This window comes from Perca fluviatilis, chromosome 12, assembly GCF_010015445.1.
Source record: "Perca fluviatilis chromosome 12, GENO_Pfluv_1.0, whole genome shotgun sequence".
Classification (NCBI taxonomy): Eukaryota; Metazoa; Chordata; class Actinopteri; order Perciformes; family Percidae; genus Perca; species Perca fluviatilis.
The window spans coordinates 28,624,185-28,696,273 of NC_053123.1; the positions used below are offsets into that span (position 1 = coordinate 28,624,185).

A 72,089-nucleotide genomic window follows, 5' to 3' on the forward strand; every position below is an offset into this window, starting at 1 on the left:
AATAAGTGCTGTTCATTAAGATATTCTTCAGCATGTCATCACCGAGTTGTTTTCCAACAGATATATTTTTTTACTTTATAAAAGTGAAAATAATGATCACGTCTTTTGGTCAATAAAATCAACCATCTTATGTTAACTAGATAGGAACAGAATTTCTTTTTTCTAAGATACCCTGGACTTGATGTGAACATTATCATGACTCATTTTTATTTATTCTGAATATGTGAAGTAATCTACATACATAAGGACAATGAATTGTCTCTCCATGTTGTTGAAGTTGCCTGACTCGTTCTTAAACATGACTTGACTTATTATTTGAGTGACTTATTTGCTTTTAAACACTTAAATCTCCATGATATGGGTAAAGACAGACAAAATGCAGAGGAAAAAATGTCACAGACTGCAATCACAATAAACTGTCCAGCTTCCAAATTTTAAAATGGCTATATTGTGCATATTTGGTTATAGTATCTGTTCTAGTATTCTAATAGTATCTTTTTTTTTTTCCATATTTCCATTGTAATATTTCTTTCCTATATTAATGTTCTTTGACTGTTGCAGTACTTTGCTGTATTGTTTTTTCTAAATATATTTATGGTTATTGTATGCACAAATGCACAAGTCAAAACCTACTTTGTAATAAGCCCCATTCTGATTCTGATACTGTCAATCATTAAACCAGATGATTTTGGTCTGGAAGCTCACCCAACAATGTAATATAGACAGTACATATAGTATTATAATATCATTTTGAATAGTTACTTTGTTACACAATAATAAGCACATGTCCTGGGAAACCGGGCTGCGTGTAATAGTGTCAAAAGCAGCAGATGTCAATATACATTCCCACTTCTGGTGCAGACAGGAAGTTAAAAGACAAAGTAAAGGAATCAGGCACTTCCTTCTGGCTGAAACTCATAAGGTCATTATTTTCATGAAGCCTACTGAACACATGTAACTCCAGAATAACTTTGCTTTACCTTCAACCTGAGCCAAAGTTAAAAAGGCAGAATTAATGAATGAATGTTTGTGTACAGGGCCTTTATGATTGAAATTGTGTTATATCCTACTTATGATGTTAAACGAACTAATAAGCAGATAAGATACAAATTAGTGCAAAAGCTATCAGGTATATGTTTCAACCTTCTGATAATACACATACTGAAAAGCCTGACAAAGGAAACTTTCACTCCATGTAAAAGGACTTTAAATATTTAATTCAGTGTTTGACAGTCCATTGAGTAATGTGTTATGCAGCGTCGGATCTAGAAAAATTTACATGGGGTAGCAAAGGGGTAATGAGAGATCTTGGCAGGGTGGCAGGGGAAGACGGTACATGGGAACCCCCATATGTAAACACACTACTATGCCCTACTATGCCCTGCAACACCCTGAACTGCTACAACTATTATTTCTAGTCATAGTTCCATTATCTTTATTGTTACTATAATTGCCACCGTTCATCATACCAACTGCTATAATTATTATGAATCATAATTCTCTATATCTTTGTCTGTGTCTCTGTGTCCCAACCGGCAACGGCAGATGGCTGCCCACCAATAGCTTGGGTCTGTCTGAGGTTTCTGCCCAAAAGGAAGTTTTTCCTCGCCACTGTTGCACCAAATACTTGCTCTTGGGGAAATTGTTAGGTCTTTGTAAATTATAGTGTGGTCTAGACATACTCTATCTGTAAAGTGTCTTGAGAAGAGTGAACTCTTGTTACGATTTCATACTATAAATTTAATTTAATTTAGCTGAAATTGAATTTAATGGCTTGATCATATTTACTGATACAGACAAATAGAGCAGAAAATAGAACAGAATGTGTATTATTTTATCAGTAATTATGATCAAACAAAAGGTCAAACAAATGCTATGAAACATCATTAGATAATCTATGTATATGTAAATATTTACATATCTAACCCTATAACACACAACAAAATAGGAATAGCCCAAACCTGATAACTGATGTAATTTTACTGAGTGACATGACATGTTACGCTACTGTACTGTGCAAAAGAAAAAAGTACAAATTAAGAACATAATTTACATTTACCAGCAAAGGCAAGTCACAAAATAAGTGATTGAACTTGAATAAAAAAGGTGCCAGTAGTCTTAATTTGCAGCTGCAATGTGTGTGGCTTTATCAGAGGTAAAGCATCCTCGTATTATAAGAAGAATAGTTGTTATAAAACAAAATATTAAATTGTGAATTCCCTTGATGACACGGCAAGGAGGTAAAATACAACAGCCAAATGTGAATGGCTGCAGTTGATACCCCTCACAAGTTGTTCTTGGCTGCAGCACTCAAACAATAATAAGAAGAGGAGCATAAAAGAAACACACCAACATCAGCACCTAGAGTCCTGAGGCCTGTACTACGAATCAAGATCAATATGCCATGGATTTATGTCAGTTACCCGGCTTCATTAACCCTAACAACCGCGGTCTCGCATAACCTGTGTCACGACGGTGGTTATCAACTAGTTCAATCAACCCAGGGTTTCCCAATCTAGAGACACGCGCGTTCACATAAAAGAGGCGGTGTTTGCACAGCATGACCAATCACAAGCATCTACCAGAGCCACATATTTTACATAAGAAGAGCAAACTATAATTCTTCATAAATATGAAGAACACAGACACGGTTTTACAGGCAAAACGCAATACAGTCGCTGCTTCCTAAAACAGGATGGAAAGCTGGCAAAAAAAAAAAACGCTGTAAATGCGTTAATCACAGTGTTTATCAATACCACTTCCCCATCAGTCAGGACCAAGACCTGACCAAAATTACACTTTTGCTTTCCATAAAGTGCTGCTGCTTTAGTCTATTATTTCAGTTGCAACCCTGGCAGTGGTAAGCCATCGTGAAAGCAAATAAAAAATATAAAAACATAATTCAAACCGATGCTTGGCATTGGCAACCCACGGCTTAACAAGCCAAAAAATAGCCTATACGTAATAAACTCAGCTGAAAATCTATATCTTTCATAAAGATACCCATTGCGGAATGTTAACGGTTGTCGGTTTCTAAATGTTTTAACTTTCATGAGCGCACGTCAATCTCTCCGCGCACCGAGCTCCACTGGATCTTCAAAGAACGGTGACGCCGTTATCAATCGAGTATTGATTGGTCAGTAGGCGGTGCTTTTACACCGGTTGCTCTCTAATCTCCAACATAACCTGCTCCCGAACAGGTTAGGTGTTCCATATAAGTTACCACAGCGATTTAACCTGGTAACAAGTGATCCACCGTCGTAAAACACAAAACCCTGGGTTGAACCAGAAGTTATCTCGTTAACGCCAAATCTTGCTTTGTAGTACAGGCCTCAGGTTGCTTTTATCTCAGATTTCTTAGCAGTTATCGTCTTTGAACACTGAAGTGGGACAGCTGCAATGTTGTAAAAACAAAATCTATAAACAGAGGTGTCAAAAGTATTCACATTCATTACTCAAGTAGAAGTACAGACTAGGGTTTGAAAAGACTTCTGTAGAAGTTGAAGTATCAACTCAAGATTTTTACTCAAGTAAAAGTGTAAAAGTACTGGTTTCAAAACTACTTAAAGTATAAAAGTAAAAGTAATGTAAGGTGGAAAAAATGCCATTAAGGACAAAAGCTTAGCCCGCCCCACAGGGGCCTAATAGTGCATTACCCCACCTCCACAAAAAACAAAAACATTTTTCTAAAGGCCATGATGACTATAATAATGTTATATTAAAATCATACCTGCAAACTCAGAAGGGCTGAAAAAGGTGACTCATCTCTTCTGTGTTTTTCAGACAACGGCAGCTACAGTCTGGTGTTACAATCCTCTCCAGTAAAATACAGAAACACTTTTACTCCGTTTAGCTGTCAGCATTTTAACTGTGTTTACTCCAGCTGCTAGCTAACGCTAGGCTAACGTTACCTGCTGCCAACTGTAGTGTTAACTAGTGTCCCGTGCGGCGATGTTTCAGTTCCCTCTAATGTCCGTTTTCGGAGCATCAGAGAGAAGCGCAGTCATTTAAGTGGCACCTAAATAAGGCACCGAAATCCGCGTTGCTATTCGGTCCTGTACATAATGGTCGTTAAGGCACTGGTGCCGTATTAGCACCGGGTCTGTACAGGTGCGATTGATCGCATACAAACCAATAGGGTGTCGGAATGGCTATGTTTATACTTCTCATCCAACCACAATCAAATTCACTCTATCTGGGTGGCGCGATTTAACTGGATAGGGGTTTTTTTTGTGTGTTTTTTTGAACGATGACAAGCCGGAATGAAAACAAGCCAAACTGGCTTTTATAGGGGCTACTTTTAAAATGTAAGGAGTAGAAAGTACAGATAATTGTGTGAAAATGTAAGGAGTAGGAGTAATAAGTATGCTGTAAAATAATTACTCCAGGAAAGTATAGATACCCAAAATTTCTACTTAAGTAAGGTAACTTAAGTAGAAAGGTAACTTGACACCTCTGTCTATAAATAAAGATAAATAACAAAACTAATACATAATAATATCTTAATGATTTTTAAAATGTGGCCCTGTTCTGTTAAAGAGCTGCGATTTTAGTTAGACTAGGCTTTTGTTCATTAAATACATGTAGAAATGTTATCTTTGGACTGAATTTGAAACTAATCAGATAACGAGAAATTAAGTTTATATTAGTGCATGTTTCTGACTTGAGGTTATAATTGAAATACCATATATTTTGAATATAAGGAACCAGTCCAATTATACATGCTTGCAAGACTTATATTTGTTCCTGTACTATTCCTGACTAACTTTCAAAGACAGATCAACTTGACGTCTGACAAAAAATGTCAGAGACAATCTCATGCAGATGCAGTGACCTATTGATGAGAAACAAATAAAATGATCCTTTTTTATCTTACATCGAAGACTGTTTAAATGATTATTGTATATTAACTCACAACTCGTAATGTACTACAATAGAATTTGTACAATCCTGTTTAACCTAATCTGACTTGGAACATAATCTCACTTCTACTTAACGTTTTTATTGTCTGTAAATACTTAACAATTTTATTTATGTCTTATTGTAGATATGTTACTTACACTTATTGACTCGCTCTTTTCTTACTCTTATTTTTATCTTGAATGTGATTGTGAGCAACTGCAACTAAATAATTTCCCTGAGGGGATCAATAAAGTATTCTGATTCTGATTCTGTTGAGGTTTCACACATAAATATCAATGTGTATAAATGTATGCCAGGGATAAAACCATGAATAGCAGAATGTTTAATAGAGAACGAAATTAATCAAAATATAAATACAATTGAAGAACATGTTTTCACTGGATCCTAGATGGTTTTGCTCTAAGAATAACACAAACTATTACATTTCCGCTTTCATAAAGAGCGTCCCAGTTTAAAGACAGAGTTTAAACACCCCTGTGTGTCACTTTAGTATTTGAGCATCACGGGAGCCAGGCTTCAGTATCTGCAGTGTCAGGATGAGCTCAATAGATTTTCTGAACCAGGGGTAGAAAAAGGCATAAATGACAGGGTTCAAACAGGAGTTAAAGTGTGCCAGCCAGATCTCAAAGGGTGCAGCTGAAGCATCGACTGAAGTGTCTTGGCCTGCCAGAGTGGGGAAATAGTACGGACAGAAACAAAACAAAAAAACTACTATAACAACACCAATGGTCCTAGCTGCTTTCACCTCTTTTTTCTTCGCAGTAACAGTCCCTGAACGCTGGGCTTTTAAAGCCGTAATTTGAAGCCGAATGACTCGAGCCTGAGACACAGCCACCATAAACACTCTGAAATACAGAACTATGATGACAATAATGGGTATAATAAAAGTAAAAACAAGGTCAACAACTCCTTCAATGTAATTGATCACAACCACACACTCTCCAAAACAGGAGCTGGACCTGCCTGGCTGTTCTAGGTGATCATGTAAAAGGAGAATCCGATAGAAACCTGACAAAATCCAACACAAACAAACACTGATTTGCACCCTTCTCTTTGTGACTTTGGTGGGGTAATGCATTGGGTAACAAATAGCTATATAGCGGTCAACTGATATGAGCACCATATTGGCTACTGAGGCAGAGGTAATAATGTAGTCTACAAGATAATACAGAGTGCACACAATGTCACCAAGAAACCAGCAGGCCTCTATATAGATTATTTCAACCGGCATCAGCAGGAGGCCCACAAGGAGGTCTGAGACAGCCAGGGAGAGGAGGAGGAGGTTGGTGGGGGTGTGGAGCTGCCTGGAGAGGGAGAATATTATCACTACACATATTGTAATCATATAGCCATTAAAGAAAATGTCATTAGCTTGAAAAAAATGCAGCAATGCGTTTAAATGCAAGAGGGTATGGCAATGGCAAAAAAACACAGTAAATCACAACATTGCTCTGGGGTGATAACTTCTATATACCAGACTATATACCTATAAAAATCTAATTGGTCAAGTTATTTATATAAAATTTAGATTAATATAGCTGCCTGAAGTGGGAGATAGAGATGATGACCAGCAGGTTAAGAGCCACAGTGAGCAGAGAGATGGATGAAAGCAGAACATAAATCAGCATGGCCTCAGTGTGTGGAAGTGTAGGCTTCTTGCAGGAGGAGTTTAACTGTGGAAAACAGAGTTCAGCTCCTCGGAGGGTCGCCATCGTCAGAGGGGAGAAGCAGCTTTCTGGCCAGAACTCTGTCGACCAGCTCTTTTATCACTATCCTCCTGCTCTGCCTCGTCCACGCGTCAACTAACGTTTTCTCTTAGTTGGAGACTGATGTCGCTCCTCCCTCAAACTTTACATCATACCTTTTGTCCATATTATAGTTTTTTGCTTTCTCTCTATCTCAACAGTTTCTATATATTTATCAGTTGCCCCCCCGCGGCAGAAATTCATAACAAACATTGCACACATGTTTGATATGTTAAATGAAAGCGGTGAGACTGAACCTAAACAAGCTGAAAGAAAAACTGCCAAAACAAAATGCTCTGTTGTGCTGAGGTGATCCCATGTGATAATTACTTTGGCATAGGAGGTTCTGTTTTGAATTCTGTTTGTCCGTTTTAGTTGTTAGTTTAGTTGATTTTCATTAAACTTGGTTTAAGGGTGTAGCACAGGCCAAGGAGGAATCAATTAAACTTTGGGGTGGATTGGAATCAAGAATATAATACACAACATTTTTCTTTTTTGTTTACATTGCAAGATAGGGTGTTTGTGCTACCTTCATGAGGTGTTGGAATTTGGAAAAAAATTTTCCCAACTGGCACCTCACAATTTTTGTGAGGTGGAGGTCTGTGATCTCTGAGTGCCCTTCTAGTTTTCTTTGGGTTCGTCACTACAAGCTATCCACATTATGAGTAGTAATTTGACCCATCGTTCATATGAAAATATTGATTTGTGTGGCTTTAACTGGTATGCAAAATGATCCATGTAGTTATGAGAACAGGAACTGGTTGGACAACGAATAGGAACTATTCCCCCCCCACCACCCCTGACAGCTGGGAGCAGGCCTGCCATTTTTTACAATTTGCCAAATCTTCTCTGCCAATGCCAAACAGCTTATTCTGCCATTGACTCGTTTGGTGTTTGGTGGATTGGATGATTGGAGTTTGAAGAAACAAGACATAATGGCAATTTAACAATTTATTCATTTCACAAACAGGAGCCTCAGTAGCGTGTGGAAGAACCATACACAGCCACAACAGCCTGGCACCTCCTCCTCATGCTGGTCACCAGCCTGGTCACAAACTGCTGTGGGATGGCATCCCATTCTTCAACCAGCATTTGTCGCAAGTCAGCCAACATGGTTGTGTTGGTCACTCTGGCACTAATAGCACACCCAAACTGATTCCACAAGTGTTCAATGGGGTTGAAGTCAGGACTGCTGGTAGGCCATTCCATCCTCTCCACTCCCACATTCTGGAGGTAGTCTCTGATAAACCCCGCCCTGTGGGGGCGAGCATTGTCATCTTGGAGGATAGAGTTCGGTCCCAGATTGTGGAGATATGGAATTGCCACTGGTTGCAGAATCTCATCTCTAAATCAGGCACCTGATTGGCAGCACCTGGGGGTACCAGAAGCTCAAAATAAGTGTCAATAGCAACAGCAAAATAACCTGTTTGGCAATGGCAGAGAAGATTTGGCAAATTTTTCATGGGCGCAACCTACATACTCAGCGATGCTGCTCATCACACAAATGCATGTACCTTACAAATGGGGCACCATTTGAAAGGGAACGAAACAGGCTTTCCAAAGGTATAAGATGTATTGCCAAAAAGCATTGTTGCCACAGAGAAATAATCTACCAAACACAAATTTCCTTACTTTTTGTGCTAAGTTTATCAATATTGGTATGTAGATGTCTTTATGCCGTGAGTCTTGTCAGTCTAGTCTATTGTTTTTGATGCATGCGCACATTTTCACGCGTTTTCATGCAAGTTTAGCTCCTAAAAAAATACTTTGCAGAATAATAATAATCCTATTGTTAGCTTCAGCTAACAAGGGATAAATACACCGATGTATATGTGCAGGAGGAAGGATTACCTGGGACAAGGGTATAACGTTTTATCTACCTTTACTGTGGAGGATGGCAATATTTGTACAGTCTGTAGAACACTCTAACCCTAGTGCAGACAAACTTTAAGTCCACAACAGAGCCAGCGAGCGATCAAAACAACTCAATGAACTATACTGCCACCTACGTAGTTTCGGTAGCAAGGTGTCATTACTATGACAAATTATCCTTCATACTGTAATTATCTCAACATGACTGAAATACTAACATAGGGCAGAGAACAAGTACCAGCAGGGCTGTTGTACTCGAGTCCGGTCTTGGACTCGAGTCCGGACTCGAGTCCGTTTTTCTATGGTCTCGGACTTGTCTCGGACTCGCTGGTATTCGGACTCGGACTTGTCTCGGTCTCGGCCACTGGTCTTGCCAAATATGGCTTTTGGTCTCGACGGATAGGTTTTTCTTTACTCTTTACTATGTTCCCATATAACGTTTTCGCCGCTACCTATGTTTGTTTACTAGGAACATAATTAGGGTGACCATACGTCCCGGTTTGACCGGGACAGTCCCGATTTTGACGTTAATGTCCCGAGTCCCGACAAAAGCCTGTCGGGACGCTAAAATGTCCCGGTTTTAGGAGGAGCAGCGTCAGCCGATTTTGCTGGGGCCTCTTCTGTTCAACATCTACATGCTTCCACTGGCTCAGATTATGGAAAACAACAAAATAAGTTACCATAGTTATGCAGATGACACACAAATTTACATAACCTTATCGCCAGGGAACTATAGCCCAATACAACAATTAAATATGTGCATTGAACAAATTAATGATTGGATGTGCCAGAACTTTCTTAAATTAAATGAAGAAAAACGGAGGTGGTTGTTTTTGAGCAAAAGAGGAACGATTGAAAGTCAGAGCTCAGCTTCAAACGACAATGTTAAAAACAACAGACAAAGCCAGAAATCTTGGTGTAGTCATGGACTCAGACCTAAATTTTAACAGCCACATTAACATAATAAAAAAATCTGCCTATTATCACCTTAAAAATATATCAAGGGTTAGAGGACTTATGTCTCAGCAGGATCTGGAAAAACTTGTCCATGCTTTTATCTTCAGTAGACTTGACTACTGTAACGGTGTCTTTACAGGTCTCCCTAAAAAATCAATCAGACAGCTGCAGCTGATTCAGAACACTGCTGCTCGAGTCCTCACTAAAACCAGGAAAGTGGATCACATCACTCCAGTACTGAAGTCTCTACACTGGCTTCCAGTGCCTCAAAGAATTGATTTCAAAATACTTTTACTGGTTTATAAATCACTAAACAGTTTAGGGCCAAAATACATTTCTGATCTGCTACTACACTGCGCGCACCCAGACCTCTCAGGTCGTCTGGGACAGGTCTACTTGTTGTCCCCAGAGTCAGAACTAAACAGGGGGAAGCAGCGTTCAGTTTTTATGCTCCACATATCTGGAACAAACTCCCAGAAACCTGCAGGTCCGCTGCAACTCTCAGTTCTTTTAAATCTAAGCTAAAGACCTATCTTTTTGATGTTGCTTTTCTTTAAATAATCTATTTTATTAACTTTAATTTCTTATACTGCACTGTAACTTTTATTCTTATACTGCACTATCAATTTTATTCTTGTTTTAATTTGTTTATTATTCTTGACTTTGTTTTTAAATTGTTTTTAATTGTGTTCTAACTGCTCTTTAATGTTTTATGTAAAGCACTTTGAATTGCCTTGTTGCTAAAATGTGCTATATAAATAAAGCTGCCTTGCCTGCCTTGCCTTCAGCCCCGAATGTTTTGAGTGTAGCCCCGAATGTAACTTTGTCCAGTTTATTTTTCCGAGGCGAATACAACGGGCAGCTACGTGCGGGGTCCGACCATGTTGTGTTGGTTGCTATCACCTAGCAACCGTCTCTACGTGAGGAAAGCTGTTAAAGCCGGGTGAAGTTTTCGGAGGAATCATAGCCAAATCAGTGTAATACATTGATGCCATCAACACAAAGTTAAGGAGCGTAATACTAATGATTTAGTTTAAAGTTCCTGTGACGTGACGTTTCCAGTCTATGGTTCAGACTCAACCACACGGAGCTCTGAAGCAGACCTGTGCGTCTCTTAGTGTCCACTCTGTAAAATGCAGCGCAGCCTCAGGTTATAACGGATGCGCTCTACTGTTGACATGCTGCGGTAGATGTGTTGCGTTTGTGCTCCGTGTATTTCTGCAGTAGATTCGGTTTTCCACCACCGATGTAGAGCAGCGTACGGCCACTTCTCTAGCTAAACTCTTTGTCTCATTCAGACACCCAAACAGGGCTCTGTGTCTGTCAGAAGGTCTGAGATCTACAGCAATCACGTAATGCACAGCAGACTATGGTGCAGGTAGATTTCTGAAATACAGTGACTTTATTCTTGTATATATCATCATTCTGTTTTCTTTAGATTAGAATATATGATATCAAGGGGAATGTCTTTACTTAAAAATCCTGGGTGTTGTGACACTGTTTTTGCTTTTAAATCAACAAATAATAACCCCAAATGACTGATAATGTCATGGACGCATTAGACTTTTTTTTTCCTGTCCTGGACTCGGTGCTGACTCGGACCTGAACCTTTTTGGACTCGGTCTTGTCTTGGACTCGAACCTCTCTGGACTTGGTCTTGACTTGGACTCGACTAGTCGTGGTCTTGGACTTGTCTTGGACTCGACAAAGGTGGTCTTGACTACAGCCCTGAGTACCAGTAATACAATATAAATTTAAATAAGGCCGATCGATGTTGTATGTGCTCAGGCCCTAATAACGGCACTTCCGAGCCCCTTCCTTAACTGACCTAGCACTTACAACAACTTGTAAACTCATTTTCTTACAGTTATGCTGTGAGCAAACAATAATTTTTCAAAATATAATCACATTCTAATGATTACGAGATAAAGATTTTGTTTGCATTGCTCAAAAAATTCCATTACAACTAGGATGTTTATGATTAGGCCTCTAAAGGTATGTAAGAATGCACATTTGGTATGTTTAATGTCACCAAAATTACAAACTGTTAATTGGCTGGTTTAAAAAAAATAAAATGTCCTGAAGCTATTATGTTATTACGTATTCCAGTTAAAAAATGTTCAGGATTTCTTCATATGCTTTTAATAAAAATAAAATTTCAGATTTATTCTGTATTTCTCAGCCATATAGTATTTCTGCAATATTGTATTATTATATTATGTAAACTACCTCCAATTGTTTGCACTTATTACATTGTGCAGTATGTTATATACAGGAGCAGAGTGCATTTATCAAAGAGAAAGTCATTTTGTTTCTCAGAATTATACCTAATCTGGAAGTCTGATGCCCATAGTAATAAGTGATAAAATATGTTCATTGTTTGTGTGATTTGGGCGATCAGATCCTTAACGCATAGATTGCATTATGTGTTGATGTGTCGACGTTGCATCACAAATGTTTAGTCATGAAAGAAGAAATGAGCTCAGCTAAAAACAATCTGTTTACTTTGATCTGTTGCTCTATTTACTGTAGCAGTGATTGCATAATGTTGAAGGTAAAGTTGGTTTCTTCTACAGTAAGGCCGGTTACACACTGGATGCGTCGCGCGAGTGTGTCAGCTGCGTGGCGTGTCCGTTTATATTTCGGCTCCCATGTTAACAGGTTAGAGCTTACACACTGCGTGAGACGCGTGCCTGCTAGAAATAGAACCGACGCCTATTTTTCACGCGAGACGCGAGCGTGTTGGAAGAGTTTCCAGGCAAAATAGAATAGGAAAATATGTTTATATGTCATTTAGACATACATATTAATAAATGACATATTGATGTTTGAAAGTCTAGGTTTTGACATCAATGTAGATATAAATGTAATACAAAATGTTTCAAATATTGCACCTGTCATACAGAACGAAATATTCTGTAACATATTTTGCAGTCAATACTGCCGACGTTGTCTTGCTTTAATCAAATCAGTAGGCTATATATAAATGGTAGGATAGGCTACGATAACAACGTAGTGTGTGTTCTGAGTGACGGTCCAACATCAGATAGGCTATATAGGCTCTTTACAGCTACACAAAGTTGTTCAGACAGCCCACTTACCCATTTATCACTTTGAATCTGTCGGCACTATGTCCCGAGATCAGCCATCCCTGTACCTAGCAGCAGGAGCAGCGCCGCGTCAGACACGCTTCTGGTGTGTAGGACACAGAAAAATCCACGCAGCTGACACGCAACAGAAACGCCACGCTCGCGAGACACGTGCAGTGTGTAACCGGCCTAACACCTCTAATTGCAGTGATGTCATCATGTGACACTAATCAAAGCAGATGTGAAACTTCTCTGAGCATGTGTGTGACATGCACACACCGTGCAGAAGTTGCATGGTGGGTAATTTCCAAACTGATACAATCACTCATGCATATGGAGATGACATTGTCTCATTTGCTTTGCCGTAATTAGGATAACATTTTCAAATTATTTATTTTTTACATTTTAAACATGTGGTGCACATAAGTACAGATGTCACACACACTATACACAGTTATGCAGCTTTATCTTTATCAGATATATCTTTCCGACCATGACATTTCCCGTTGACATGTATAGTTTCCGACTGGGAACCCAGAAATTCCGACATTCCATGTTAAATTGAACACAACATGTCCGTGCCCCTCGCCTGGCATCATGGTGATACCGAAAGTCGGAAGAAAGCGGCAGAGTCCTATTTGATTATGACTGTGTCAGATAAAAGCAAGTGCCTTGCAGTGGAAGGTGGTAAAATATGTGGACAATTTATTACAGGGAAAACTCCCAAGAATTTGAAAGTAGCTTACATTTGAGAAGCGTGCACAAGGAGGCTAATCTAGCTTACCTTAACAAGGTAAAGGAGAACGCAAAGCCCCCTTTCCCCAAAACAGAAGCTAACCCCAGTACAGGGCATGGATCTATGGGTACAGGGCCAGGCAGGATGATGGAGACAACCGCAGTACAGAGAACACTACAGGTGGGCTTTCACCGGCGACCCGATAGTTGCTTCTTAGTAAATACGCAGGAAATTAAATATAATAAATAAATTTCTAAAATTGTATGATGTTTTTGTTGAGTTATTATTACACAATACTTTTTCTGACCTTTTTGAATCCCACGACAAATAACCCATATTACAAAAAAAACTAAAACTAATTAAAACTAAACTAAAACTAAGCATTTTCAAAAAATAAAAACTAAACTTGCAAACCCGCTTTAAAAACTAATTAAAGCTAAACAGAATTTGAAAAAAGTCAAAACGAAATAAAAATAAAAACTAATGAAAAATGCAAAACTATAATAACCTTGGTCTAAACTCATAAATACATTGTGTCCTTTAGAAAAAGGGTATATTGCCCATATATAATTGATAGATGTGTCTGAACTGTGTGGGATGAAATAAGTACTACATTCATATTTAACTTCAGATATGCATGATTCACAAACTTCTAAAGCTTGAAATATGAAGAAGGGTCATTAAAATCATCACCATTGTCCAATGGATGTCTAAGGATTGTTTGAACACATTTGTGGGTTGAAATAGTCTTCAAACATGAATCAAATATTTTTAAGGATTCTCTGTGTTGCTGATGTGTGATAGGTAGTGAGCCCTGTTATCTTTGGTTCAGAAAATAAGCGAGAGCCTAAAACCTATAATCTATAACATAGATTCATTAAACCATATGTATACATACACACACAACATAGGGACAGGAGCCTTTTCACTCATTTCACGGAGTCGCTTTACAGTATCTGGGCCTCACGGGAGCCAGGCTGCAGTATCTGCAATGTAACAATAAGTCTAATAGTTTTTTTAAACCAGGGGTAGAAAATAGCATAGATGATTGGGTTTAGGCAGGAATTAAAATAAATCAGAAAAATCATAAAGCCCACAACTGAAGAACCGAGCAAGATATTTTGGCCTGAGAGACTGACGCAGTAATAAGGACAGTAACACATCAAATACACAACTACGAGAACACCAAGCGTCCTGGCTGCTTTAATCTCAGATTTCTTAACTTTAACAGTCTTGCAATGCTTGAGTGAGACAGTTGCAATGTGGGACCTCATTGCTCGAGCTTGAGACAAAGCCACCACGAATACTCTCATGTACAAAACAATGATGACAGTAATGGGAATAATGAAGCTGACCGCAATATCAGCAGCTCCTGTAATGTTGACCACACACTCTCCATAGCAGGAAATATACTTGCCTGGCTGCTTCAGGTTTTCATTCATAATAATAATGATATAGACAAAAGAATAAATCCAACACAGTAAAAGACATATTGTAGCAACTTTTAGAGTGAGTTTGGTGGGGTAATGCAGTGGGTCACAAATTGCCAAATAGCGGTCAACAGAAATGAGCACAATGTTTCCTGTGGAGGCAGTGATTAAGATACCTGGTATCATGTAATACAGCACACACATGAGGTCACCTAGGATCCAGCAGGTCTTTGTCAGGAGGATTTCTACTGGCATCACCACGAGGCCCACAAGAAAATCTGAGACAGCCAGAGAGAGGAGGAGGAGGTTGGTGGGAGTGTGGAGCTGCCTGCAGTGAGATAATATCATCATTGTAAACACTATCAGCATATTATCAATAGCAGTTGTGCAAAAGCAGTAATGATTAAAAACCACATTCAAAATAGTAGGCCAACAAACCAGTATTTATGATCTCAGGGCCACCACATATATATATATATATATATATATATAAAACCACTTCTTACTGTAAATACCAAGACAGTGTAACAACATGTAACAACATTTTAGCGTATTCTGTGAAAGAAAGTTATATACCTGAAGTGTGAGATAGAGATGATGACCAGCAGGTTGAGAGCTGCAGTGAGCAGAGAGATGAAGGCCAGCAGAATATAAATAAGTACAGCACCAGAGTGAGGAGGATCTGGCTTCCTGCAGGATAAGTTGAGTTGTGGAAAGCAGTGATCAACTCTTTCCAACTGCATCCCCAGAGAGAAGAGGAGGAGAGAAGCTGCTTAGCTTTGGCAGCTTTCTCAACAAATGCTTTGGTCACACAGCTTATGTATTGCTCTCCCCCTTATGGAAAATGATCTTGCATCAAACTCTCTTGCATCATACTCTTCTTCTGCGACTTCATCACCTCCCTCTGATGTTGAAACATGACATTGTCAAGTAGGAAGCATGGCTGCAAAATGGTTAGTTTAGTTTGGAGTGAGATAAAATCACTTCACCCTGAAACAAAAGATTTTATGAGGTTAAACATGAGGACATGTTTTTGCGTTATAATGTATTTTGAGGTCATTTTCCATAACATTTTCTGTACAGTCATATAATATCATCATATTATTTTTGGGGGGCATTTTTAGGCCTTTATTTTCACAGGACATATGAAGACATGAAAGGGGAGAGAGAGGGGGAATGACATGCAGCAAAGGGCCGCAGGTCAGAGTCAAACCAGCGGTCGCTGCATCGAGGAGTAAACCTCTTCACCACATAATATCAACCTTTACATGGTATGTAATTTTCTGCTTCTAGGGCTCAATCAAAACAATGGATGGTGCACACATACTGTTGATGATGCCGGGATTATGGGAGTTGTAGTTTTCATAGTTCACGTACGAGTTTACCCATTCACCTCATTTAGTAAGTTTATTCATATCATTCTAATAAAATAGTGGTAGTTGCCCCCACATATTACGTTTTTCTTGATTAGATTTGCGAGGGCTGCCAACTCTCACGCATTGGCCGTGAGACACACATTTGATTGGTTTCACACGCTCACATGCCACACCCCCGATTTCTCATGCTGAAGTGTCAACTCAGTCGGTCAAATGCCTGAAAGATGAGTTTATCTATAGATCTACCTGTTGAGCCACTCGTGATCGACTAGTTATGCTTTCGGAGAAGGTGAGGGGGTTCAAGAGCGCCCACTGTCTGTGGAATTTTCAAAATTTTCTTACATTTGCAATGCTACTTCATAAGCCATCCCAGGCGCATTTCCCCCCGCATTTCCCCGGCTTCAGGTATGTATGCTTTGAGTATTCATTGAGTATATTTATTGAGTTACTCAGTATCAGGTTTTGCTTTACACTGGCAGTGATTCCAGAAATGTGCAGGAGGAGCCGATTATTGGGTGTAATTGAGTTAACCTGGAACATGAGAGCGAGTTGTTGTGTTCATGGAGAGATGAGAAGGAGGAGGACGAGGAAGAGGGAGTGTGAAAGACTACATTAAGCTTTTTTGTATCCCAGAGAATGAATCAGAGAATCAATCAATCTCCTCTTTGAGATGCTTTTTGAAAAGTTGCCAGCCCTGGATTTGCATTGGTAACATTAGCTGACCAGTTAGCAAGCAAGTGAGCTAAAAATAGCCAGCAGCTAAAACCATAATATCAAAATAAATATTTCACATTTCAGTGTAACCTCTGGATGATTTCAACACCGGGAGGCCTCGGCACCCAATATCAATGTAGACGTAATAAATACATTTATCCATTGTTGCCAACAGTCACCATTTATCGGGCAAACTTAACTGTGTAACGTGAGGGTTTGATATGTGGTGGTTGTATCACTCTAAATAAGAAGAAACAGCTGGATGGAGACGAATAACTTTGTTAAGCAGCACTTTACTGTTCTTCCCACTTCATCAGCTCCACAACAACAACACTTCCTTGTTTTACTCAATCACATGTAGCTGAACTAACCAATCAGACGAAAGCAGAACTTAGACTCAGGTAAATGTGAGGAAATCCAGAGGTAGATTCCTAACTGCTGATGTAAATAATTAAACATGTAAATGTGAAAGTACTGAGTGTTTAAATACAATTATGGACAGAGTAAACTGTATAAACATTGTAAATGCATTTTTGTAGATTCATTTGTGAATAATTTGTGAATCTTACATTTCCTCCCCCTATGGAGTTAGAATCATGCCAAAACCTCACACACACACACACACACACACACAAAATGTGTTTTACTCACGCCCAACGATTCACAAACAAACTCAGTGTGGTTTGCAAATACAAAACATCATTCACAAACTAATGCATTTTGTTCTGCAAATAAGAAACCTACCTATCAAACAAATACAGTATGTTTTACACATACAAAGAAACGTATTTCTTCAATGACAAAAAATATCTTGCAAGTACAAACTAAAATCTTTCAAGTACAAAAAAAATCCTTCAAGTACAAAAAAAAATGCCGCTCTCTGGTGCGGTATGGAACTCTGTCTTGCGTCACATGGAGCACACTGCTTGAACCATATCTTGATGTGATGGGCCATGAATGACCAGTTGCACAACTTTTAAAAAATCAAGTTACAAAATTCTTATTACAGTGCTTCTTTTTTTACAGTATACAAACAAGAAAAGGAAGGGAAATAAGGATAAATAAATAAAAAACACAAAACTAACATATGAGAGGCCCTGATCCCTACCCGCAATAACCCACCCCGGACTGCGATCAGTATACTACTTGTCCTGTAAGATAAGATTCCAAAGGTTGCGAAATGTTATCAAAGTCTTTTAGTTTGTCCTTAAGGATGAACCGGATCCTCTCAAGGTGGAGTGAGTCCATCATCTCCGTGAGCCATATCTTCACTGTAGGTTCCTCTTTCTTTTTCCAGAATAAGAGGATACACTTCTTTGCAGTGAGAATTCCATATGCCAAGTAATGCTGTTGTGCCAGTGTCAGTCTCTTTGCTTCATTGGATATCCCTAAGATTACTAAAACTGGGTCTGGGACAGTTTGAATATTTAACACCTTAGACATGAAACTAAAGATATCACTCCAGTAACTTGTATTTTGCAGCAAAGAGCAATAACTATGAAGTAAATCACCAACATTAGTGTCACATTTTTCACACAGAGGAGAGAGTTCCAGGAAGATCCTATGAAGTCTTTCTTTGGAATAATGTAGCCTATGTAGGTTTTCAAACTCTATTAGACAATGACATGCGTTTATTGAGCACTTGTGGATTTATGCTAAACTCTCGTCCCATAGGTCATTTTGTATGTTCGTACCCAAATCCTTTTCCCAATCTGCTTTAACAGTGGCAGTAGTTGGGCAGTTTATCTCTTGCAACTTATCATATAAACAGGACATATTGTGATCTGACCTCCCTAACTCACCTAGGCAGTCATCCAACTTATCTGGCCCTGCTTTCTCAAACTGAGGAAGATGTGTTCCTACATAGTTTCTTACTTGAAAGAATCTGAATAAATGGTGTTTGGGTAAACCATATGTTTGTTGTAGCTGACCAGTTGCACAACTGCTGAGCACGTTTCAGTACTTTATCTGCAGACAGATGACCAGTTACTAGATTTCCACGCAGCAGCTGTAGAACAGCGTCTTTTAAGGTGTGAGGGACAACAACTTGATGCAGCAATGACGGATTTGTTGGATTGAAATCTTTAGGACAGAGCAACCATTATAAAAAATAAGTCTGTGATACTCTTGCCAAAGTGCTTTTTTTGTGCATCTTTTCCTGCACCAGAATGGTGGTTTCTGACATTTAACCTTCCAGTTAATGACCGCTGACAACATAGAATCTTGTTGCTGTTCCTTTTTAAGATCTTCCTTAGGGAATTGAAGCATAATTGCAGAGGAGACAAACTGTGTAGCACACTGTAAATCTGGACCAGGAGGCTGTGATAAAGTAGGAGTCAAATGTCTCTGGACAGATAGCAGCAGTGCATTAGGTGCTCTGCTCTACAGATCGTGTCAGCAGGGCAACGTGACATAGCATCTGCATTGAGGTGCCTGCGGCCAACTTTCTGTATTACAGTCCACTCAAAAGGGTGAAGTTCAAGAGCCCAACGTGCACAGCGACCAGTCCTGTCATTGTCAATAGGTATTTTCCTGAGACCTAAGAGAGGTTTGTCGTTTGTGACAATAATGAAGGGCTGCTTGTAGAGGTAGTGGCGGAAATGTCGTATTGCCCAGACAATAGCCCACAGTTTTCTGTCGTAGGTTGACCAATTCCTTTCTGCTTTTGTTAGAACATGGCTAGCATATGCAATTACCTTCTCCTAATTTTCCTGTCTCTGAGCCAACACAGCACCGATAGCAGAGCTTGAAGCATCAGTGTAGAGAAAGAATGGCATCGTGAAATCAGGGAATGCAACCACAGGTGGGCTTGAGAGGGATTGTTTCAGGTGCAAGTAAATACATCCTGGCATTGAGAAGTCAATTGGAAGTGTGCATGTTCCTCAGTAAGAGCATGTAGTGGAACACTGTGATGTGCAAAGCTCCTGATGAACTTACAATAGTATAAACAAAGTCCTAGTGCTCTTGCTTCTATTGGTGTGTTTGGAGTAGGCCAGGCTTAAAGTGCTCATATTATGCTTTTTGGCTTTTCCCTTTTCTTTATTGTGTTATATATCTTTTTGTGCACGTTACAGGTTTACAAAGTGAAAAAGCCCAAAGTCCACCCCAAAGGGACTTACCATCTCCAACAGAAAACACTGTTCACAAACTGCTCCAAACAGCTCTATTGTAGTCCAGCCTTTACTTCAGAGACAAACGTGGTCACTTTGTAACACACGTTATAATGCTCGCCTAGCTGCTAGCATGGCACTCCCTCATACTCTGCAACTGACTAGCTTGCAGTACTTACTGCGCATGTGCGTATCCCAACAAAGTTGGTAAAGATGTGAGATGTCTCACTCTGTAGCTAAAACAGTGAGCTCAACACACAGGGTGAAACGAGGAACTGCAGCAATGTGCAGTACAACAAATATATGGTGTTTTCTGAAAATTAAACCACAAAAACCTATTCTGGTACAACCTCTAAATACAATTATTAACCTGAAAATGAGCATAATATGAGCACTTTACACTTTTCACATTTCGTGGGTCTGGCTGAATGCCGAATGACTTACACAATTAAGAGTTTGTGTGTGTGTGTGTGTGTGTGTGTGTGTGTGTGTGTGTGTGTGTGTGTGTGTGTGTGTGTGTGTGTGTGTGTGTGTGTGTGTGTGTGTGTGTGTGTGTGAGTGAGTGTGTCCCACCCCAGGAGAAAGACACCCAAACTTTGTTTTTCTTTTGCATGTTTTTGTAGTAATTTTGTCTCTCTTTGTGCTCTTTTTATAGCTACTTGTAGTCGCCTAGCTTGTCAAAAGGCACATGATAATGCCTTAATGTGGGTCCTCCTTTATTTACCAATTTAGAGACCCTGTTTTGAAGTGGAGGCCTGTGTCAAAATATGTTGGAACTTCATGAAGTTCCAACATATTTTGACACAGTATTTCAGCTGCTATTGTGCTGACATATTGCATATTGCTTAATCAATTTGTGTTTAATCAAGTTACACAGCAATAGCAAACCTGAATACTCCATAGAAATACCGTACACAATGCAGATAAACAGCGAGCAAATAAGTCAAGTTTATTTATATAGCACATTTAAAACAACCAAAGTTGACCAAAGTACTGTACAAATTGAAGCGCACAGCACAACCACTAAAATCACATAACATTTTTTTTATTAAAATGCTACAAACCTCTAAGAGCAACCAAAGGCCATTGTGAACAAATATGTCTTGAGATGTGTTTTAAAACTGTCAATGGAGGGGGAACATCTGAGACAAAGTGGGAGATTATTCCAAAGCTTTGGAGCTGCCACAGAAAAGGTACGATCTCCCTTACCCACTAACCTCAATCGAGGAACAGTTAAAAATAATTGATTCGAGGATCTAAGAAGCCTGGAATTGGAGTAGGGGCTGAGGAGGCTTTAAAAACAAATAAAAGAATCTTAAAATCAATCCTGTATTTAATAGGTAGCCAATGCAGGGATGCTAGAATCGGTGTGATGCTTTCTCTTTTCCTTGTGCCAGTCAGAAGTCTCGCTGCAGCATTTTGCACCAGCTGCAAGCGCGACAAAGAGGAATGGCCAACACCCAGATACAGTGAGTTGCAATAATCAAGCCTGGAGGAGATTAATGCAATGGTGACAGTCTTCATATCATCAGAAGACAGGATGGTCTTGAGTTTGGCAATATTCCGGAGTTGAAAAAAGCAACCTTTCACCAATGAATTGATCTGTTTCTCAAAACGAAGTGATGAATCAAAGATGACACCAAGATTTCTGGCATGGACGTGCAGGTTAAGAGACAACGGACCCAGGTGGCTAGCTATGCTTGCTGTAGTGTTTGGGGGACCAAGAAGAATCACCTCTGTTTTAGAGTCATTCAGCTGTAAGTAGTTTTTGGCCATCCAGCATTTCACATCCTGGAGGCAGTTAAGAATGGATGTAACCGAGTTTGAATCCCCCGGATTTAACGGCAAATAGATTTTTGCATCATCAGCATAACAGTGGAAGGAAACATTGTGTTGGCAGAATATATATCCCAAAGAGAGCATATACAGAGCAAATAAAATAGGTCCTACAATGGAACCTTGGGTTACTCCACAATAAATAGGGGCTGTGGAGGAGTAAAGGCTGCCAATGTTAACAGAGAAAGTCCTATCAGCTAAATAGGAGGCAAACCACTTGAGGGCAGTGCCCTGGATGCCAACCTGGTCCTTTAGACGGTTTAATAAGATATTGTGATCCACTGTATCAAATGCTACATTGAGGTCTTTAGAATTTAGAATTAGGATGGCACATTTACCACAGTGTAGAGCCAGTAGCAGGTCATTTGAGACTTTAAGAAGGGCTGATTCTGTACTGTGACGAACCCTGAACCCAGATTGAAATTTGTCCATGATGTTGTTATTATCTAAATGAGCCAGTAGGTGAGCATAAACAATTGTCTGCCAATACTTTAGACAGGAAGGGAATCTTATAATGGGACAGAAATTATTTTAATCTGATTTGTTGAGGTTCGGTTTTTTAATAAGAGGATGGACTATTGCGTGTTTAAAAATGGATGGGACAGTTCCATTGGCAAGTCTGCTGTTTATAATAAGGGAAATTGTGGGACCTACAGTGTCCAATACATCCTTTAAAAGGTGTGAAGAAACAATATCCAAAGGAGGAGGACCTTGTATGAGCAATAGTGTCATAGACGAGAGACAGAGATACAGGCTGAAAACCATTAAGGATGGCAGTGGGGGCAAGCATCCGACCAGGATCATAAATGGGCGGTGAGATATTTGAACGAATAAGATCCATTTTTGTTAAGAAAAATGTTAGAAAATCCTCACAAATGGCTGTGGATGGTAAAGGACAAGTGTTGTCAACAGGGGTGAGAACTAAATTTATTGTATGGAACAATGCTTTGGGATTGTGGTGATTTTTGGAGATGATGGTGGCGAAATATTTGGCCCTTGCTGCTAACTGATAATTAGCCAGACAGCCTTTCAGCATCTCAAAAGACACCTGTAGCCTCTTATTCCATTTTTTCTCTACTTCACTTGCCAAATAACATATTTTTAAAACATTAGTTTATATTTTAAATTTGTTTTACAATCGAAATCTAAAGTTTATCCAAACAATAACTCTGTTTCCCTGGTTACGCCTGACGGTTTGACTAATACCTGGAACAATCATTCCCATCCTATAAGGTTCTTATGCAATGCATACGTTATTCACTCCTCCAGGAAATAGGAAAGACCTTAGATACGACTTGCCTCCCTTAGCAATGGGAGATCTATATAGGCCCCGTTTACACAAAGGGAAAACGCAGATAATTTCCTGCGGTTTGGCCTCTCATTTACACGAAAACCCTGTTTTTATCACAGAAAACGATTATTTCTAAAAAAAAATTTGGAAAACTTTGTTTGCATGTTTGCATGTAAACTGAGACAAACGGAGGTTTAGGAAGCCGAGAGAGAGAAAGAGGACGTGATTGGTTGCTGTTGTTGCGATTGTCGGGATTCTGATTGACTAACGTGGGCTTGAGCTTCTCGTTACACTGCCACCTACAGGTCTGGCGTGCTCTTGACTGCATTGACGGCATATATACACGGGTACATATAAATGAACACTTTTCTGAAAACCGAGAGGTTGAAATGTCCGTTTATGAAAATAGCCGGCCACGTGTAAACGTAGCATTAGTCTGCTCAGCTGGTACAACCCTTCAGTTTAGCTACGAGCCAGAAAGCTAACGCTGTGCTAGCAAGATCCAAAGTCAATAACATTGTGTACAGATGGCAATCAGTAAAAATAATTTGACAGTATGTTGAACAACAAGACAAGCTAGCTATATATCCAGCCATGTCATTGTCCCCAAAACAATATAACGACTTTTATGAACAATTTTATCTGCAATGTTTAACGTTACTGTCAGCCGCAGCCTGAAGTAGTGACCTGAACAGTGAACGGGATGTGAGATAACGTTACTCGCTGTGAAACTAAATCAGTCCAGAGGGGAAGTATAACTTACTTCTTGCAGCTTGAGTGTTAGCGCCATCCTTCAGAGGACGAGTTGGAAATAACAGATTCACATTTCCTATTTGATTTAATGTAGCACATTCATTTAGAACAGTAAACAGTCAGTTTCAGCAGAACTCCTTTAGTAGGTGTTCTACATCACTTTTTTATGGACACCCTGCAGACAATCAGAATCGAGTATTCACCCAGACCATGGTATAACTTCTAATAAGCACCGGTATTTGGTTCTAAATAGAGTGTAATTTGGTATAATATATTTTTTAGATATAGTATATTTTGAGTTTACTATAACATAATTATATAATTTCTTGTTTTAGTAAGTAAGGCTTTTTATGTGTTATCCCTTTACAAATTACAGGATCATTTAGACGTTTGGCCTTAGGGAATGTGATTTGGGCGATCAGATCCTTAAAGCAAAGATTGCATCATGTGTTAATGAGTCGACTCGATGTTGCGTCACAAATGTTTAGTCATGAAAGATGAAATTATCTCAGCTAAAAACAATGTTTACTTTAAGTTGTTGTTCTATTTACTGTAGCAGTGATTGCATCATGTTGATGTTAGAGCTTGTTTTCTTACAGTAACACCTTTGATTGCAGTGATGTCATCATGGGACACTTATGAAAGCAGGTGTGAAACTGTTCTGAGCCAGAGAGATACACTGAGAGGAGCAGCTAATGACTTACACAATTAGAGTTTCTGTGTGTGTGTGTGTGTGTGTGTGTGTGTGTGTGTGTGTGTGTGTGTGTGTGTGTGTGTGTGTGTGTGTGTGAGTGAGTGTGTCCCACCCTGGGAGAATGACACCCAAACTTTGTTTTTAGTCACTGTGCATGTTTTTGTAGTAATTTTGTCTCTCTTTGTGCTCATTTCATATCTCATTGTAGTCACCTAGCTTGTCAAAAGGCACATGATAACGCATTAATGTGGGTCCTCCTTTATTTACCGATTTAGAGACTCTGTTTTGAAGTGGAGGCCTGTGTCAAAATATGTTGGAACTTCAGTATTTCAGCTGCTATTGTGCTGACATATTGCATATTCCTTAATCAATTTGTGTTTAATCAAGTTACACAGAAACAGCAAAACTGAATACTCCATGGAAATACCGTACACAATGCAGATAAACAAGGAGCAAATGAGGGCTCGTTCTCACTTCTGGGGCCACTGTCTGGTAATCCAGCCATGGCAGGTAATCAGCAGCAGACGTAAGACATAGATTTGACAAACCAACACGTGTGCAGGATGTTAAAGTACATGGTTTAGTTTTAATTTGAATGTTTTTACATATGTAAAACATATTGAGCATGTTCTTTTGGTCTAAACTCGAAGAATTGTTTAAACACATTTGGATGTAAAACAAATGTTCTGAAGCAAGAATCAGCTCTTTTTAAGGATTCTCTGTGTTGCTGATGTGTGATAGGTACAATGTCCTGTGTTCTCTGGCTCAGGAAATAAGCCTCAAACCTGTAATGTATAAAATAGATTCATCTGTATGCATACACACTTGGGGTTGCACAAACTGGTCGACTTTACTCCTCCACAATTATGTTTTGAGCTTGATGTCGACTAGTCGCTGATCATGTGGTTTTGTCACTAACAACATAGACCTTGTTTTTTATTGGGGATTGTCGGGGAAATCTCCACGACAGCGAGGACGTTCGATGCCTGTTGTGCAGCAGCAGAACATCTCCCAGCTGCCCGGAATTATCTCCCCTTCACTTTTCAGTAATCTTAACTTTTCGTTTTGGTGCTTAACCCACCTTTTGTCGGGTTAATTTAGCTAACCGTAAAGACAGCTAAACGCGAAGGGGGGAGAAATTCGGCACATACACCGGTAGCGCTACGGAGATGTAGCTAACGCTATGGATGGCCCGTGGCCGCTGTGACTCGGTGCTGGGTCTGATATGGTCTGTTTCCCGACGTTTAATTAAACTGCCGTTAGCGTCGTAAGCACCAGGCAGTCGAGATAAGTTCTGGCCGGGGGTTTGCTGTAATGAAAGTAGCTGGCTGATAGCTGACTGGGGGCTAACGGTAACTAGCTAGCTAGCTATATGTCCCGGGGCTGTTGTCAGCTGTCATCCCGACTGAGTCTCTCTACGCCGGAGTGAGGCAGACAGACCGGGGTAAATTAGCATTAGATTAATCGTCTATCTATACAGCTAACGTTAACGTTACTAGTGAAGTTATTCGTGGGTTAACCCAGTCCTGTTAACTGTTGTCGAAACAGTTATACTAAAAATAACTTTATTAGTGTGTTGAACAATGTTGTAACCTCATAATGTTACCCACAAAGCATTAGCATCAACGTTAGCTACTTGTCACCAGCACATTGTAGTAACGTTAATCTGATATCGATATTGAACTTTCAAAATAAATAAGGTCTCTGTTGTATTACTGTGATAAAAAGTGGGATGTAATTAATCACAAAATGATGTTGTGTGGCAAAAAAAGCAGTATTACGGTTACAAGTATTTTTTTTCTGTGACATTGTATGATTTACAATTACTCCTGAACGTATCATCTTGGTGCCAGTGTTCTGACGGAAGTTAGAGTAAATACACAGTGAAAGGTTATATGACGCCACTGACGGGCGACTAAAGGAAACTGTCTGAAAATAAAAACAGATTTCTCTGGGTTTGACATTTGGTGGAAACATTTGGGATAGTGTAAGAACACAACTCATAAAATTATATAACATAGGTATGGTCATTTTTAGTCATTTTAAAGCAGAAATGTTACATATTGTACCTTTAATGTCCATTTAAATTGCCTACCAGCCCAGTCTCACGGCAGTTCGTGAAATGTTCACGTAATTTAATCTATTGATTTGTGTACACGGACACGTTTATCTCGTTTTTTTTGTGATGATAAGCATGTTTTGTGAATTATTTTAATGAGAAGCAGCTTTCTTGATCACAGCACGATTCTTTCTGCCAGATGACGTAGCACTAAGAGCGACTACGGTAGCGAGTAGTATGAAAAGCCGAAAGTCCACATAGGGAGGTTGGTTGGGGTGGTGGATGGGTCAAACAACACAGGACCTTCACCCAGGAGACCGGGTGTCACGTTTCCTAAACCCGACCATCGCTTTCTTCTTTTACTAAACCCAACCGTCCCGTTATTGTTTTCCTAAACCCAACCGTCTGTTCTTTTCCTAAACACAACCATCCTGTTCTTCCTGCGTGTCATGGAAACGTAAGATCACCCACAACCTTGCTGTGATCACGAAAGATGTTTCCCATTGAAATACATTAGTTTAAAAAATGTGCTGACCATCACGAAAAAAAACGTGAGTAAATGTGTCCGTGTACATGAATCAATAGATTACATCACGTGAACATTTCACGAACTGCCGTGAGACTGGGTTGTGGGTGCATACATCACTAAGCATAAACAGAATGCATTTGTTGCCAACAAGGACGTCTAATAGACTATGCAGAGTGTTTGTTTACGGCGAACTTTTGATTGACTGACTATCACAGAGATGCGGGATGCAGCGTTGGACATAATTACCAGGATTGGTGTGTGTAAAATTACCGCTGGTAAACCCAGTACAGTAGTTTGAGTATAGCGCGATGAAACACAAACTGAAAAAACAGGTAGTTGAGCTCACTGCAAAAGTGCTTGCTGATAAATTGGACAGGTTGCAAAATGCTAGAAAGGCTAAGCTAAACAAAGCAAGCCTCTTAAAGTGATGGTTCGGAGTAGTTTCACCCTAGGGTCCTTTGCACCATAACCTCGAGCCAAACACCGCCCCAGAAGCTTTTTTCACCTGGGTCGAACATTGGACGAGTTAGTGTAGCGTAGCGTTATCAGCTGAATAGCTTAGCGCAGGGGCTAATGGATCCGAAGTGTCTCTTAACATTACCCAACTAATAATGCCCGAAATGATACCAAACGTCTACAGTAGTACAAATAGGTTATGCACTCATAAAACGATGGATTGTAAAGTTTGTAAGTACACCAGAAGTTTATGTAAATAACACTTGCCTGCTGGCTTCTGCTCTCTGCTGTTGTTGTTGCTGCTGTAAGGCGAGTGCTTAGGGCCGTCTACAAATTACAACACCGATAAGAGATGCAACAAAAATATTTATTAATTTAACTTATTTTTTAAAGTAAGTGCTGTAGTATAACTAGCAGGAGACAAGTTATAATTGAGGTAAGTTTGGAGACATTACCTTATTTAATCATTAAATTAATAAATATTTTTGTTGCATCTCTTTTCGGTGTTGTAATTTGTAGACGGCCCTAAGCACTCTTACTGCCCGGTAGTAACAGCAGCAGCAGCAGCAGCAGAGACGAGAAGCCAGCAGGCAAGTGTTATTTACATAAACTTCTGGTGTACTTACAAACTTTACAATCCATCGTTTTATGAGTACATAACCTATTTGTACTACTGTAGACGTTTGGTATCATTTCGGGCATTATTAGTTGGGTAATGTTAAGAGACACTTCGGATCCATTAGCCCCTGCACTAAGCTATTCAGCTGATAACGCTACGCTACGCTAACTCGTCCAATTTTAGACAAAGGTGAAAAAAGCTTCTGGGGGCGTGTTTGGCTCGAGGTCATGGTGCAAAGGACCCTAGGGTGAAATTACTCCGAACCATCACTTTAAGAAAATCTATTCAAGGGTTGACAATAAAGGGTGATAAAATACAGGCATAGAATGCAAAGCATTTCCTTCTCCTGTGATTTTATTAGGCTAATGACTGAAATAAATGTCAATGATGTCATCATCAACCAGTCAACGTTAAAAAATCGGACGTCATGCAACCCCTAGTCTATATCCTTTGCGTTCCACTTTCGAGATTCCTCCGGTGCTGCAGGAAATTCTGCCGGATGCATGTATTTTCCATTTCCTTCCACTTTCATTCTTTTGGAATTTTAAATTCAGTGGATTTATGAGGACTATTGTTGACTGCTCCTCAGATCTCTGCAGGTTAAATTGAGACAGCTAGCTAGACTATCTTTCCAATTTGAGTTTTCTCTTGCACGGCTATTTTGCAGCGGCTCTGTGCGGAGTTTAGCACGGGCCATGACGAATCTGATTGGTTTAAAGAAATGCCATTAAACCAGAGCACATTTTCCTCCCACCCTTGAACGCTATGTGGAGTAGCCAGACTCTCCTTCAGTGCGCTTTGGAGGAGGGTCTGGCAAAGCTGGACTATGCAACCCTTATTACACACAGAACATGCGGACGGCAGCTTTCACATTACATTGCAGTATCTGAAATGTAACAATAAGTCTAATAGTAGAAAAGGGCATATATGATGGAGTTTAGACAGGAGTTAAAATACATAAGAACAGGTAATGCAGCTTGTGTTATGTAATCACTTTGTCAACCTGTTTTATTTTAAAATAAAATGAATTTAGATTATGATTCAAAGTGAGGATCAATTGACTTACTCCACTGAATATCTCTGTAGTATATTGATTTAAATACTTTATTTGGCCAGAGCTTTTTGATTTTTTTTTTTGTTGTTGACTCAACATTAACATGTTTAAACACATTTGCCCCAACACAGGAGAGGCTGGTGACCTCTGACAGCTTTCTCACCAAATCTCCATCATGTAACTTTTTATTTATTTATTTTTGTTCCCTCCTCTAACAGTCTCTCTTAGGGCCCTATCTTGCACTTGCAACGCGAAGCCCGACGCAAGTGTCTTTGCTAGTTTAAGACCGACGCAGTTGTCAATTTCCCGTCCAGCGCCCACGTCGTTTAAATAGCAAATGCACCTGTGCCCATCTGTGCACCCATGGGCATGCTGGTCTTACAAGGAGGTGTGTTGAGGTGCATTCTTGGTGTATTGTTATCTTGACCAACAATATCTTGGTCTGAATTCAATAACGTAGCATTTAATTGTTATTTTACCAGCTAGGCTTATGTACAGCGTGTGTACACTATGCTTGTTACACACACACAGGGATGCGCAGCAGCACACAAACATGCAAAAGATTAAAAATTAAAATATTACAGCGTGAAGTAGTATTATAATATGATCTGCTCGCGCTTTCACTTCACGCATGAGCAGATCAGTTTCTTCTCCTGAAAATCTCTCCTTCCTGCTTAGCAAATCTGCCATCATAATAGCAATGTGCCAAGGTACAAACGCGCCTGGCTTTTTAAAGGGAATGGGAGCTGACACTTTGATTGGTATATTGCATGTTACGCCCAAAACACACCTATGATTAATTAAGACACGAAGTACAACCCTTTTGAACCATGCGCCTCGTCCACGGATTTGTGCACGCCCTAAATGCACTTGCACCATGTGCTTCACACTGTGCGCTTAGGGTTAGGGTTAAATTGTTAAAATAAGGCCCTTATAAACAAATTCCTTCTTTATTTGCTCTGTACATCGTCTTCATGACTCTCTATACTGATGTTTGATCGTTTATATTGTACATTACCTAAAAAAAACACTTAAAGCTTAAGTCATCTTTCAATACATTTCTTGTTATTATTGATCATGCAGTATCATAATAAAGGACAAAGCATACTATACAATATTTCAGAAAACAGGTCATATCAGACAAATCCTTTCTAATAGCAGAAAAAACTATTGATGAAAAAGTGAAGACAGGTTGCCAGTTCACTCTGTCTATCTGTAGTGTACTTCTAATTCTTGTATAGCCTGACTTTAAGGTCCTTTACATATTTGTTTCAACATCAACATGTCAAGAATATATTTTGAAGAATATTATTAAAGAGGCCTTAAGGCACGATAGACCTTGCTTTTTCTGCTTCAAAAGGCTTGAGTGTAATAAGACTCGTGGAGGGTGCAGCTGGATCGGAGAAGCACCCAGGAAGTAATTAACACAGTAGCAAAATTAACTTTGGTCAGATAAGCAGAGAAAACAATGGTCTAGTCATGAGGTTTGCACAAATTGCTGTGAGAAACCGGACATCTGGAACAGATGCACTGATAAGCAGCGGCGTACCCTGTGGAAGGAGGAAACCTGAAGAGGATAAAGAGAGAGGGAAAGGTCAGGTTTGGGATTCATAATTCCGAACAGACTGTTGGCGTTAGGGTGAGAGATAATTGTCTTGAAAGAAATCTGATTCCTTATTCATAAGTTGTATTTTGCTTTCAATATCATTTACTAAAGTTTGTTATAGACTAACTGAGCAATTCCTGTGTATTGAGTTTCTGGTCTACCATTCAAAGGACACAAAACTTAAAGGAGCAGTAGTTGAGGTGACTAAATTGGTGTCAGAGAGACTCTGGCCTTTGGGGCCAGACCAGAACCGGTCAAATTTAAACCTTCACATGTAAACACACATTTTCCTTTAACCCATACAGGCCTACTTTCTGTCACTCCACAGTGTCTCTTTACAGCATGTTGGTTTCACAGGAGCCAGGATTCAGTATTTGAAGAGTAACAATGACTTTAATAGATTTTCTAAACCAAGGATAGAAAAAGGCATAGATCACAGGGTTTAGACAGGAGTTGAAATATGAGAGACATATCACTAAGACAGCAGATGAAGCATTGACCAAGTTATCCTGGCCTGTAAGGACGGTACAATAATATGGGCAGAGACATATTAGAAACACAACTACAACAACACCGAGAGTCCTGGCTGCTTTCATCTCGGATTTCTTAGCAGTTACTTTGAATGAAAACTGAAGTGTGACAGCTGCAATATGAGACCGCATGGCACGAGCCTGAGACACAGCCACTACAAACACTTTCATATACAGAACTATGATAACAGTGACAGGAACTGTAAATGTAAAAATAAGGTCAGCCACTCCTGCTATGTAACTAATGACAACCACACACTCTCCTGAGCAGGAATTATACATGCCTGGATGATTCAAGTTATCCTTCAATATGAGACTGTTGTACAGAACAGAACAGATCCAACAAAGGCAAATACAGATTGTAACTCTTCTCACAGTGACTATGTTTGAGTAATGCAGAGGATCACAAATAGCCACATATCGGTCAACTGATATGAGCACCATGTTTCCTACTGATGCAGAGGTAATAATGTATGAAAGATCCAAATACACAACACACATGAAGTCACTGAGGAACCAGCAGCCGTCTATGAGTATAATTTGAAAAAACACGAGGAGACCCACAAAGAAATCGGAGACAGCCAGAGAGAGGAGGAGGAGGTTGGTGGGTGTTTGGAGCTGCCTGGAGAGAAAAGAGAGCAACATACTGATTATTATTTCTAGCATCACTTGTCATCAAAGCATTTCAAAATCAAGACAAAGTACAATCATTTCTCTGTACAGATGAAATATTTGGCTACCTGAAGTGGGAGATGGAGATAATGACCAGCAAGTTAAGAGTCACAGTGAGCAGAGTGATGAAGGACAGCCCGATGTAAATAAACACAGTTTCAGAATGAGAATGCTTTAGCTTCCTGCAGGAGGAGTTAAGCTGTGGAAAGCACAGTTCAAATCCCTCCATCATTAGAGAGAGAGGAGGAGCTGCTGAGATCTGGCAGCTTTCTGAACAAAGTTCAGACGTTTTATTACTTTTCTAGCTTTGTTGTCCCTCCTTCGTCTCGCTTTGCTAGTCCACACAGCATTCCGGGATAGGAGAAAAATGTGCTCTGGTTTATTGACATTTCTTTAAACCAATCACAATCGTCTTGGGCGGTGCTAACTAGTAAGTAGTCTAGCTAGCTGTCTGGATTTACCCTGCAGAGATCTGAGAACAGTTAACCATAGTCCTCATAAATCGACCGGAGTTTAACACAAACAAAGTGTAAGGTAACGAACATCCGGCCGAAAAGAGTGAAATCCAGTGGAATTTGCCAATGCTTCCAGACACCAGATAGTTTTGCATGTGGGAAATGCTGCTACTCAAATTTTTCCCCCATCCCACTCAACCAAGTCTCGCAGCAGTTCATGAAATAGTCCGACTTTGATAACATTAAAATTATAATAATTAAAATGACCAAAAACAGCAATGCGACACAGCTTTTCAGCTGAAGTCACAACTAACAGAAAAAAAACTTGCTGTATTCACGAAAGATGCTTCCAATTAAAATACATTAGTTTAGGAATCATTTTGGGTCTTGAGCTTGTTGGTCAGTTGATACTCCATGGAAACCTAAGAAGATAACCAAATTCAAGTCATGGTTAGTTGTTAATCCCTATATAATACAGATGTTTCTTCTCCAAAACGACAGTTAAATAAAATATGGGGAATAGATGTTTGTACTTCTAGACTTGTTGTAAGTCAGTCCCCTCTGACTTCAAACACAAGTGATTAACGCAGCTACCAATGTGACCCCAGTGCTAGATGACAGCAGGTCTCAGCTGTGCTCCAGAATGTTTTCCTCATCTCTTTGCTCTTGAAAGGGCAAGGGTTGCTAATGCCGCCGTAATATTAAGCCTCAATCTCCCTCTGGCCCCCTAATTGTGGCAAATATTTTCATCCACCTTTATCCCTAAAGAGGATATGTTATTCATGTGCAGTGATAAATAAAATTTAGGTTAACACTGAATTAGTATTCTTGTGTTTATTGTTATATGTGTATCGTTAGTCTTTTGTAGAACCAATACCATGGAGGTTGTATGTGGTGGTATGTAACACTTAATATATTGCTAGTGCTATATTTGGTACCCCTCCATTTCAAATGGCCGCCGCCTCACTGAGATCTGAACTTAATGCGAGCCAGGCCACCTCGGCATGTGGTCTGGCAGATTGGATCCCAAAGAGACCAAGATCCGATCTTGGAGCGCACAGACTTGCCAGTAATGCGTCCTGGCATGACAAAAGTCAATTGAAAAGACAAGTGTAACCTCAGCCTTGGATGGGTGCTTCCCTTTCTTCCTTGACCTAATGAACAGGTGCAGAACAGGTGTGTGAGACATTGGATGTAGTAAGCACACCGAATGCATGTTTCACTTAAAGAACCTCCATCTGTTTCCCATAACACTAAACTGGCTCCAGATAGTAGCTGATGTTCTCAAGAAAGACATCATGGATATTCGGTTGTTTCCCCTAAGCATATTAAAGAAGTGAGCTCGGAAATTGGGAAAATTGGAAGTTGAAATCAGCAGGAGAGTTGCACTTACCTAATAAGTCCAGGCCATGGATATGAAGGCGGGTTTTCATCCTTATATTTTGACAAGGCAGATCTACGCCCTCTCCGAGCCTGTCTGCAGCTCTGTGAGGCAGTTAAAAGACAGAGAGATTAATAAAACTTGACAATTCACAAATTTATTTGTTTATTTATGTGAATATATAATGAGGAATTGGCCATACTGGGGCACAGGCATTGCTCTGTGTGGCGCTTAGCTCTAATCTGCAGTGCAGGTAGACGTCACCAGTCTGACCATAGAACTGGAACGTGTTGAAAGAGAAGTTGTTGAACGTTCCCAGCCCATTGCCCTCCACTTTCAAAGTCTGGTCAGCAGGGTAAGGGCAGCTATTCAAAACAGGAAAGCAGACATAACAGGGAATTCCCAACATCAACAACAACAAAGATGGGTTTAATTACCACGAGCACCTCTATGTGTGTCTCACCCTTTGATAATGAGGTCATATCTCAGGCTTCCCTTCAGCGAAGGCTGATCGGTTACCCAGCAGGAGTCAGTCACCACAACAACCATTCTTTTATCCAGCCCATCGGTCTTAAGCTCCACCCAGATTTTCTCGTCCAGTTGGATGTCGGTGCTTGGGTTAAGGTTAGCCTTGATGCGGTCAGCGTTGGTGTAGGCCTTCATGGTCAGGTTGTAATTCCATTTTCCAGATATAATCTGCTGAATCACAGAGCTGGAAAGCAAATATACTTGCTAATTATATGTCAGTCTGCACACAAAAACTAAGTGAAGCTCAGTCACCCTTCTCTTGTTAATGAAAAGGTGACAACTCTTGAGCTACATACAGTACCTCACACCCACCACTCACCTGGTTTTGACTTTGATGGCCAAGCCCTGGATATCTGGCTGACTGTAATAACAGGAGAAGTCAATATGCACAGGGCTGTGACGGCTGATTAGGCCAAATGTGGAGATTTTCTGTGTCATGATGGTGTTCTTAGGATAATTTGATTGTTGTCAATGTCAATGCACATTGCAGTGCATTCACTTTTAGATTCTTCTAAATGAATATGAACGGTTTAGGCTATAGCAGTTACTGTTTAGTAGCTATGCAATCTCAATATCAATTCCGTGCTCTGACCACACCCCTGCAACCACAGAATGATTATATACTGTCAGCAGTGTCATTATACTGTATCTCACAGCTATGGGGCAACAAACAGCAAAAGATCAAAGACTGGTCAACAACTTAATGCCTAAACTCCGTATACTCAGTATATTTCAAACCCAAATTTCAAATGAGAAGTAGTAGGCAATAAGATATTGATATCTTACCCGGTGGCAGAGAGTTTAGTAACCTTCTCTTCAGTTATAGACCTGCTGGAATTGCCACATAAACCGCCCACGGGTGTTCCACTTGGTCCTGGCTGGTTTTAGGGGAGAACGTGTGATAGATTAATACATTTTAGAAGTGGACTAGCACAGCAGCACACTGAAGGACAGCTGGTATTCACTGGTTTCAACTCTTGATAAGACCTCCGAGTAGAGTAAACACAACAATACCTAAAGTATCAATTTAATTCAGTTTAATTGTATTTCTAGTGTCAAATCATAACAGCTATCTCAAAACACTCTACAGATAGAGTAGGTCTAGACCACACTCTATAATTTACAGAGATCCAATAATCTCCCAAGGAGCGACAGTGGCAGAAAACCTCAGACAGAACTTGACTCTTGGTGGGCGGCCATCTGACACTACACATCTTAATTTGAGTATTGATATTAACAATTTATTAGTTTATTTTTTTGCATTACATTTTTTCCTTTACTTATTTTTTACTCTTAAGCTACCGGATCAAAAACAACTTTTGTGCTATTGCCCACCCCTACTCCCCAATTGAGTTAAAAAAACAAAAATTAAAGTTGTCTGAGGTGGACAATTTTTTTCATTGGAGATCATGCACAGCCATGATTAACCCATGCAATTGATTTCAATAATGTTGGATGATCAGACTCAGGACTGCGTGGGCGCGTCAAGACTGTGCTGATTGACATCTCTCCTGTTTGCTTTGTTGCACTATTTTCGGGCTGGACGAATGTCATACCGCACACCCCTGCCCACCTTCAACCTGAACAGAGGTCTAATCAGCTAACTAATAACTGAAAACACCTGTGTGGGCGTGAAAGGTCTTTCTGTCTCATCTGCAAGGAGAACAACTCCAACTGGCACTACTCTAGTATAAATGTGGATTAATATATGGAAATTGTATATGTGTATAATTGTACAAGAGGAGAGGGATATATTATGAACCACAATTGTATCACAACCTTTAGATCAGGTTGGGCTTTTAATTCTTCTGGACCTGTCATGTGGATTAGTGTGGTGTAGCCAAAGAGGACAGAAACCATGTAGTTGGCAGCAGATATCTTATCAGTCACTCCTGTCTTGTCCCTGGAGAGCGCCACACCGTGGACCACCTGAGCTGTGGCGTTAAGCGTCAGCATTTTGTCATTCAGCTTTTCACAGCAGAGGAGCAAAGTGACAGAGAAAACACTGACTCAAACATCACAAAGACACAAAGCTGACACCTTATTATTTTGGCACAAGTGGTGAGGTCATATCATAGAGTGCTGTGGTGTTCTCTCTAGTGGTTGAAATACACTGCTTTGCTTTTTAAAGGGGCCTTGTGTGTAACATTTTAGTTTTTTAACTACTAAATGATGTGATAAGGTGTGGGAGACACATAGGTTAGTGGAAATGCATATATACACTTGTATGTGCATTTACAATAGTGTATACATCTTCTTTTTCCTGTAATTATATTAGCTACAGTAAGTCTGATTTCTTATTTTTCTTTTTTCTCCTCTAAAGGTACCAAAACATGGTTATAAAATAATTAGACAATAGGTGCCTTAAAATATCTTTATTGTAACAGTGTTTGTAACAGTTACCTCACATTGCTTCCACTGAATTAATTTTTAAACGCTTTACCCTCAAAGGTAAAACACCTAAAAAACATTCAGTAGTTTGTTCTTCTTTCTGTGGATAACTTGGAGAAACCACATCATTTTATGATATTAAATGTACTTAGCTATTAGAAGTAAAAGTAGAAAAAAAAAACTTTGATTATGAACTTTATTGTGGCTTCCTTACAGTAAAGCATAATATTCAGGGTTTCCACACCTTCTTAAACATCAAGTCTGACAACAGCAAATAGAAAAACTGAATTTAAATTTTTGTGTGAAAGAATCTTTCACTCCAACGTACGTAAACATTTGCAAGTAACGAGTAACGAAGATGCTAAGGGAAAATGTAGTGGAGTAAAAGTATACATTTTATTTAGGATATGTAGTGGAGTAAAAGTAAAAGTTTACAGAACTATAAATAACAAAGTAAAGTTCAGATACATGAAAATTCTACTTAAATACAGTAACAAAGTATTTGTACTTTTTTACATTACAGCACTGAAGGTGCTATATAAATACTGCGCCTGCCTTAAAACGAGGCGTCCACTATACCCAACTATATATATACTGTATATAAGGAACGTTTGACAGGTAAATATAGGTATTTTCAGACAGACAGTATGAGAAAAATAATGTAGTTTATAAACATTAAAGCATGAAAACATGTTTTAGTAGAAACCTCAAATACAAGTATGAACCTGAAGATGAGCATAACGTGGGACCTTTTAAGTATTTTAAATTGGGTCTGACCAAGTACCCTAAGGGCCCATGACCCTAATCGGCCACTAACTGAAGTGTACTGAACATCTGTGATTGATAACATTTAAAACACATTACTCAAGCGATTGTGGCAGCAGGTAACTTACCTGAACTCTGCCTCTTTGTTCCAGGGAAATCTGAACACCGGCCCTGTCCACCTGCAGTATCACATGATCCAAAAACCTAACATCTTTACGCTGTCTTTCCTGGAAAAAACCCAGCACCCGCCAACTGCACACAATGCCATGGCACAGAGCTGAATTTAGATCAGCAAAATGTCTCTTTAAGTGTCAATACAATCCTGGCACAACATCACCAGAGAAAATACAGTACCAAGTGTCTGCTAATGTCTGTGTGTCACAGACTTCAGTCATGTATTAAATTGGGGTACAATTTCACTACACTGTTACTACACTAAAATACAATTAGAGGTTGGGAATTAAATCTCACAGTTCTTTTCTGTAAATGAACAAAATCTATGCAACTTCACTGTTGCAGTACAAAGGAAACAGTCATTCTTATAGAACATTATATTGTAACATACAATGTGACGACACATTTTTGATCGGCATTTAGAAATGTAAGCTGAGTTTGACGTTTTCAGTTATTCAGTTACCCAGCTACTTGAATGAGTATATTTTTCTGTTTAAGCTAAGAGACTCATTTCAGGCACCATGCAGAGTCTCTCTACAGCATGTTGGTCTCACAGGAATCAGGCTGCAGTATTTTAAGTGTAATAATGAAATGAATTGATTTTCTAAACCATGGATATAAAAAGGCATAGATCAAAGGGTTGAGACAGGAGTTAAAATAGTACAAACATATTACGAATGCAGCAGATGAAGCATTAAGCAAGTTATCTTGGCCTGTAATAGCCACACAATAAAATGGGCAAAGACATATAAGAAACACAACTACAACAACACCAATACTCCTGGCTGCTTTTATCTCAGATTTTTTAGCAGTCACTTTCACTGATCGCTGACGTGTGACAGCAGCAATATGAGACCGCACGGCACGAGCCTGAGAAACAGCCACTACAAATACTCTCATATACAGAACAACAATAACAGTAATGGGAACAATAAATGAAAAAATAACATCTGCAATTCCAGCAATGTAGTTGGTGAAAAATATACACTCTCCAATGCAGGAATTAAAACTGCCTGGTTGTTTTAGAATATCATTCAAAACCAGACTTTGAAAGATAACAGAACATATCCAACACAAACAAACACAAACTTGAACTCTTTTGTATGTAACTTTGGTTGAGTAATGCAGAGGATAACAAATAGCCACATAGCGGTCAACAGATATGAGCACCATGGTTCCTGCTGAGGCAGAGGTGATAATATATGCTAGATACTGATATAGAGTACACATTAGGTCACCGAGGAACCAGCAGCCGTCTATGAGTATAATTTGAAAGAACATGAGGAAGCCCACGAAGAAATCTGAGACAGCCAGAGAGAGGAGAAGCAGGTTGGTGGGGGTTTGGAGCTGCCTGGAGAAAAAGACCAGCAAAACATTTATCATTACTCATAGCATCAATTATCATTCAGCTAAAAGCAGACGGGAATACAAAAACATTATTTTCCTCACAGTTTGAGATCAAGCAATACTTGTTATTATTATCTACTAGTACCATAAATGAATTAAATATTTGGCTACCTGAAGTGGGAGATGGAGATGATGACCAGCAGGTTAAGAGTCACAGTGAGCAGAGAGATGGAAGACAGCAGAATGTAAATCAGCATGGACTCAAAGTGAGGACGCATTGGCTTCCTGCAGGTGGTGTTAAGGAGTTGTGGGAAGCAGAGTTCTGTTCCCTCCAAGGTCTCCATCACCAGAGAGAGGAGACGCTGCTGAACTCTCGCAGCTTTCTGACCAAAGCTTTATGTCATACAACTGATTTATCTCTATCCTCCCTGCCCACACCTCCTTCCTTCTTACCTCTGTTGCTGTTTTTATCTCTCTATAGAGATTGGAGTACTCTACATGCTGTGCTCATCTTGCTCAATGTTTGGGATGACTGTGATCTGAGTTAATGTCCACTTTAGGCCGACCGCCAGATGTCTGAGATCAGAGTTGCCCGTGCTGAAACCGTATATTTCTTTAGGTTTTGCACCCAGATTACCCCAACAGGTTAAAATACCATGTCGCTGGAGAACAAGGCGATGCAGTGTCTACCCACAATATGGAGTATATAGCCCCTTTCACACATGCACTGCAACACTGAACTTATCTAGACATTACCTGGATGAGCTGTATTTGAGAAGGAAAATGTCTGGATCAGTTTTTAATTTTTATTTAACCTTTATTTATACAGGTCATCTCATTGAGACACAGGGTCTCATTTTCAAGAGAGACCTGTTTGGGACAATACACAACATCCGTTACAGACAAATATGTTGGACCAGACATTAAATGGTCTTCACCCTGCCAGCCCCCTTGTGCAACGTCTGTGTAAAGTCCGATTGAGCCCATGTGTGAATAGAGCAGGTCATTCTTCTGAGAACTTACAGTGAGTGAGTTGGCGTGTTGATGACGTTTCTACAAAACTGGAAGAAAACACACATCCGAGAGTGAAGAAGAAGGGTGATTTATACGAACACGGCAATGCCAATATCTGACTGAAGAGACAACAAGATTTGGTGAAAATGAGAAAACAGCGTATGAATAGACAGACATACAACTGATTTGCACATTTAGTCAAGCGCCAGAGTGAGTAGCTTAAAATGTGCCCAACTCCTTTAAAGCTCACATCTATTGAATTTTATTTTATTTAAAGCGTCAGTTCATAACAGAATTTATCTCAGGACACTTTACATATAGTGTAGGTCTAGACCACTGTATAATGTATAGAGGTTCAACAGTTGTTAAGCATTTGGTGCAACAGTGGTTAGGAAAAATTTACTTTTAACACTCAGAAATCTGGATCAGAACCTGGCTCTACAGTATGTGGACGGCCATCTGCCTCGACCGGTTGGGGGTCAAGAAATATGACTCATAATAAGTATACCGTATGTATGACATGATGAATAGTGGCAAAAATAGTAACAGTAAATATGTAAGGGTTAATGCCCGACGAGGTGTCCATTGTCAGGTATTAATGGACGACGGCGAGGTGTGAACCGTCTGATGTGCAGCGAAGTCCATTAATACCTGACAATGGACACCTCAAAGGGCATTAACCTGCTTATACCATGGTCACTTGCCAAATAACATCTTTAAAACATTAGTTTATATTTTAATTTGTTTTAAAATCGAGTTTAGCCAAACAATAACTCGTTTCCCTGGTTATCACTCCCATCCTATAAGGTTCTTATGCAATGCAAACATTGTTCACTCCTCCAGGAAATAGGAAAGATCTTAAATACGACTTGCCTCCCTTAGCAACGGGAGATATTTATAGTCCGCTCAGCTGGTGGAACCCTTCAATTTAGCTACGAGCCTGAAAGCTAATGCTATGCTAGCAAGATCCAAAGTCAATAACATTGTGTACAGTTGGAAATAAGTAAAAAAAAATAGACAGTATTTTGAATAACAAGACAAGCTAGCTATCCAGCCATGTCATTGTCCCCAAAACAATATAACAACTTTAACGAACAATTTTATCTGCGATGTTTAACGTTACTGTCGGCTGCAGCCTGAAGTAGCGAACGGGATGTGAGATAACGTTACTCGCTGTGAAACTAAGTCAGTCCAGAGGGGCAGTATAACTTACTTCTTGCAGCTTGTGTGTTAACGCCATCCTGTGGTGTTCAGAGGACGAGTTGGAAATAACAGATTCACATTTCCTTTTTGTTTTAATGTAGCGCATTCATTTAGAACAAGAAACAGTCAGTTTCATGGAACTCCCTTAGTAGGTGTCCTACATCACTTATGGACACCCTGCAGCTAATCAGAATCGAGTATTCACCCAGACCATGGTATAAAACAGAAAAATGACTATTAATAATAATAGTAGCAAAAGGCGTTGAGCAGGATCACTGCAGAAGCCACAGCCATGATACAGGTGCCACCACAATCCAACAACAAAAAAGGACAAGGGGGGATAAGCTAAGTTAGTAACATAAAATAATTGGACATGAATGCAAACGGATGGAGAGAGAGAGGAGGAGAAAGGAGCTGATTGTGTTTTACGAAATACCACGGCAGTCTAAACCTATACCAGCATAACTATAAGGGCTGGACTTGAACCCCCCCTAACTATAAGCTTTATCGAAGAAGAGAGTTTTAAGAATACTCTTAAAAGGTGCAGTATTCGATTCGGAGATTGTTGATATTTGAACTCAACTGCCTAACAACTAAATTCAACCCCCCCTTTAGAAGCTCCACCCCACAGATTAATGGACAGATAACTACTAGCCAGGTGGAAAATTCACATGCTGCCTCTCCCACTTCCATCGACTGTCTCTACCTGTTGCCAATTTTGTGGAATAGTGTTTTGTGGCTTGTCCACTCCTTTCTGTTTGTTTTCCATTTATACAGCCAGGGCTGTGTATTAAGTATCTAGCTGTGGTGGACTAGTTCCACAGGAGAGGAGCTTCGTAGCTGAAGGCTCTGGCTCCCATTCTACTTTTGGAGACTCTAGTAACCACAAATTAATGCATTCTGGGAGTGCAGTGTTTAAGTGGGGTAATAACATATTCTGAGCTTTTCAAGAAATGGCCATTATGAGCTTCTTAGGTGAGGAGAAGGATTTTACATTTAATTCTGGATTTTACAGGTGCCTAGTGCAAATAATCTAATAAAGTAAACATATGATCTCTTATCCTAGTTCTTGGAAGTACACATGCTTTTTATTGGAGCAACCTGACAATAGTCTAGCCTTAGAGTAACAAATGCATGGACTAATGCACATAATGTGCTTATTTTTTGCAATGTTATACAGGTTCAATAAAAGGCAGTCCTTGAAGTTTATTTTATTTAGACCTTAAAGGATATTTCCTGATCAACAGTGGTGCTGCTTGAGGCCAGGGCAATGCCATCCAGAACAGTTATATTTTTACATAATGTGCTTTGGAGGTTTTGGGGGCCAAATACAATAACTTCTGTTTTTTATGAGATTAACATCAGGATATTGTACATCATCCAGGTTTTTATGTCCTCAATGCATGCTTGAAGTTAAACTAACCGATTGGTTTGTATTGGCTTGATTGATATAAATGGGGCATTATCTGCACAACAGTGGATGTTTATGGAGTGTTTCCTAATAATATTGCCAAAAGAAGCATATAAAAGGTAAAGAGAATTGGTCCAAGCACAGAGCCTTGTGCAACACCATGACTAACTATAGTGTGCATGGAAGAACCATAGTTAACAAGAACAAACTGAGATTGATCTGATAAATAGGACTTAAACAAGCTTAATGCAGTCCCTTTAAAGGTCCCAGGCATGGAAATTTCACTTTATGAGGTTTTGTAACATTAATATGTGTTCCCCCAGCCTGCCTATGGTCCCCCAGTGGCTAGAAATGGTGATAGGTGTAAACTGAGCCCTGGGTATCCTGCTCTGCCTTTGAGAAAATGAATCTTGCTCCTTATGAGGTCATAAGGAGCAAGGTTACTTCCCCTTTCTCTGCTTTGCCCACCCAGAGAATTTGGCCCACCGATGAGAGAGAGACATCATGGCTTTCAAACGAGCAAAATGGCAGTTGGTCAAGGCCAGGTCCTGTGTTGTTTGACCAATCCACTGCCCATACTCAGGCCCGGATTATCCATAAGGGCACTTGGGGCCCAGGGGCACCAACCATTCACAACCAGTGGGGGGGCACCACATGACACAAGCTTTAACAATATTTTCCGTAAATTGTTATATTATTCACTTGAAATTGTTGAAAGACCATACATTATTCGTTTGTGAACACTAATTTCACAATAATAATAATAAATTATAAATAACTAATTACATGACCCCTATCAATACCCTCCCCAATCTGTCAGAGTTGAGTTGGTCCACAGGTATGCGCAAATGTATCATTTGGGGGATGGGGGGGGTTAACAATAATCAAAAGTGGCCAGTTTAATCCCCACGAAAATGTTATCATAATGATGAATGTAAAATATTAAGTGTTATAAAAAATTATAAGTGGTTGGCTTTCTTGATTCAATGTAATTGGCAAGAAAAGGAAAACTTGTTTTTTGACCGACCCACAATGATGCAATATATAGTATTGATTTAGGCTTTTTTTTGACATTTTGAATTGAGACATTAAAGTGCTCACTGCTCATATGCCTACATGTATGTTTCAGGATAAGTTAGTAAATTACATTTGAGAAATGCCCTTGATTATGTCTGATATTTTTGGCAGGAGGACAGCATGAGTAAAGGGGGTGGTGGACGAGGGGGCCTTTGAGATATAGCACCCAGGGGCACCACATTGTCTTAATACGGGCCTGCCCATACTAACCTCCTTATGCGGCATTTCGGTCTTTCATACTACTCGCTACTGTTGTCGCCCTTAATACTACGTCATCAAACAGCGCTCACTCTACCCGGTGCGTTCCATACACACGCTGAAGGGTGATTTTTGTGTGGTATCTGATGCTGAGAGGCAATGCCCAAGCGTATTTTACGAGTTGGGAGTGAGAGCGGGTTGCACCTTGCTACACAATTTGACTGGAAATCAGAGATTGTGTTAAACTCTGGATCAGTACAAAAAAGAATACAAACGTACAAAAATGCATTTCAGTCTGGCATTAGAATATTGCTACAGTGCTTGTCTTTTGAATGAAATTCATAGTGACGAAGCAGATTCACTTTTTTCAGTTTTTTTTTTTTAGCCTATGTTGGGCCCAATGGACTGTTTTCCATCTTAGGTAAATAGGTCCCTTTCACAATGTTAAATGTTCAAATTTACTAATCAGAAGTATGATCTGGCCGGTCATTGACAGTGTTGGGCAAGTTACTTCCAAAATGTAATGCATTATAGATTATTACATACTGTCATTTGAGAGTAATTTGTTGTATTAGAATATTACGGTCTCTGAATTGTAATGCTTTATGCTACTTTTGCGTTACTTATGAGTTATTTTCACCAAAATGACAGGGGAAGTATATGACTTGGCAGGTAGCTTGTGAATTTCACCACCCACTTTAATACATCATAGTTTAATCATAATATTTCTATTATTAATCAGAATCTGCAAAGTAATTTAGGCTTATACTAAATAGTGAAGTGAAACGTACAATAGGCCTAATTGACTCTGAATTGTGGTGAAATAGTAAAACCTTGAGTTTGTGCTGTGTCCAAAATACATGAAAAAGAAAAAATCTTAAGTAGCTTTACTGTTGCATTAAAAATGAAGCACTCATTCTCAGAGAATATTACACTGTAACATACCCAAGGTATAGGCAAATAATCTGCATGTAAGAGACAACAATGTGCAAACCTGTATATAACATGACCAAGGACATTTTCTCTTCATGATTAGAGTCTAATTTCAGAAACCATGCAGAGTCTCTCTACAGCATGTTGGCCTCACAGGAGTAAGGTTGCAGTATCTTGAGTGTAACAATGAAATTAATAGATTTTCTAAACCAGGGATAGAAAAAGGCATAGATCACAGGGTTGAGACAGGAGTTAAAATAGAACAAACATATTACAGATGCAGTAGATGAAGCATTAAGCAAGTTATCTTGGCCTGTAAGGGCGACACAATAATATGGGCAAAGACATATAAGAAACACAACTACAACAATACCAAGAGTCCTGGCAGCTTTCAATTCAGATTTTTTAGCAGTTACTTTCACTGAAAACTGAAGTGTGACAGCTGCAATATGAGACCGCATGGCACGAGCCTGAGACACAGCCACCACAAACACTCTCATATAGAGAACAACAATAACATTAACAGGAACAATGAATGAAAAAATAACATCTGTTATTCCAGCAATGTAGGTGACAAAATTGATACACTCTCCAAAGCAGGAGTTATACCTGCCTGGTTGTTTTAGAATATCCTTCAGAATAATACTCTGAAAGATTACAGAACATATCCAACACAGACAAACACAAACTTTAACTCTTTTGTGTGTAACTTTGGTGGAGTAATGCAGAGGATCACAAATAGCCACATAGCGGTCAACAGATATGAGCACCATGGTTCCAACTGAGGCAGAGGTGATAATATATGCTAGATACTGATATAGAGTACACATTAGGTCACCGAGGAACCAGCAGCCATCTATGAGTATAATTTGAAAGAACATTAGGAGGCCCACAAAGAAATCTGAAACAGCCAGAGAGAGGAGAAGGATGTTGGTGGGGGTTTGCAGCTGCCTGTAGAGAAAGACCAGCAATTTATTTATCATTACTATCATACATTATCATTCAGATAAAAGCAGACAGATCAAAATCTGAAATACAAAAACATTATTTAGAAAAATAATACGCTTTTCTACACAGGTTGAGATCAAGCAATACTTGTTATTATTATCTACCAGTTCCATAAATTAATTAAATATTTGGCTACCTGAAGTGGGAGATAGAGATGATGACCAGAAGGTTAAGAGTTACAGTGAGCAGAGAGATGGAAGACAGCAGAATGTAAATCAGCATGGCCTCAAAGTGAGGACGCATTGGCTTCCTGCAGGAGGTGTTGAGGAGTTGTGGGAAGCAGAGTTCTGTACCCTCTAAGGTCTCCATCACCAGAGAGAGGAGACGCTGCTGAACTCTCGCAGCTTTCTGACCAAAGCTTTATGCCATACCACTGATTTATCTCTATTCTCACTGCCCACACCTCCTTCCCTACTCACGCCTGTTGCTCTTTTTCTCTCCATAGAGATTTGAGTACTCTACATGCTGTGCTCATCTTGCTCAATGTTTGGGATGACTGTGATCTGTGTTCATGTCCACCTTAGGCTGACCGCCAGTTTTTCTTTTTTTACTTTTAAAGTAGGCTACTTGCTGTACCTGAACATGTGGATTGGATATTCTGTAGGCCTGTACCAAATCACTGAGTGTTAGTTACTACCTACTAGTCATCTTTTGTGCTGCAACTATCTTTGACCTGAATAAACAAATTATTTTAAAGATAGGTTATTAGCTATTATTGATGATATAATACAGTATGTGTTGCTTTGTGTTAAAGAATTAGCATTGAATAACCTATTTTGTCAATATTACACTTTTGATTCATATTAAGGCTGTGAAATGATGAAAATTACTTTCATAATCAACCACCAGGTCTTTGCCAGTTCCACAATAGTAAATGCAAATATGAAAGACAAGGAAAAACTGCACACTGATGGAAGACAGACAGAAAGTGCAAGCTAAGATTTTTTGGTTAAACTTTTGGTTAGATTTGGTGAATTATTTAGCCCCCTTCCCTGTTTGTTAGCACGTTTAGAGTGGTACCAATGCATGCCTGATGTTTTCCAGTTTAATTCAATACCATAGTCTTCATCCTAGCAGAGCATTCTACAACCTCTCATATACAACGAAGTGAAATCGCGGTCAACCCGCGATTAATTTCTAACTTAATTTCTTAACTAAGTTTCAAATTAACCAGAAAACAGAAATTATTAAACACGTTAAGTTTGACAGCACTAATTGGCACGATAATTTTCATAATCATGATGCACACCCATGTTGATAGCTGATGCAATTCGCTAAGATAGGGATAAAGGCAGCCTATTATAATGTGTCCTGCTCCTGGCACTTACCAGTACCTCTTGCTGATGTGAAATTAACTCTGCTGTCTGTCCCTCATCATGACCAATCACGTCTAATGATGTAGGCCTACTCTTCTTCCTCAGTTTTTTTTTTTTTTTTTCACGTAGCATATAAGTGATCGTATTAGCGCCCCCTGCTGTTGGCTGTTAATATGGCTTTATTAGACTTTTTTTGTGCCGACGGCCGTCACTTGGACAGCCGTTCTGTACTTGTCCCGAACACACAGACTGTCAGTCCGTCCCTGGTGGAGTGTATAGACATTAAATGGATTAGACATTCAATTGTGTGTGTATAGTTTAGCGGTCCCATGCTAAACTGTGGGGGATCTCGGAGCAGCAGTGGGCCACAGAGAGATGGCATGCAGGCCCACTGGTGTGTGGATATGCCCTGATGTCTTTCAACCATTGTCCCAACTATGGGCAAATAGCAATCCCTGGACTGTTAAAACAATCCAGCCAAGACCTCAAAGGTGGAACAGGCGTAAGATGATCGCTAACTTTAATTCAATTCAATTTTATTTATAGTACCAAATCATAAAACAAGTTATCTCGAGACACTTTACAGATAGAGTGTGGTCCAGCAGCAGGGTTTAGCAGGACGCAGGATGACATTGCAGGGCACCGCTGAGCTCAGCAGGGAGTGCAGCAGGACCACGGCGACAGCTGCAACCAGGATCTTGGTGCCAACGTTCTCCAAGGAAATACGCTGGGTGAAAAATCACAAGGACTCCGGGAAGTAAACTCCCCAGAAGCTAGGATTAATAACAAGCATTTCTGGGACGGGATGCACACAAATGGTAATAGGAAGGGAGAGGAGAGAGCAGCTCAGTGTGTCAAAGGAAGGAAGTCCCCCGGCAGTCTAAAACTATAACAGTGTAACTAAGAGAGACAGGTCATAAGGAGAGGTAGCCTGTTTGGGCAACTCTCCCCTGCCGGATCGGGCTGTGCTGGCCTGCCTCCCTCTACTTTTGTTATATATTATTAATCTAACAATTATGAAGAGAAGCAGGTGGGCCAGTTAGGTGGACACTGCAATTCCTCACTCCCTACATATAAGCTTTATCAAATAGGAGAGTTTTAAGTTCATTCTTGAATGTGGTGACAGTTTCTGCCCCCCGAACCCAGATTGGGAGCTGGTTCCACTTTAGGGAAGCATCACAACGGCTGGGAAAGCGGATGAAGGCTGCAGCAGAAAAGGGTCCCCAGTTGTCTTGGACTCCATGCCAAAGGATTCTGACCCAGATCTGTCAAGAACTATGTGGTGGCTGTTTGTGCTCCAGTCTTTCCACATTAAAAAAGTCAGATCATCGCCTTATTTGCTCCAAGATGGCCACCCAGGACCTACTTCAACCTCCACCTAATCAGCCACCAACTCAGCTCACCATAAACGTGGACAACATCATCCTTGGAAATGTTGACCACTTCCCTTACCTTGGCAGCCTCCTCTCCTCAAAAGCTGACATCGACTCCGAAGTCAACCATCGCCTGAGCTGTACCAGTGGTGCATACGCCAGACTTAGGAAAAGAGTCTTTGAAGACAGAGACCTAAGGGACCGTTGTGTATTTATGGAATGGACCACCGGAGGAAAATAGGGGAGGGTCATGTCTTTTTATTCTTTATTGAGGGGAGGGTCATCCAACATTTTTCAGTCCAGAGGGGGGGGGTCACCCAACTTTTGTATTCATGAAACAGCAAAATTTCAAAGTGGCTTGTTTGGTGCATATTTTTCCATGTAGCTCTTTAGTAAAAAAAAAAGTATTTCCTGGCTGACGATTGGAGCAGCAGGACGCAAAAAACGAAAATGACTGTTGCACTATCTGGACATCTTACCATGCCATGGTTGCAATAAAGGTTTCCTAAATGCCACATTTGATGTCAGCTTACTAATTGATTGTGGGTTTTGTGTAGATTTGGACTTTTATACGTTTATTCCACTTTGTTTAAACGGTGAAGTGGAGGAAGCCTAGTGACGAGTCCATAGCAACCAGTTGAGTGCCTTGCTGAATGGTCTCAATATTTTATTGTTTTATTTCATGTGAATACTAGTTTACTAGAGGAGTAACTTAGTATTTGAAGTAATGCAGTAATGCAGGAAGTGTGCATTTAGTTTCCATGCTTATTGTGTTTCCACAACGTTAGTGAGTAAATCTACTGAAATGGCCACCACACCATAACAGAGGAGTGTGATACGTCAGATGAGAATGCAGAGGTTTAGTCACGCATGTCGTGGCTGTAAAAAAACAATGGGAATCTGTATATAGTTGCCAAGCGCAAACCAGTACAGAAGATATTGATAAGTAGCCTGGTTAACACCAGACCCTTCTCAGCTGTAACTGAGAGTGGGTCTGGGAAAGGTTCATTGACAGTTCATTTCCAGAGGGGCGTCACCAATGGATGCCACTCAAATGCCTCTGGGCTCATTGGATAGTCATTCAACCAATCAGACCAAAGATCCGGGTGACGCTTTTCACATCCAATATCCAACAAAAAAAATGTGATTCTGGTTCTTGGTGTGGTCCCTCCACGCCCTACTGTCTCCTTGCAGGTGTTGCATATTGCTAACTTGTTATCTTCTGTACACACGCTGAAGAATTTCCAAACAGCTAATATGTTGCAGGTTAATTCACGAGGCTCCTTACATGTGCAAAAATAGCGCGGACACGCGCTTCACACCGCGAGCGGGTACGCGCCACACACGGTGGAGAAGTTGAGAGAAAGGAAAAAGAGACTGTGTCTCTGTCCGTGTGTGCGTGCGTCCTTGAGAACTGTAACATGTTGAATGTAAAACAATGAATGTAAACAAAAAGCTGCTCGCCGTCGCTGCGCTATCCTCGTCACGTAAAGCCCGCCTCAACGGTTGTGATTGGTGTTAAGCCCGCCTCAGCGTTTGTGATTGGTGCCTCCATTTTGAGGACATTGGAAATGGGTTTGAATGGGCTCTTCGCCAGACTGACCTGCAGAGCAAATCTCAAATTTGCCGGAAGGTCGTCAGGGTTTACCCAGGCTAATCGATAAGTTGTTGTGGGAGGGTCATGCCTTTTTTCCAAATTGTTTTGGAGGGTCATAGAAATTTTTTTACTGGCGAGGGGAGGGTCATTTCTTTTTTGGCTAAAGGTCCCAAAACTCCTCCGGTGGCCCCTTAAATTCAATTCAATTCAATTCAATTCAATTTTATTTATAGTATCAAATCATAACAAAAGTTATCTCGAGACACTTTCCAAAACCCCAACAATTACAGTAATTCCATCAAGAGCAAGCATTAGCAGTGGCTATCGCGACAGTGGCAAGGAAAAACTCCCTTTTAGGAAGAAACCTCGGCAGACCCAGACTCTTGGTAGGCGGTGTCTGAGGGGCCGGTTGGGGGTGTGATGAACAGTGGCGATAATAGTCACATTAAAGGTCACAGTGACGTCGAAGGTTATCGTGGAAGTTCATGTCATAGCAGGGCACATCGTGTCATACTGAGTAGTGCAGTCCCCTATACCGGATCCAGACTACTCTGTGCATAGGAACATCACAGCAGGGCATTGCGGGATGTAACGTGGCGCTGCAGAGCATGGGTGGATGCGGCGGATGCAGCAGGATGCAGCGGATGCAGGAGGATGCAGCAGGATGCAGTAGGATGCAGCAGGATGCAGCAGGATGCGGCCGGGATTTGCAGAGAATCACAGAGCATAGCTCTGCGAAGAAGAAACATAAGGACTCCGGGGAGTAAACTCCCCAGAGCTAGATTAGTAACAAGCAATTCTGGGACAGGATGCATACAGAAGTAACAAGTAGAGAAGAGAGAGCAGCTCAGTGTGTCTTAGGAAGGAAACAGCCTCCCCTGCAGTCTAGAATTGTAATAGCATAACTAACTACGAGGAGAAGCAGGTGGGCCGGGTTAGGTGGACGCTGCAACTCCTCACTCCCTAACTATAAGCTTTATCAAAGAGGAGGGTTTTCAGTTTACTCTTGAATGTGGCGACGGTGTCTGCCCCTCGAACCCAGACTGGAAGCTGGTTCCACAGAAGCGGAGCCTGATAGCTGAAGGCCCTGGCCCCCAGTCTACTTCCAGAGACTCTAGGAACCACGAGTAGCCCCGCATTCCGGGAGCGCAGTGCCCTAGTGGGACAATAAGGCACTAAGAGCTCTTCTAGGTATGATGGTGCTTGACCATTTAGAGCTTTGTAAGTCAGGTGGAGGATTTTAAATTCGATCCTAGACTTCACAGGAAGCCAATGCAGAGAAGCTAATACAGGAGAAATATGATCTCTTCTCTTAGTTCTCGTCAGAACACGTGCTGCAGCATTCTGGATCAGCTGGAGAGCCTTAAGGGACTTATTTGGACAACCTGATAATAAGGAATTGCAGTAATCTAGTCTAGAAGTAACGAATGCATGGACTAGTTTTTCAGCATCATTCTGAGACAGGATATTCCTGATTTTGGCAATGTTACGAAGATGGAAAAAGGCTATTCTTGAGGTTTGTTTTAAATGGGCTTGAAGGATATATCCTGATCAAAAATAACTCCCAAATTTCTGACCGCAGTGCTGGAGGCCAGGGCAATACCATCCAGAGTAGCTATATCTTTCAGCGAAGTTACGGCAGTGCGTTGGTCCTATCACAATAAATTCTGTTTTGTCTGAGTTTAACATCAGGAAGTTGTGGGTCATCCAGGATTTTATATCCTCAACACACGTTTGAAGTCTTGCTAACTGACCACTTTCATCTGGCGTAATTGACAGATATAATTGGGTATCGTCGCGTAGCAGTGATAATTATGAGTGTTTCCTAATAATATGTCCTAGAGGAAGCATATATAAGGAAAATAGAATTGGTCCAAGCACTGAGCCTTGAGGAACGCCATGGCTGACTTTGGCGTGCTTGGAGGGTTTATCGTTAATGTTAACAAATTGGGATCGCTCAGAGAAATAAGACTTAAACCATTTTAGTGCAGTTCCTTTAATTCCGACTAAGTGTTCTAATCTCTGTAACAGGATTGTATGATCAATAGTGTCAAAAGCAGCACTAAGATCTAGTAAAACAAGAATGGAGACTAGTGATTTGTTCTTTGCAGCTGTTAGAAGGTTGTTAGAAATTTTCACCAGTGCCGGTCTCTGTGCTATGATTCTTTCTAAATCCTGATTGAAAATCATCAAATAAACTGTTGCTATGTAGAAAATCACATAACTGATTAGCAACCACCTTCTCAAGGATCTTGGATAGAAAGGGAAGGTTAGATATAGGTCTATAGTTTGCTAAGACCTCAGGATCCAGGGTCGGTTTTTTCAGAAGAGGTTTTATCACAGCTATTTTAAATGACTGCGGTACATAACCTGTTAATAAGGACATATTGATCATATCTAGTAGTGAAGTGTTTACCACGGGTAACGCTTCTTTGGGGTAGCCTCGTTGGGATGGGGTCCAAGAGACAGGTAGATGGCTTAGCTGAGGATATCTTTAACATTAATTGTTGAAGGTCTATAGGATAAAAGCAGTCTAAGTATATGTCCGGATTAGTCGTTCGTTCTAAGCGGTCCTGTATTTAAAGATGAACTGTTAGAAGTTGAGGGCAAAAGGTGATTAATTTTATCTCTAATTGTTATAATTTTATCATTGAAGAAGCTCATGAAGTCATCACTACTCAGAGCTAGAGGAATAGATGGCTCAGTAGAGCTATGACTGTCTGTCAGCCTGGCTACAGTGCTGAAAAGAAAACCTTGGGTTGTTCTTATTTTCTTCTATTAGTGAAGAGTAATAGTCTGATCTGGCTTTTCTTAAGGCCTTCCTATAGGTTTTGGAGAACTTTCTTGCCAATCCAGACGGGATTCTTCCACTTTGGTGGAGCGCCACTTACCCTCGAGGTTTGGCGAGACTTGTTTCAATCTGCGAATTTGTTCGTTATACCAAGGAGCTTTTTTCCTTCGCTTCATCGTCTTCTTTTTGAGAGGAGCGACAGAGTCCAAGGTCGATCCGTAGGCAAATTCCGCGACCGATCCACAAATGCATCAACCTGAGAGGGACTGAGGTTAACATAGAGGTCCTCTGTTATTCTAAGGCACGACATAGAGTCAAATGCTGTTGTAATATCTTCCTTAAATTTAGCTATAGCACTGTCAGATAGGCATCTAGTGTAGAAGCCATTATCTAGTTTAGTATGGTCAGGTAGCAAGAATTCAAAAGTAATTAAAAAATGATCTGATAATACCAAATTCTGCGGAAATATTCTTAAGTCCTCAATTTCAATACCATATGCCATCACAATAAATAAATAATGAACAGTCCCTAAATGCCCACACAAAACTTCTGGTCTACAAAGCTGTGGTCCTCCCCACCCTGCTGTATGGGTGTGAGTCATGGACCACATACAGTAGGCACCTGAGAGCCCTGGAGCAACATCATCAAAGACACTTAAGGAAGATTCTGAGGATTAACTGGGAGGACAGACGTACCAACATCAGCGTTTTGAAGGAAGCCAACATGTTCAGTATCACCACCACAATAATGGAGTACCAACTTCGATGGACAAAAAAACGCTTCAAGAAGAATATTAAGATCAGCCTAAAGAAGTTCAAAATTCCAGTAAGCAACTGGGAGCACATCATTTTGGACAGGCGTTGATGAAAGAAAACTGTGCAGGAAGGAGCTGCGCGCCATGACATGGAACTCCGCCATGTCGCAGAGACAAAGTGACAGCACTGAAAGGAAAAAGAGAAAAAGGCTCCTCTACCACTCACTACCTACTTTTCCCTGCCAAAACTGCACCATAAAATGGGGGTCACGTATTGCCCTGTACAGTCATCTAAAGACCCACTTGAAGATGACCCTACGGAGAGGACAGTCATACTTGTTTTGAGTGACTGCAGATGATGAGACATTAAATGGTCTTCACCCTGCCAGCCCCCTTCTGCAAAGTCTGTGTAAAGTCCGATTGAACCTATGTGTAGTAGAGCAGGTCGTTGTCCAGAGAACTGACAGTGAGTGAGTGGGCGTGTTGATGAGTTTTCTACAAAAACGGAAGAAAACACTCACCCGAGAGTGAAAAAGGGTGATTTAGATGCCAAAATTCATTACAAATATGGACTGTGATGTTGTCAGCTTCATGTTTCTACCCAGGCGCCACCCCTCGTCTAAACCAAACAGAGTATGTCCAGTGTGTAATAACACAACTTTGAATGAGGGTTTAACTCCTTTTAAGCTCATATCTATTGAATTTTATTTTATTCATAGTGTCAGATAATAACAGAAGTTATCTCAGGACACTTACATAATTTACAGAGATCCAACAATTGTTATGTATTTGGTGCGACAGTCGTGAAGAAAAATGTCTTTTTGCAGTCAGAAAGCTAGATCAGAACCTGGCTCTAGGTAGATGGCCATCTGCCTCGACCGGTTTGGGGTCAAGAAATATGACTCATAATAATTATGGCAGTGCGTATAATGGAATGACATGATGAACAGTGGCAAATATAGTAACAGTAATATAATAGATCTGTGACTATAAATAATAATAGTAGCAATGGGCGTTGACGAGGATCACTGCAGCAGCCTCAGCCACTATCCAGGTGCCACCACAATCCAACGAAACCTATGAGGCAAGAAAGCACAAGGACAAGGGGGAAGATGCTAAGTTAGTAACATGCACTAATGGGAAATGAATGCAAACGGATGGAGGGACAGAGGAGGAGAAAGGAGCTCATTGTGTCATAGGAAATACCCTGGCGGTCTAAACCTATAACAGCATAACTGAGGGCTGGACCTGAACGCCCCCTAACAATGAGCTTTATCGAAGACGAGAGTTTTAAGCTTACTCGGCAGTAAGCGATTCTGTGCAAAGATTGTTGATATTTGAACTCAACTGCCAAACAAATACAACCTCCCCTTTAGAAGCTCCACAACCCGGATTCACGGACAGATAACTACTGACCAGTAGACACATTTACATGCTGCCTCCCCCACTACCATGAACTGTCTCCGCCTGTTGCCGATTGGCTGGAATAGTGTCTTGTGGCTCATGCGCTCCTTTCTGTTTGTTTTCCATTTACACAACCAGGGGCCTGTTTCACAAAACCAAGATAAGGGATTAAGCCGGGATTTCCCAGTTATCCTGGATGAATTAAGCCTTGATTCGGTTTCACGAAAGCGGAGGCACATAAATCACCATGGAGATTTATTCTGTGCAGCTAGCCTGCTCCTGACCAGGCTAACAGCCATGATTTATTTAATCCTGGAGCCTTTTCTGATCACCCAGCAGTGTTTTTACCTTATTGTTATCAGCCTGGATTAAAATACAACAGGTCCATATTGCTGTTCATTTAAGTACTGTTATTATTTAAAGTTGTGACCATTATTTTTTTATTTATAATTATTCATGTGACAGTCATTGTTACTGTTATATTGCTGTATGAAGACTGCTGTTCATATTGTTGTTAGAAGTTTGATAGATATATTATGGCAGTTGTTGAGATAATAAAAAAGGCTGATATAATTTCAAATGTGTTTTAAATGAAGTCTGTTACTAAGGGCAATACATACAATGCTGTACATTTCTATAGTTGACCAATGCACCTTGAATTATTTTAGTTGATTATTTTTTTTTTTTATTCTTTAACATAAGGATCATGTTTGTTCCTCTTCCATGTGCATTGTATTTGGCATTCTTAGCACACAATTTATGTTGTCCAGTAAACTGGGACTATAATTTGGGAGGATTGTACAATTTAAGAACATATCCTAATTGTACAATCCTCCCAAATTATAGTCTTAGTACACTGGACCAGTAACTATCTAGTGATGTAGGCTACTGTACATTCATGTAACAACAGGGAGAGGACACCTCAATGGTTTTTGACCTCATATTTGGGGGGAAATAACTGATGAATATACTCTGTTCCATTCATGTTTACAGTGTGCATGGAATTTATCACTTAATTATCTTCATAGTTTCTAGATTTTAGAGTCCAATTTCCTATGTCCATACATATGGGGGAGTAAGGTATATAATATGTAGAGAAGGAAACTCGGCCTCTATAAAAAATAAAAAAAGCGTGGCAGATAATAGCGGACCGACTTAATGATAGTCTAAAAATATACATTTATGAAATACTGCTCTTAACTGAAACCATTCAATGAGTCACTGTCATTTGCAAAAACGAGCAGTTGTACACATTGCATTAAAAGTGAGCAGTGGAAGTTAATAGGACTTAAGAAACTAATATTTTAGCCCATGAGAGAGAGGGAGAGGAACAGAGTGAAAGAGATATTTACGCATCATATTCTAGCGATGTAGAAAATGGATCTTCATGGTAAATTTCCTGAGTAACATTATCTTCTGCTCACTTTTAAGGCAAAGAGTACAACTCTTAATTTGTGCAAATGATTAGTAGCCTAATCCTTGAATGGTATGATTATGACGGTTTCAGTTCAGAGCCGTGGTCAGTTAATGTATATGTTTAGGCTACAATTACGTATTCAGTCGGTCCGTGATCGTCTGCCTCGCTTTCTCTTGCTGTATAAATATAAATAATGTGTTTCACGTCATCATACTTCCACAAGAAGCTGCTGCTCACTCTGTATAAAGTATGTACAATGCGTATTCTCCATTTTGGCATCAGTAAATCTGTGATCGACCTTGCGGTCTTTTGAGGAAAGCCGTGGACGCGCATCTATCTGAATTACTTCAGCCTGGCTCGACCTAGTCGCTCCTCCTCAGCCTGGCTCAGCCTTCGTGAAACGCACCAAGCCAGGATGCACAGATTAGACTAGGTCAAGCCTCGCTTTATCAGTTATCCTGGATTTATATATTCTGCTTTTGTGAAACAGGCCCCAGGGCTGTGTATTAAAACTGGATTCTTTTTAAACGGCGATCTAGGTGAAGTGAGAAAATATTCACTGAATTTGACAAACATTGTATAAGATTAACATCACTTACTATACCTTTTAATATGGAGATGGTATCTTCCTCCCAAAACCAAATGTGCCATATTTTTGCAATGTTATTCAGGTTAAAAAAGGCAGGCCCTGAAGTTTGTTTTATGTGGGCGTTAAAGGAAATATCCTGATCAAAGATAACTCCAAGATTCCTTACAGTGGTGCTGCTCAAGGCCAGGGCAATGCCATCCAGAGTAGTGATATTTTTAGATAATGAGCTTTGTTAGGGGCCAAATACAATAACTTCATGTACTTCAACTTTTAATGAGATTAACAGTGGATGTTTTGAATCTCTTTTGAATTAAATTTATAGTGATGTTTTGGAAAGCTCATGATAAATGTTTAAACGTACTAATGAGAAGAAAATAAAAAATATATATTTTGACATAAAGATGGTACTACGTAGAAAGTTACTGGATAACCAAAGTTCTTATCTTATCCTGAGTGGGACATGAATTTGTATTCCAAATTGAATGGTAGTCCATTCACTAGATCGACTAGTCGACACATTCTACTCAAGTAGGCTTGTACAAAAGCCCATCAGCTGTGCTGTGTGTTTGTCAGTTCTGTTTGTTTTGGTTTTCTTGTTCTTGTGTTTTCGTCAGGAAATGTTATTCCATTCCTGTGAATAGGTCCTATTAGTATTTTGATCAGGCACTTAGTTGGCCACCTAGCGGTATAAAGCCGGAAGCAAGAGTTAGGATCCTCCTTTTCAGAGTCATTCACACATGTGCAGGGAAAGATTGCTCAGCAGCAGGTTGACTCCTCAGATTGCAGTTTAGTTATTTGGTGTGCATGCATCTAATGATGAGTTGATAGCAGTAACTCTATGTATATTTCTACCTTTAATGTTACATTTGTTTACTAGAGGCACCGCGTTAAGTTTATTTGGCTCATCGGCTAAAGTGTGCTAAATTGTTAGTGCTAATGTTTATGCTAGGACATGCTTGTTTGCTAATATGCTAGCTTTCTTATTTATTTCATTGTTAGCCACATTAGCCTCAGGCTGTTTGTTAGCTTAACAGATCAGGGTGTAATGGTAGCTATGCTAATTGCATGTTTTCATAGGACATTGAATTGTATTTCTTTTTGTTGTTTATTTCAGAACCACACCCAAGCTCCCACACTTCCATTCACCTGATCAATCTCTATTCTCTGTTGTGGGTGTGAAGACTTAATGTAAAATAAATCTTTGAATGACATTGACAAGCCTGTTTTCTGTGTTCTGACTGGACACCCTGTAGAGGGTGCTACCAGAAATTAAGAACTACGTCCCTCATCACCCAGAATCCTTTTCATGGTCCTTCAAGCCGGAATAGCAAGTTCTACAGCTTAACCATGTCGGCCAAAGAGGAGAGTCAGTCACCCACAACACACAAAGACTCAGACGGAGGAAGATCAGATGCCACAGGCCTTGAGAGGTGTCTACTTATCCTCGCTGAAGAGAACACCGTATTGAGGCGCTGTCTAGAGGAAATTAAGGAGCAACAAGTGTACTATGCATGTCCAAGCACTGGGGCGTCTCCAAGAGATCAACAGGATCCACGTCCTCCAATGTATCCATACGAATCGACAGCTACTGAGGGCAAGCTACAGCATGCAACGGATTGAGGGGATGTTGATGACATTGCCCGTGGTCTGGAAAGGATGGGACGGCCATCCAGCCGAGACAGAGGATCCCCTTCTCGAGACCACCATAGCAGAAGGACAAGTTGCCGCTGTGAATTACCTCTTTATCACAGCCACTGTTCACATGATGACCCTCTCCTTGACTCAACCTGGCAGCACTTCTTGAAGCTAATGGAGGAGTCAAATATCAGGACAGGGGATACAAAGGCCTTTCGACAATTTGCTCTTAAAGTGTGCACCTTGGTAGGCACGTTAGAGCAACTTGGCAACAGTGGACGAACAGAGCTGTGGTGTGGATCCCATGTTTCACGACTCCTAGTAAAGTTGATTTAAGAGCTAGCTTCAGGAGGTATGTGAATCCCATAAGGACCCCCATTCCCACTCTTCTTGATCTAGCTGAATGGCTAGAATATGAGGTAAGAGTGCAGGTAGATGGTTCACAGTTCAATGTTGACCACAGCAAGGAACGCCAGTGCTCCAAAGCTAAAAACACACTGGCTAGTGAGATGCAATGCTGAAGTAACGGGGATATAGCCTAAAGAACCCCAGTAGGCTACCGCAAATGCAAAATGCCATCTGGGCTCCTTGTGACAGACACAAGGAAGTTTGCGACATGATCTGCCCAAACACGATACATTACTCAGTTGAATTGCAATGGGTGAAGCAAATTTCCATGACTTTTCCAAAACTTTCGGGGTGTTTTTTCATTTTCCAAAACTTTTCCAGGCCTGGAAATTGCCATTTTCAAATTCCATAACTTTTCCAGTTTTTTTCAAAACGTACAAACCCTGTACACACCAGTACACATCTATCAGTCCTCCCAGTAATTCGAGGGCCTTTTTTGAGATTGTTGCAGCCTAAAATTGCTGATTTTGCGGGAGCTTTTCCAAAAACCATTGAATTTGCATAATAGTTGCGATCACAACATCGCAAAATCTTGGAGGGTCTGATCTATATACAGTATGACTACACTCTGGATACCAGAGAGACCCTCACATGGATCCTTAACATCTTAACAACACCCCATGCCCCCTTCAGAGATGCACACATCCATTTGTATACCCCAACCCCAAACATGTGATTGTTATTTATTAATTGATTACATTTAATATTATTTATTGGTTAATTGTTTATCTGTTGTCTACCTCCCTCGTTTTGACAGCTTTGAGCCAAATACACTTAACAAAACTTCCTGTGTCATTGGGAAATTTAAAGTGTCATCATCCATTTAGTATCTACCATTTCATAATTCAAATAGCCTCACCTCTCTTTGCGCTTCCCCCTTCCCATATTCTTTGTAGAATCAGACTTTATTGGTACATCTGTGTTCTGTTCATACTCAAACAATTTTGTGTGGGCAATTTCATACGTTGCTGTGGGAGACAGACAAATGAGTGGTAATTAGTTTCATTCAGAGCAAATTTAAACTGAATCAACAGTGAACTCATCATGTCCGATAATATCATATACATGTACGCATTACCGACTTTTCTTTTGACAGTCAACTTGTATGTCGCCCAGTCAGTGTGAGGGTCCTGTTGCTCTATAACCACCTTTGCCATGTTCATCCTTGCTGGTGGCCAGTAGCATTCATCCTGGGATGGGAAATTTCAAGCAGAATGGACAATGTACACTGTAGTTACAGTCACTTTCTCGTTCATCGCTAAACACTCCCACGCCCACACCGTTTAACAAAAAGTTTTGCTTTTAATACATTTTCATCTTTAAGGTGTTGAGATGGCACATACCAATTTTGAAGTCCATCGGATGACATCCGTAGAAGGAGTTTGTTAAAGTATAGCACCTTGACTTTTAGGTCTACTTCCTGTTGTCACAAGGGGGCGCTATGACGTTGAGCCAATATAGGCCTGTAGATGTGCTCAGGGTTAAACTCTTATGAATCCTGAAAAGTTTTGAGCCAATTGGACAATGTACACTCAAGTTACACCCACTTCCTCTTTAGATGGCGAAACGCACAAAATGGCTGCCCCACCACGGCCATGCCCTATGACAAAAAGTTTTTCTTTTAATAACTTTTCATTGTTAAGGTCTTAAGATGGTACAGACCAAATTTGAAGTTGATGGGTTGAAATCTCTAGGAGGAGTTCGTTAAAGTAGAACATGTGGAAATGCCCAAAAACACACTAATTTCGAACTTTCAATTCAAAATGGCGGACTTCCTGTTGCGTTAAAGCTATGACTCCAGTGAGCTTTTTTGTACGTCTTGACATGCTACATATGTCTACCATGTTTTCGCTCAATTTTTGTAATTTTGTAGGGGGCACTAGCGAGCCATTTTTGCGCGCCTATTCCCGAAACCCTTAAAATACGTAAAGTTTCACCAGGCTTCATGCAACTGCCAATTTTGGTGAGTTTTTGAGTATGTTAAGCCCCTCAAAAAGGTGATTCATTTGCAGAAAAGAAAATAAATAGCACACTAGTGCAGGAATGTCAATGCCACGTATCCAGTCTTGAGTGGCAACAACACCATTTTTGTTTTTAACTCTTCCACAGGTAACAGCTGCAAGTGTTCAGATACATTGAAAACAAAAAGAATTCCAAGACATGATGAGTCCATTGGATATGTGAAAAGGGATTTGGCAGCTTCAAAGAAATTACACAGTACTTCCAGAATGTGACAAAATGTTCCACACAATAAGAACCCTTCCCCTACAGAAAAACAGTGACAGTCATCGCCAAGAGAGGAGGAGATCAGTGTCTGTCCATCATTGTAACGCCTGTATTGTTCCCATGTTGCAATTGAATTAATCATTGGTCCAGAAAAGTGGAGTTGTTTAAGTGGGCTGATAACTGATGTGGTCTTTTGGCTTGCCACTTTCTGCTTCTCATGGAGCTGCCTGACGAGTTGTTGGACAGGGTTTTGAGGCCGACGGACAAGTTTCTTCAGTTTACCTAAAAATGTCTCAAAGGGAAAAGCTGAAACACTATCGAACAGGCTGAATTTTCGTGCATCTTGATCTCAATGAATGCATGTTATAGCTGACAAATTAAAAAATAATAAATGGCAGCAAAATCTGTTACAAAGAGTTTCAAAATCACCTCAGCATAGTCACAATTGTCAGGACAACATAAGGCAGGACTCAGAAGAATTCTCATAGATAAAGATAGAAGTTTCTGTACATTATACTGAGTATATTATTGAGAACAAAGGCCAGTGTAAAGTTAAAATTTCTGAAGCGCTGTAGCTTTCCATGTGCTGAATTCAAACAAGGATTGTGGTTTCCTTGCACAATTGCTAGGTAAATATTGCCTGATATAAACCATATATGCTGACATTACAACAAAAAACTTCATAGATTGCCTGCATTTCAGCAGTACCTTCAACCAAAGAAATATTAATTTACGCATTGCCCCCAAGCACACAAGGTGCATATAATCTAACACAAAACTGTTAACTAAACCTATACCCAGATCATTTAGGGGGGATGCTGACAGTTGGTGCTGTTGATAGCCTTGCCTACCAAATTGCTCATCTGTCCTGAGCTCTGCTGATATTTCAAGATAAACCACCTTCCCATTCATGTACTGGCCTTTTTGAGTGCACCTCTCACACCCATAATAGCCTGTTTGGCCTTTGGAGCATTTAAGAAAGGCACGAGCAGGTGCATCACAAATAAAAGCATTGGGTAATGCTACCCTGAAATGTACACCATCGTACACAATACCACTCTGAGAAACGGCTTTCATATCTACAATGAATTCTTGTAAATACTCTTGTACGTTTGCGGGTTTGGACGCACCTGAGTACACTCCAATTACAGACACACTATACCCTGGAATTTCCTTAATCCTACCCAGAATAGGCCACAGACTCATACTGGAGCTACGGAATAAGGGCAATCCATTGATATTAATTTGAATTGTCACATTTGCTAAATGTCCTAAAGATGTTAGTTCAGCTATGAGAGCATTTTCGATTCCAAAGTGGTAGTAGGACCCCCCAGCCATTATCGTCACATTGCAAGATCTGTCAGTGGACATAAGAGTTCTGGCATCCATTGGGATTGCGCGTCGGACGGTTCACGCCTCGCCGTCGCCCATTAATACCTGACAATGGACACCTCGTCGGGCTTTAACCCTTACATAACAGACCGCTGCTAAGGATAACACTGTTGCCATGCATAGCAGAGCGTTGCCATGGACACAGTTCTGTTCACTCTGCAGCTATCAATCAATCTGCTGAAAGAAGTCCGGATAATGTATCAACTGTGGCAAAAAAAAGCATGTTTTAAATGTGTAACACCACTTGAGCCACGGTGAAACGTTTTTTCGTGTATATGGTTGAAATGACAATAAAACACACTTGTTGAGTTGATCGTCTCACTGTCTGTCTGTAAAGGGTAGGCGTGGCTTGGGAGTAGATGCTAAAGCAGCGAAGCAAGTGCATTCTGGGATTTGGGGTCTTTCATCCACATGAGCCAAAAACACATTTTCTGGCTTTTCTCGGCCTAGAAGCCACCAATTTCTAAATAAAATTCACATTTCTACTACATAAGTGACCCAATTTAAATATATATTCATCTTTGCAATGGTGAAATATTCCTTTAAGCAGCAATGAAACTGAGAAATGATCCCCTGGAGATGGCATGTACTTTCCTTCTTTTGTTTGATTTGCTTTTCTATCTAGCTCGTTCAATGGTTTATTAAAAGTGCAAAGAAATCAGACCAAATAAATTACATTAGACCAAAATTCAAGGTGGTTTTTATTCAGCTGGTATGTTACAATTAGTTTTATGTTGTGTAGTGTTTTTTTTAAGTTTGTACATACTATACATTTATTATATGTTAAGGTTCGGAGGTTACTGTTAATTGCTGACTCTTCGCTTTAAATGTGTTTGAAAGAAATGGCTGCATTAAAAGCCTGACACGACCTCACCATTGAAAATAGAGAATGCTTCAATACAGAGCCAGCACTAACACAATGTGTCACAGTCCTGATACAGACTGCACAGTAAAACCTAGAGGTTGTGCTTTTTCCAAAATACATGAAAAGGAACAGGAAATAGCTTCAAGGTTGTTTTTATTCAGATGGTATCTTACAAGTGATTTTTTTCTATAGTGTAATTTAAGGGTTTGGAAACACTAACCCATAAAGAAAATCTAAAATAATCAGTCATATTTAGTATATCTTAAGTTTCAGAGGTTACTGTTAATGATTGACTTTAGCTTTAAATTGCTGCATTAAAGGCCTGACACAACATCACCAGACTGATACAGTACAAAGTGCCTGTTAATCTCAGTCATGTATTAGAAAGGGGTACAATTTCCTGCATTATAATTCTAACGTGGATATCACCTTCAAATTACAGATAGAAGTAGAGACTTTAACCCCACAGTTACTTATCAAAAACACTGTGAGTACAGAGCCTGCACAAAAACAATGTGTCACAGTCTTGATTCAGACTGCACAGTAAAACCAACTGGTCTTGCTTTGTCCAAAATACATAAAAAGGAACAAATCCTAAGTAGCTTCACTGTTGCAATGTGCAATTAAAATGAAGCACACATTTGCATAGAATATTACACTGTAACACACCCAAGGACTAGACACATGATCTGCATGTAAGAGTGACAATGTGTTAAACTGTTCATACAGAATGTACACTTTACTCAGAGTTTTACATGTGTTATTCAAGTTCTCAGCATTTTTCTGTTCATGCTACGAGTCTAATTTCAGGCACTATGCAGAGTCTCTCTACAGCATGTTGGCCTTACAGGAGTCAGGCTGCAGTATTTTAAGTTTAACAATGAAAATAATAGATTTTCTAAACCAAGGATAAAAAAAGCATAGATCACAGGGTTGAGACAAGAGTTAAAATAGGACAAACATATTGCAAATACAGCAGATGAAGGATTGAACAACTTATTTTGGCCTGCAAGAGCGACACAATAATATGGGGAGAGACATATTAGAAACACAACTACAACAACACCGAGAGTCCTGGCTGCTTTCATTTCAGAGTTTTTAGCAGTCGCTTTCACTGAAAACTGAAGTTTGACAGCTGTTATATGAGATCGCATGGCACGAGCCTGAGACACAGCCACTACAAATACTCTCATATACAGAACTATGATGATGGTAATGGGACAAATGAATGAAACAACAACATCTACAAGTCCATCAATGTAGTTAATGACAACCACACACTCTCCAAAGCAGGATTTTAACCTGCCTGGTTGTTTAAGGGTATCTTTCAGAGCCAGACTTTGATAGATTACAGAACATATCCAACACAGACAAACGCAGACTTGAACTCTTTTTTCTGTGACTTTAGTGGAGTAATGCAGAGGATCACAAATAGCCACATAGCGGTCAATAGATATAAGCACCATGGTTGCTACTGAGACCCAGGTGATAATATATGCTAGATACTGATACACAACACACATGAAGTCACTGAAGAACCAGCAGCCATCTATGAGCATAATTTGAAAGAAAATGAGGAGGCCCATGAAGAAATCTGAGAAGGCCAGAGAGAGGAGGAGGAGGTTGGTGGGAGTTTGCAGCTGCCTGGAGTGGAAGACAAGTAATATATTTATCATTAGTATCAATTATTATTCAGATAAAATGCAAAAACATAATAAGGAAAATATTTTATCCCAGTTAAAGACCAAAAAATTCTATACTATGTATATTACTATCTACCAGTTTCATAAATGAATTAAATATTTCGCTACCTGAAGTGGGAGATAGAGATGATGACCAGCAGGTTAAGAGTCACAGTGAGCAGAGAGATGGAAGACAGCAGAATGTAAATCAGCATGGACTCAAAGTGAGGACGCATGAGCTTCCTGCAGGAGGTGTTGAGGAGTTGTGGGAAGCAGAGTTCTGTTCCCTCCAAGGTCTCCATCACCAGAGGGAGGAGACGCTGCTGAACTCTGGCAGCTTTCTGACCAAAGCTTTATGTCATATAACAATGATTTATCTTTATCCTCCCTGCCCACACCTCCTTCCTCCAACCGCTGTTTTTCTCTCCATAGAGATTAAAGTACTCTACATGCTGTGCTCATCTTGCTCTAGTTTGAGATGACTGTGATCTGTGTTTATGTCAACCTTAGGCCCACCACCAGATGTTCGAGATCAAAGTCGGCTGTGCCAAAACCGGAACTGTCTCTAAGCTTTGCACCTTGGTTATCCCAACAGGTTGAAATCCCATTCACAGCACATGAGTGTTTCAGTAGACACAGTCTCCATACTATTTGTACGTAGACAAATCCAAGGACATTCCACCGATTGGTGAACAAATCCACTTCCACCTTCCCGAAATGAGTCCAAATCTGCTTCACCACCTTGGGGTGTAGCATCCACACATCTGGCAGGTGTCCGCCCCTCAACATGAGGTCGGCCCCCCCGTTCGCCAGTTCGGAAACGTGGAGAACCCTCAGAGACAACAGGTGTCCACAACCATAGTCTCTCCACCATCCCCAACAGTGCCTGTTGATGTAGATAAGCGCAAGTTGACATAAACCCCAGTGTTCGCATGATGGTCAACGCCGTCACTGGTGCACCCCGACACATATTGCCAACCGCCTGCTGCAGGGCTGTCCGTCTGTGTTCCAACAGAGTGGCACACAGTTATCTCATGCCACAGTCACGTAGTTGAAGCACCGTGTCCACACATTTGCTGAAGGTGCGCGGGAACAGGGAATAGCCGAACGGCAGTATGTTGTACTTGCAGGCTCTACCCTGGAAGGTGAAACACAGGACTCGTACAAGCAACTTCTCCCCATTAAGTTGCTAGATTGTAGGTGCTGCTACGTTGATTATAGCCTTTGCATTCAGCTGTATCTGATCCTGTTTTCTATTTACTTGTTCAGGACCTGTTGCCTGTTCCTAATCTGCTCACCAGATGTGCGCTCATTTATTGAAGTTGAAAGGCAGTTTTTTTTTTTTATTTGGCTGGTATGCTACAATTCTTTCTTTGTCTGTATTTTCAATTAAATTTTATTTATAGTATCAAATCATAACACGAGTTATCTCGAGACACTTTACAGATAGAGTAGGTTGAGACCACACTCTATAATTTACAAAGCCCCAAAAATTGCGGTAATTCCCTCAAGAGCAAGCAGTGCGACCAGTGCGACAGTGGCGAGGAAAAACTCCCTCTTGGGAAGAAACCTCGGACAGACCCAGGCTCTTGGTAGGCGGTGTCTGACGGTGCCGGTTGGGGATGCGATGAACAGTGGCGATAATAGTCACATTAATAATGGAACAGTGACTTCAAATGGTAGTCGTAGTAGTTAATGTAATATCAGGGTGCTGCAGGGCGTTACAGGATGTAGCGTGGCCCAGCAGAGCATGGATGGACGTAGCAGGAAGCAGCAGGGTTTAGCAGGACGCAGGATGACATTGCAGGGCACCGCTGAGCTCAGCAGGGAGTGCAGCAGGACCATGGCGACAGCTGCAACCAGGATCTTGGTGCCAACGTTCTCCAAGGAAATACGCTGGGTAAAAAACATAAGGACTCCGGGGAGTAAACTCCCCAGAAGCTAGGATTAATAACAAGCATTTCTGGAACGGGATGCACACAAATGGTAATAGAAAGGGAAGGAGAGAGCAGCTCAGTGTGTCAAAGGAAGGAAGTCCCCCGGCAGTCTAGAACTATAACAGCGTAACTAAGAGAGACAGGTCATAAGGAGAGGTGGCCTGTTCGGGCTTGAAACTCTTCCTTGCCGGAACGGGCTGTGCTTGCCTGCCTCCCTCTACTTTTGTTATATATTATTAATCTAACAATTATGAAGAGAAGCAGGTGGGCCAGTTAGGTGGACACTGCAACTCCTCACTCCCTAACTATAAGCTTTATCAAATAGGAGAGTTTTAAGTTCATTCTTGAAGAATGTGGTGACAGTTTCTGCCCCCCGAACCCAGATTGGGAGCTGGTTCCATAGGAGAGGAGCCTGATAACTAAAGGCTCTGGCTCCCATTCTACTTTTAGAGACTCTAGGTACCACAAGTAACTCTGCATTCTGGGAGCGCAGTGCTCTAGTAGGACAATAAGGTATTAGGAGCTCTTCTAGATATGATGGTGCTTGACCATTTAGAGCTTTGTAGGTCAGGAGAAGGATTTTAAATTCAATCCTGGATTTTACAGGAAGCCAATGCAGAGAAGCTAATACAGGAGAAATATGATCTCTTTTCTTAGTTCTTGTGAGAACATATGCTGCAGCATTCTGGATCAGCTGGAGAGTCTTAAGGGACTTATTTGAGCAACCTGACAGTAGGGAATTACAATAGTCCAGCCTGGAAGTAACGAATGCATGGACTAGTTTTTCAGCATCATTTTGAGACAGGATATTCCTAATTTTGCCAATGTTACGATGATGGAAAAAGGCTGTTCTTGAGGTTTGTTTTAGATGGGCGTTAAAGGATATATCCTGATCAAAAATAACCCCTAGATTTCTGACAGTAGTGCTGGATGCCAGGGCAATACCATCCAGAGTAGCTAAGTCTGTAGATAATGAGGTTTGGAGGTGTTTAGGGCCCAGCACAATAACTTCAGTTTTGTTAGGGTTTAACATCAGAAAATTATAGGTCATCCAGGATTTTATATCTTTAATGCACGCTTGAAGTTTAGCTAGCTGATTGGTTTCGTCGGATTTGATTGACAAGTATAATTGGGTGTCATCCGCATAACAGTGAAAGTTAATTGAGTGTTTCCTAATAATATTACCAAGACGAAGCATATATAAGGAGAATAAAATTGGTCCAAGCACTGAGCCTTGTGGAACGCCATGGCTAACTTTAGCGTACTTGGAGGATTTATCGTTAACATTAACAAATTGAGATCGATCAGAGAAATAGGACTTAAACCAGCTTAGAGCGATTCCTTTAATGCCAACTAAGTGTTCCAATCTCTGTAACAGGATTGTATGGTCAATAGTGTCAAATGCAGCACTAAGATCTAGTAGAACAAGAATGGAGACAAGTCCTTTGTCTGCAGCAGTTAGAAGGTCATTAGTATTTGAGTCCTCTGTGTTGCAGAAATTCACTTATCTTGACAGTATGATCTGGCCAGTCATTGACTTGGCAGACATTCACCTGCACTGACATTTTCTTGGCATGTGTTTCGAGTGACTTAAAGAAGTTTTCTTTGTTGAAGAACCCGACTTCCTGAAGTCAGTCCCTGTCATCTGAAAGTGAGACCCTGAGTTTGTCCAAGAAGTGGCGTATCAATGATTCCTGTCCACACCGTGCATGTGTATACCTGGGGGTGTCAGAAACGTTTTTTTACTCACATATCTACAGATAAACTCTCAATTTAATCTGTGTAGCTGCCTGCAGGGCGCTGTCTCAGCGATGTCTCACAGGTATAACTGCCACCTAAACTGAAGCATTTATTTAGGCTTTAAGTCTGTTTTACCATTATGCGAGCATTAAATCAAGATTGATGCTAAATAAAAAGACACTGAACAATATATATACCCACATTTTACACCCAGCGGAGCAGTGTGTGCGGTAGTGATGCGCTGGGAGAGCAGCTAGAAGCTGTCAGAGTGCTGAAATCATGGTGCTCACAATATTTTATGTAGACTTTCATAGCTGTATGGTATATGATTTTTTGTTTATTTTCATTTGAAGAGGTTACAAGATGTGTTTAATTGATGTGTACTGTATATCTGAGGGTTGAGTTTTTATCTGATGACTTAGTTAACTTTGTGTTCTTCAAACAGCAATGAAACTGAGAAACAATCCTCTGGAGATGGCATGTATTTTCCTTGTTTAATGTTTATGTTTAATATTTAGCACAGTCAATGGTTTATTGAAGATGCAAAGAAATCAGACCAACTTCATGACATAAGACCAAAAGTCTTAGTCTCAGTACACTCACCTAAAGGATTATTAGGAACACCCTAGTAATACCGTGTTTGACCCCCTTTCGCCTTCAGAACTGCCTTAATTCTTGGTGGCATTGATTCAACAAGGTGCTGGAAGCATTCTTTAGAAATGTTGGCCCATATTGATAGGATAGCATCTTGCAGTTGATGGAGATTTGTGGGATGCACATCCAGGGCACGAAGCTCCTGTTCCACCACATCCCAAAGATGTTCTATTGGGTTGAGATCTGGTGACTGTGGGGGCCATTTTAGTACAGTGAACTCATTGTCATGTTCAAGAAACCAATTTGAAATGATTCGCTTTATGACATGGTGCATTATCCTGCTGGAAGTAGCCATCAGAGGATGGGTACGTGGTGATCATAAAGAGATGGACATGGTCAGAAACAATGCTCAGGTAGGCTCTGGCATTTAAACGATGCCCAATTGGTACTAAGGGGCCTAAAGTGTGCCAAGAAAACATCCCCCACACCATTACACTACCACCACCTCCAGCCTGCCCAGTGGTAACAAGGCATGACGGATCCCTGTTCAAATTCTGTTTACACCAAATTCTGACTTTACCATCTGAATGTCTCAACAGAAATCCAGACTCATCAGATCAGGCAACATTTTTCCAGACTTCAACTGTCCAATTTTGGTGAGCTTGTGCAAATTGTAGCCTCATTTTCCTAATTTTAGTGGAGACCCGGTGGGGTCTTCTGCTGGTGTAGCCCATCCGCCTCAAGGTTGTTCGTGTTGTGGCTTCACAAATGCTTTGCTGCATACCTTGGTTGTAACAAGTGGTTATTTGAGTCAAAGTTGATCTTCTATCAGCTTGATTCAGTCGGCCCATTCTACTCTGACCTCTAGCATCAACAAGGCATTTTCGCCCCCCAGGACTGCCACATACTGGATGTTTTTCCTTTTTCAGACCATTCTTTGTAAACCCTAGAAATGGTTGTGCGTGAAAATCCAGGTAACTGAGCTGATTGTGAAATACTAAAACCAGCCCGTCTGGCAGTTTGGAGTTCAGGAGATTGTCTAGACCTTAACCACACCCCTAAATACATTGAAGCAGCTGCCATGTGATTGGTTGATTAGATAATTGCATTAAAGAGAAATCTTACAGGTGTTCCTAATAATCCTTTAGGTGAGTGTAGTTGTATGTTGTATAGTGTGATTTTAGTTTGTACATTAAAAAAGCAACAACAGGGTGCCTGGGTAGCTCACCTGGTAGAGCGCGCGCCCATATATAGAGGTTTTCTCCTCGGGTTTGACTCCACCCTACGGCCCTTTGCTGCATGTCATTACCCCTCTCTCACCCCTTTCACATCTTAAGCTTTTTTTACAAATAAAGGCCTAAAAATGCCCCAAAATAATCTTAAAAAAGCAACATCAAAGAACAGTAATCATACAGTCATATTTATTATATTTTGAGTTTTGGAAGTTAACGGTAATGGCTGACTCTTAGCTTTAAACGTGTTAGAAGGATACGGCAGCATTAAAGGTCTGACACGACATCACCAGAAAAGATGCAGTACAAAGTGCCTACTAATGTCTTTGGGTCACAGAATTCACTGATGTATTAACCCTTAGATGCATGACCTACCAATACCTACACTCTTCTATGAGTGGGGTCAAAAATGACCCCAATTAGAATGAATGCGTTTTATGCAGTAAACTTAATAAAGTCAAAAAACTACTTACTACTTAACAATACAATATCATACACACACACACAGACAGACAGACAGACAGACAGACACACACACACCTCATGATTGTGCTCAAGAGTATATTCACATAGTGTGCATGTCTAAGGGCAGCACGGTCTCACAGCAGTTCGTGAAATGGTCACGTTATTTTTAATCTATTGATTCGTGTACACAGACACGATTATCTCGTTGCTGATGATGTCATTTATTAGTGTGGTCAGCATATAATGGGAAGCATCTATACGGAAGTTGGGTTTTGGAAAGGAAGCACGGGGAAAAGACACACCACACCGACGCCCCACAACAATGGGATGCTGATGCGCCACAACAATGGGACGGTTGGGTTTAGCAAAAGAAGCACGGTGAAAGGACACGCCACACGCAATCCCCAGTCTCTGGGATGCCGGGGTTGGGACGGTTGGGGGTTTATGCCGGAATGTGAACCCCGGTCTCCGTGGTGAAAGTCCTGTGTTGTTCGACCCATCCACCACCCCCCCAACCAACCTCTTTACTTGGATTTTCGGCATTTAATACTACTCGCTACTGTAATCGTGCTGTGATCACGAAATATGCTTCCCATTGAAATTCATTAGTTTAAAAATCGTCCTCACCAACACAAAAAAATGAGAAAAACGTGTCCTTGTACATGAATCTATAGATTAAATAATGTGACCATTTTACGAACTACTGAGAAATGCTGTAAATGCTAGAAGGTTTAGA

General features: G+C 40.4%; 5 protein-coding genes and 1 pseudogene across 5 annotated transcripts; 1 reads left to right on the top strand and 5 right to left on the bottom strand.

Annotated features, from left to right (window-relative positions):
• The window catches only part of LOC120570264, a 2,626-nt pseudogene extending 2,275 nt beyond the window's left edge, over positions 1-351 (top strand).
• Positions 352-5,227: 4,876 nt separating this feature from the next.
• LOC120570117 (trace amine-associated receptor 13c-like) lies at positions 5,228-6,635 on the bottom strand. Its single transcript, XM_039818341.1, has 2 exons — positions 6,466-6,635; positions 5,228-6,227 (listed from the first exon to the last, which is right to left on the bottom strand). Exons 1-2 carry the CDS (start codon positions 6,633-6,635, stop codon positions 5,405-5,407), a joined length of 993 nt encoding a protein of 330 aa, XP_039674275.1. The 3' UTR covers positions 5,228-5,404.
• A 7,634-nt stretch (positions 6,636-14,269) lies between these two features.
• LOC120570118 (trace amine-associated receptor 13c-like) lies at positions 14,270-15,647 on the bottom strand. The gene is made up of 3 exons (XM_039818342.1): positions 15,629-15,647; positions 15,329-15,521; positions 14,270-15,080 (listed from the first exon to the last, which is right to left on the bottom strand). Exons 1-3 carry the CDS (start codon positions 15,645-15,647, stop codon positions 14,270-14,272), a joined length of 1,023 nt encoding a protein of 340 aa, XP_039674276.1.
• A 15,537-nt stretch (positions 15,648-31,184) lies between these two features.
• Positions 31,185-36,371, bottom strand: LOC120570119 (trace amine-associated receptor 13c-like). The gene is made up of 7 exons (XM_039818343.1): positions 36,230-36,371; positions 35,008-35,014; positions 34,735-34,776; positions 34,351-34,599; positions 34,161-34,252; positions 32,120-32,321; positions 31,185-32,001 (listed from the first exon to the last, which is right to left on the bottom strand). Exons 1-7 carry the CDS (start codon positions 36,369-36,371, stop codon positions 31,185-31,187), a joined length of 1,551 nt encoding a protein of 516 aa, XP_039674277.1.
• A 1,908-nt stretch (positions 36,372-38,279) lies between these two features.
• On the bottom strand, positions 38,280-39,436 carry LOC120570120 (trace amine-associated receptor 13c-like). Its single transcript, XM_039818344.1, has 2 exons — positions 39,264-39,436; positions 38,280-39,096 (listed from the first exon to the last, which is right to left on the bottom strand). The coding sequence occupies exons 1-2, from the start codon at positions 39,434-39,436 to the stop codon at positions 38,280-38,282; spliced, it is 990 nt and encodes a 329-aa protein (XP_039674278.1).
• A 5,626-nt stretch (positions 39,437-45,062) lies between these two features.
• Positions 45,063-46,245, bottom strand: LOC120570122 (trace amine-associated receptor 13c-like). Its single transcript, XM_039818345.1, has 2 exons — positions 46,073-46,245; positions 45,063-45,879 (listed from the first exon to the last, which is right to left on the bottom strand). The coding sequence occupies exons 1-2, from the start codon at positions 46,243-46,245 to the stop codon at positions 45,063-45,065; spliced, it is 990 nt and encodes a 329-aa protein (XP_039674279.1).
• Positions 46,246-72,089: the final 25,844 nt, after the last annotated feature.

Bases quoted from the DNA above. Each gene is read 5' to 3' on its own strand.
- LOC120570117 (XM_039818341.1), bottom strand. From the start codon at position 6,635: ATGGCGACCCTCCGAGGAGCTGAACTCTGTTTTCCACAGTTAAACTCC. The intron at 6,228-6,465 runs GCAGCTATATTA...CTCCCTCTCCAG, and splicing joins ATCTCTATCTCCCACTTCAG to GCAGCTCCACACCCCCACCA.
- LOC120570118 (XM_039818342.1), bottom strand. The intron at 15,081-15,328 runs GTATATAACTTT...ATCTCACTGCAG, and splicing joins ATCTCTATCTCACACTTCAG to GCAGCTCCACACTCCCACCA.
- LOC120570119 (XM_039818343.1), bottom strand. From the start codon at position 36,371: ATGCTGACGCTTAACGCCACAGCTCAGGTGGTCCACGGTGTGGCGCTC. The intron at 34,253-34,350 runs GTGAGACACACA...TGTTTTGAATAG, and splicing joins TATGACCTCATTATCAAAGG to CTGCCCTTACCCTGCTGACC. The intron at 32,322-34,160 runs GTCAGACTGGTG...AACTTTGTTCAG, and splicing joins CAACACGTTCCAGTTCTATG to AAAGCTGCCAGATCTCAGCA.
- LOC120570120 (XM_039818344.1), bottom strand. From the start codon at position 39,436: ATGGAGACCTTGGAGGGAACAGAACTCTGCTTCCCACAACTCCTTAAC. The intron at 39,097-39,263 runs GTAGCCAAATAT...CTTTTTCTCCAG, and splicing joins ATCTCCATCTCCCACTTCAG to GCAGCTCCAAACCCCCACCA.
- LOC120570122 (XM_039818345.1), bottom strand. From the start codon at position 46,245: ATGGAGACCTTAGAGGGTACAGAACTCTGCTTCCCACAACTCCTCAAC. The intron at 45,880-46,072 runs GTAGCCAAATAT...CTTTCTCTACAG, and splicing joins ATCTCTATCTCCCACTTCAG to GCAGCTGCAAACCCCCACCA.